Raw genomic sequence first — 72,089 nt, 5'->3', positions numbered from 1 at the left:
TGGGGCACAGAGACAGATAAACAAATATATAATATAGGGTCAGATACTTGTAAGTGCTAAGAAGAAAACAAAGCTGAGTGATAGGACGGTAATCTTTGAGCAGAGAGGTGAATCAAGTGAGAGGCACATGGTGATATCTCAGGTGAGCACAGAAAATGACCTGTATCCATCTCATCATCTCCCCTGTGGTTTGGGCATCTCTTTGCCTTGCACATATTTAGAAATACGTACATATGAAAGTGTATATATATATTTTTTTCATAGCATTTTGGCACACAGCATTTCTTCAGTAAATTTTTGTAGTATAAATAAATAAATCTCCAATCTGCAAGTTTTGTGTCTCCTGGCTTAACAGGGCTTGTTTCCTTGGCCTTACCCATTTGATCCTGATCTTCACTTTCAGAGTCCAAAGGTCCTTTGACTCAGCCATCTTTTTTTTGTCTCGAAAGTCCTTTGGCTTTCATCCTCATTGGCAGTTATCTATGTTTTGATTTTGTTTGTCCTTGTTTGATACTTTGTGTAATCTTTACCACTGGATCTTCCTCTGTTGCTAAAGTTTTTCTTGTTTCTCACTAATGCCTCAAGATTGATGGGCTGTAATTTATCCCTAGAGTCATTCATTCTGATGTCCCTGTCATCTCTGCTGGTTATTAGCTTGTTGGTGGTCAAACCACGGGTCCAGATTTGACCCTTACGGCGTGGGTTTAATGCCTCAGATTTTGCCATCTGAAGTATAGTGAAGTAGCATGATCTGGTAAATAATGGGACCACACAGGGGCCCTTTGAGACCAGCTGCCACCCATCTGCTGGTAACAGTGTATCTGTAGTGTCTGTCGGACCAGTTCTGTGTTTGCTGGATAAACTTCTTCCTGAATACCGTGGTGTAGTAGTTAGATTTAGAAATGTGTGTGTAAGAACCAGCTACACCTCCATTTCCAAATAAATATGTCTATTTTTCTCTTTGGTACCTTGTCTCTTAAAGATATCTTTTCTTTATATACTTATTCTTCCCATCTCTTAAAGACAGCGCTTAGGATCAGAAAGGCTGTGCAGTGATTCTGGTTTATGAGGTGTGCTGACCTTTGACCCGCTCCATGGTCCTTACTCCTTTGGAGCATAAGCCTCTACAGCAATATATTAGAAGTTGTCCTGAAATTTTCCATTAGTTTTCAATGTTTTGTATGTTAAATTGTTGTTCATACAGATAAACATTGGTTTATTATTTTAGAAAATATATTTGTCATATACTAGACCCTGATGTCAGGTTTTGGTAAGCTAGTGTATTCTAGCTATTTTTCTTCACCTTGTTAATTTGCATCAAGATTGGCAGAGAATGTTGATTGATTTCTTGTTATTGAGTACATTTATTTGCTGTTAATATGTTGCCTAACCAATTTGGAACAACTAGTTTGAAGTAGTATTTTTCCTTTTATTTCTTATATGTGTTAGTCAACATTTTAACAGTGTGTTTTGTCATTTTATTTTTCCATATTTACCTTCTAAGTTTTGCCTAGCCATAAAAAGCAAATGGAATCATTATGTTCTTAAAGATGCCACCTAAAATCGTTTATCATATGAAGTCAAGGAAACTAAGAAAATTTGTTTGACACGTCAAGTGAAGCCTCAGAAAAAGGGTCTGATGGGGAAGAGTAGGAAACAAGCAGGTATAGGTGATAACGGCACCAGAAATGTGACTTTTCACTGTCCACTTGGTGATGCTAAATGTTTGCTTAAGACCTTTGGCCAACTTTAAATCTTTGATATTAAAATATATTTTAAATTGGTCTGTAAAAGTTTATAAATATGAATTCTCCTAGTAGTGATAATTGGTGGCAGGAAAGGCTAAAAAATATGATATTCACTGTGAGAATAAAGTTTGATTAAGGTTTTCTTTCTCAGTGTCTTCAAAAAGTTATATTTCCTCCCCTGATTTTACTGGAATAACTAAAACACTGGTCCATCTAAGTGAGCAGTAAGCACACACCATTTACTTCTGTTAAGCTGGACATTTGTGCGACTCTTGCTCTCTTCAAGCATTATTTCCCTAAATGTAAACATTGAATTTTAGCCTTTGAGCAGATAATTACCCTGATTTTTGTGCCTAAATACCAGTGTTAAATGGGAACAAAGGAAGGCATCCTAATGGAAACTGTTTGAAATGGGGGCAGCAAGTCCAGTGGTCTCTGCAAGGAGGATGTTGTGAAAGAGCTGTGCGAGTAGAGAGGGGACTCAGCACGTTTGACTTGCAGGTGGGCAAGGAGGGAGGGAGGTCAGTGCTTCTGGCTGGTCCAGCCACACCCACACATAAACTACACTCCCCTCAGGCTACACATGATGGCCTCTCTCTGCCTTCATCACCTCCCAGTTCCATCTCCCTCTTCTATCCCAGATTGACCAGTTAGTATCTAAATTCAAAGAAGCTTTTAATTTTATAAATGTGTTGTCTATATGGTGATACCTGATCTTAAAAGAATGAAACTCAGAGTAACTCTGTTATCATAATGTGGTATTTGTGGTTATCCTGGAGCTATTTTGAGTGTGAGATTGTGCAGTATTGGCAGAAAGTTCATGTCAGTTTTTGTTAGTTCAGTTACACAATATTTGAAAAGAGTGTGTGTTCAGTGCTTGAAAGGAGACTTTGTTGTACTTGTAGAGTATAATGCTTCATAGAAGAAAGTTTATCAGTGCTCATTAAATCTATAGATAGAGTATTCGTATATACTGAGTAGCTGTCAGCTTCTGATTGAACTTCTCCTTCCACTGGGAACTCATAACCACCCACAGCAACCCTTCCTGCTTACACTCTGTCCAACTGCTTGCGCTTTGTTAGGATGCAGCCAAATCTGTCTTGCTGGGGCTGTTTTCTGTTAGTCCTATTTTTACCCCACTGGGACCACTGTGACTAGTCTAGTAGCCATATGCCCTAGCCTTCTCCCAATTCCTTTATTAGTTTTTCCTGTTTCAGAGTTTCAGTTCTCCTTACCATTCTTTGACTTGCTCTGAGATAGATATTCACAACTCCAAACTAAGAAAATACAGAGTGTATGGGAGGTGTTGGAAATAGAAGGCAAAGAGCTCTGTGATGAGTGGACTCAGAGGTTGCACAATAGTTGGGTAGCTATCTTTTTTTTTAATTCTCACCTGAGGACATCCTTATTGATTTTAGAGAGGGAGAGAAACATCAGTGGCTTACCTGTCATATGCGCCACACCTGGGGCTGAACCTGCGACCTAGGCATGTGCTGTGACTGGGCATCAACCCTGTGACCTTTTGGTTTATGGGACAATGCTCCAGCCAACTGAGCCACAATGGCTGGGGCTGGATAGCTAGCTACCTTTGTTATTTTTTTTCTCTTTCACTTTTATTCTTTTTAAATTAAATTGATTGGATGGCATTGCTTAATAAAATTACATAGGTTTCAAGTGTACAATTCTGTGATACATCGTCTGTATATTGCCTTGTGTGTTTACCACCTGAAATCAGATCTTCCATCGTTATATATTTGACTACCCCTCCATCTGCCCACCCTTGCCTCTGGTAACCACCATACTGCTGTGTGTCTGTGAATTTTGGTTTTCTCGTTCATTTGTTGTTCGTACTGAATTCCTAAATACTTTGTGGAACACCATTGGTCCCTCTAGTGGAGGAGGCAGATGAAGAATAAATGAATATCTCATTTAATTTTAGATTGTGTCAAGAGTTATGAAGAACTAGGGAAGAAGGGTAGAAAAAGGAGAGAAGCATGTGATTTTCTTTAGGTGATCAGAGAAGGCCTTTCTGAGAAGATGACATTGAGGTAGATCCCTGAAGGAAGAGTAGGGAAGTGAGCCACCTGGATGAGGGTTTATTTATTCTACAAACATTTAGTTAGTGCCTGTTGATCGAACGTGAGGCTAGGCAGTTTCTGAGAGTTCGGGATGCAACTTGGATGGGGAGGGTGAACAAGATAAAACTCCCTACCCATATGCACTTTGCTTTCTAGTAGGGAGGGGATGTTTTGGGGAAAATGTTTCAGTTGAGGGAACACGCAAAGACCCTGAGGTGGGACAATAATTGGCCTATTCCAGCAACAGCAAAGAGGCTGGTATAATTAGAAGGAAGTCATCAAGATGATAGTGATGATAGTGGTAGATGAAACCAGAGAGGAAGCCAGAGTCTAGATTGTGTAGAGCCTTTGGATTTTACTCTAAGGAAGGCAGGAGCCATTGAAGAGCTTTAAGCAGAGTTGACATGATTCAACTTAAATATTTAAAAGAGAATTACTTTGGCTGCAGTGTGTAAGTGAGAGATGAGGTAGCTTCTACCCAAGAGTTAGTAGAGGAGATAGTGAGACCTGGTGGCCAGTCTGGAAGAAGACAAGTAACATCCACCAGAATTCCATATCACTAGCAAGCAGTTGGTATCAAATAGTATGTGATTTTGTGATTTTTTTTTTAGGGATGGGGTGATGTTTTTCCTTTTTTAGTAGAAGGAAGTAAATAAAGGAACTGCAACATTGATTAATTCTCATGGTTCCCTTATCCTGATCCTCCCTAGAGAAAGCATGGTTGTGCCCCGAACAACTAAAGAATAATTAGAGATTGAAAAGAGACAGTATTCTTTTAGAAAGATAGGGTATAGAAATGAAGAATAAAACCATTTTCTAACTTGAAAGGTTTTATAATGTTTTATTTTCATTTTGCTAAGCTTATAAATCTAAGTTATACTCCAGAGTCCAATGCATTTGATGTCTCTTTTATTTATAAGGAAATCGTCAGTGATTTGTGACTATGTAATGGATTTAAAAAGTAATCTAATCTAGATTTACATTTTAGGTTTTTTTATATGTCTAATTTTTGTGCTTTAATTTTCTTTGAGACTCTTTTAAAGCTCAACACACTCTGCTTTTGGGACATCCCTTTCTCTTATTCCCATTAACCATCTTCCTTCTCATCAATAATCTGTCCCTGACAGGCACAATACAGCTGGTTCTGTTGCAGTTTATAACTTCATTCTAACCCTGCATCCTTGCGATTATACCAAAGGCACCTTGATTGGTTTGGGTGTGAAATGGTTAATCACACCATAGTTTTGATATTTACCAACTTAGTTCTCAAGAAGCAATCTCCTTTGCCTCATTTACAAGTTCTTGATGGGCATCTCACTATGGTCCCTGTGAAACATCTTTCAGGTCATGAAGTTTCCTGGTGTTGTCCACTTCAGGTCATGCTCAGACAGCAGCAGATAGAGTTGGATCGTTTTCACTTTGTATAGAAAGGAAAGTTCCACTAGTTAGGAAGTGTAAGAGGGGAAAAAAAGAGGAGCCGAATGTAATTAATGCATGCCTGAGCATAGGTTAATTATAGCTCCAGTTTGGTAAAATCACATGGTTTATTGCCATTAGATTTGCTGTTTCAGGCTGTGTATGTTCATGTGTTGTATTTTCAGGAAGTTTCAGCGGATCCTACGGCCACGCTCACCGCAGCAGAAGAGAGAAAGGAGAAAGTACCGAGCCCACACCTCAGTCACCTGGTGGTTTTGACGTCCGGGGATACCTTGTACGGGCTGGCGGAAAGAGTGGTAGCCACAGAGTCCTTGTAAGTTGTGAAAAACGGTTGCTCTGCCATTGGATATTTAAGAAAGGTTATTAAAGTAAGCACTGCGTAATTAGACTTGTAGCTCTGTACAGATTCCACGTGTAAATATTGCTTATGTGTTTTTGAGAAGTAGGTCCTAAAATAGATTACCAGTGGATTTTTAAAACTATATGGTTGGTTTTCAGTTATATAACAGGAAGGAAGGAAGGAAGGAAGGAAGGAAGGAAGGAAGGAAGGAAGGAAGTCGGTCTTTTAAGTTTCAATCTTCAGCAACATGATCCATGCTTTAAATAAAACTTTAAAAAATCATATTATAATATACATTCTATTTTACTGTTGAGTTGTGATTCTGGAGAAACTGTAGTTACAGTGTCAGTTCAGTGTTAAACATAGTTGACCCTTGCCATCAGCACAAGTGCTTCCTGACCTTTATAAATCCTCCAGTTCTTAATGCAGTTGAAGCATGTAACTTCTTCAGCTTTAATTTTTGTGTAGATGAGCGTGTCAAGAGATAGTTCACTAAGGTGGAAAATAATTTTAATTGTTAAGCTTTTGCTTAGAGATCTTAAAGATTACTTATACAAAAATGTTGGCAGGCTCTGAATCCTGTGCTTTGTTCACAAGGTGGGTTATTTATTCCCTTCAGGGTGTTCTTGGCCGAACAGTTTGAGTTCCTTCAGCCGCACCTGGATGCTGTGATGCCTGCAGTCAAAAAGCCCTTCCTCCAGCAGTTTTACTCTCAGGTCAGAGGTGGTCAGTCTTGAGTGTTGTTTCACTGTGGGCAAGATAAGACTGTCACATGTTATTTAGGTGTTTTCTTTTTTAAACTGGTGATCAGTCCCAGGAGAGCTGGAGTAGAATATTTGTTTATTCACACCTGAATGCCTGTATTAAATACTGAGACTTTTGGTGCAGTGAGAGAGAAAGCCAATTTATTTAACGTATAAAGGGAAAAGCAGCAGTAGCAGGGTATGTAACCTTGGCTGCATGTGGAAAGGGGGTGTGGCTGGAAGCAGGCTGTCTAGAAAGGCCTGTCTGGAGGAAGTGATGTTTAAATTGGCCAGCCAGCTGAGTGGGGAGTGTATTCAAATTAAGGGAAGAACTTCTACAAAGAGCAGCAGGTGAGGGAGAGCACGGTGCACTGAGTGGTGCACTGAGCGGCTGAGAACAAGCCAGATTATCAGAGCAGGGTGGAGGGCTGGCGGAGGGATAAGCGGTGCTCTCAGCCAGGAGTGGGGCTTTATTCCAGGGGTGCTGGGAAGGTGCTGGAAGATTTGAACCAGGTGAGTGGCGTGGCCAGGTGTGTGTTTCGGAGGGTGTGCTTTGGAGGCAGTGTGAAGAACGGGCTTTAGATGACAGGCCTAGAGGCCTGGAGACTGGCTTCAGGGCCCTTACAGAAATACAGTCAAGGATGTTGGAACCCTGAGGTGGGGGAGTAGGGGTCGAAATGGAGAGAAATGAAACAATTTGAGAAGCATTTGCTAGTCTCCAAGAAAATCTGTGGTTCCTTTAAAGTTGTGGTGTCTGGGTCCTCAAGTTTATTGAGTGTCTCAAAATTATATTTTGAGTAAGAGTTTTGCCCTTGAATTAAAATATTTTCATAATATAAATCTGCAAATGAATAGTTTTATATTAAGGTACCATATATACTAGAAATAGGAGCAAAATATTCTTCATAAATCTGATACTTTTAGAAAACATTCCTTTTTATTTCTGTGAAATTTATTTCAGACAGTCTCAACTGCCAGTGAACTACGCAAACCAATTTACTGGATCGTAGCTGGGAAAGCCATCGATTACGAACAGATGCTGCTCCTGATGGCAAACGTGAAATGGGACGTAAAGGAAATTATGTCACAGCACAACATCTATGTGGATGCACTACTGAAGGCAAGTACTCTGGGAAACATCTTGGTTGAAGACATGCTACTAAGGACTGACTGTTCCTACAGTTGCAGTGGCTCTGAAGTGGTGAGGTTGTAGTTACAGTATTACCACGTTGTTACCATCACAATATTAAAGTCCCTGTATTGGACTATACTTATTTTCCAAATTGTGTTCTTTTAGACTCAAGAACACTTTGTAGCTTTTTTGTTTTGTTTGATTTTCCACTTTGGGTTGGAGTTTGAGTGGCATGTCTTGGCTGACTGTGCTGTGTTATACTGTGTTATCTCAGTTGCCACGACTGTCAAGACGAGAAGGTAGTTTTGCAGTTGTGTCTGTTCATTAGCAAGAGACCATACTGTACACCTGCTTGTGCTAAGTTGTTTTTCTCCAGAAATCACATTACCTTTGCATTTAATGATTTACATTTATCAGTTTTTCTGAAAAGAATTGTAGTCACTTTTTGAAGATCTGTGCCTCCCAAGGTATTTATGGATTGCCTGGCACGTCCCAGCACTGATCTAGGTGCTGGCAATGTAGTCGTGAATTAAGGAACTTACGTGCTCCCCAAAAATAAATTACCAGAAGAGGAGTAGAGAGCAGCAGGGTGTGAGTGGAGGAGAAATATCAGGTGGTTACTTGTGCTCAGAGAAGGACTCTGGTAATGTGAGATTGAGGAGAGGCCTGAAGGAAGTGAGGAAATGAGCTGTGTGGACGTCTGAGGCAAGGAAAGAGCATCTGAGAAAAGAACCCTAAGTATAATGAAATGGTTTTATTATTCATTTACCAAGAAGCATTCTTGCACATGTATTTAGCAGTGAATAGAATGACGTTTTATATGGTAAGCATATGCTTTTATCTTTGAAGTATTAATGAAAGCTCTTAACACCCAAAGCAGAGTTTCCTAGTGAAACGTACGTAGAACAGCAAATACTCTGCTGGGCCAGAGTCATGAAATGAAGCTGAAGAGCACCTATTTGTTTAACTTTTATTTTCAAAAGTAACTTTAGTGGATTGAAGATGCACTTCTTTTTCATGAATAATTAAAAGCAACTAACTATCAAAATAAATAATCAAAAAATTGTAATTTAGGAAGTGGCAAAGGATAACACAAAAATAATTATGTGGTAGCTTGACTGGAGATGGTCAAATCAGACTTTTCCTGACTGTGTGCTACTGGAAGACTTGAGCACCTATCAGGCTTGACTTGCTAAGCGCTGTGTACCTTCTGTGGTGAGGACACTGCAGGGAAAAAGGGTCATCTTAAGCCTTCTGAAGTTTTGAAATATATTGTCAAGCAAGGATCAACAGCATTTACTTTTGTAAATGATCGTATTTAGATGTTAATAGCCCTAGGAAACCAGAAATATGAGCACATTCATTGAGGGGTGAACTACCTGCCGCTTTTATGTAATTTGAATTGTCTAAATTAGTTACATATATTTTTATTTTTAGTAAAGTATGATCATAAAAGTTACTAAAGTAATAAAAATGTTCAGTTTTCTGTAGGTAATTGAAAATATTTTTATTTTGTGCATTTTACTAAAAATTTGCAGCTATTATATGACTTTCAAATCAGTTACTATATAATATTTACTTTGAAAAAATATGTAGGAAAGAGAATAACTTAGATTGCTCTCTAAGGAATATAGATAGCCAAAAATTACAAATAGTTCACTTGGAATTGAAAGCTTATTAAAACATTTTTTAAAACTGGGTCTCTTGAAGATATTTTAGAAACAGATTATTCAGGTCTTTTAATCCATAACTGACAGTCACAGAAAAATATGAGACATAAAGACATTTGAACATTGTCAGCATCATTAATCAGTTGATGACAGCTCCTTCGAGATTAAATATATGTACCTACTCTGTGTTACAGCATAATTTAAACAATATGAAGGTTCTTTAAAGCACATCAAATTGAATAAATATGGCGTTATCTCTTTTTGCTTGGTTTGATTCTGAGTCTTTTTAAATCTTTTTTTTGGGGGGCGACTAAGATGGAAAGCAATGTGGCATTATAATTATATTCATGTACAACCACGACTTTTGTCTTCTTAGGAATTTGAGCAGTTTAACAGGAGGTTAAATGAAGTTTCTAAGAGAGTTCGGATACCCTTGCCTGTGTCTAATATACTTTGGGAACATTGTATACGACTGGCTAATAGAACTATTGTGGAGGGGTAAGTGTTTTGTGAAAGCGTTATCTGATTCCTTGATGATAAATCCTAATACATGAATAACATGGCATGTTCTCACTAATGGGTAGAGAGAGTCAGGTGGAGATAGCGACAAATAGCAGATAATTCCATAACAATTTAGGTTAGACTTTGGAATACGGCTAGCCTTCCTGGGCTGCCTCTCTCCGCGCTTTCTTTTCTTGCTGGTGACCTAGAGCCAGCTCATTGGAGAGTGAGGGGTGCAGCAGCTAATGGTTCTCCGAAAGTTAAACTAGTAGTCACTGTTATTATCTAATAATATAATTATCATTATGATGATTACTCATGACATTTATGGAGCACTGTGTCATTTACTGAACCAAGTTGGATTTACAGGATTATATTAAGAAACCCTAACAAAAACTCGCTTTGATAGTGTTGCTATTCTCTGTGTTACATCAGCAAGGATACCTGGCCTCAAAGTTGAGGCTTGAACAGGTTAAATAACTTGTCCAAGTTCACAGTTATTTTTATTACTAATTTTCAATTAAAAAGGTAATTAAATTTTTAATTTTTAATTTAAAAATTAAATCAAAACTTTAATTTTAAATTTTTAATTTAAAGTTTTTAAATTTTAATTAAAAAATTTAAATTTAGTTTTTAAATAAAAATTTTAATTTTACATTTTTATTATTTATTGAGAATATTCCCATTTTATTTTATTTTTTTCAGTTGCAGTTGATGGTCAATACTGTGTTCATTTCAGGTGTGCTGCATAGTAGTTGGACATTTACATAATTTACAGAGTGCATAATTTACCTGACAAGTTTACAGGCTTTAAATACAGAGAAGGCTTATGAACTCCTGATTTTATGATGGCAAAGTCAGTCCTCAAAGCCGCTATACTGCTGTTAATAATATCTTTATTATGCCATAGTAAGCTGTATAACTGTTTCATATATTGATTCTGAGGATCTGTTAGTAATAATTTTCTACTGGCTCAGAGATTGTGCTTCCTCTGCCCATAACATCTAGAACACCAATGAGAGTTAGTAACACATTTGAAGTATCCCTTACAGTGAACTACTTTGTCAAAGCCCATTCAGAGTGATCTGGAATTACAAATCAATTGGATTTTCACACATTATTTATCTGATTTCTCCTCAGTTTTTATCAGTTACAGAAAGAATGCATCAGGAAGTGAGAAGGTGACAGTGACCAGCTGACAGCAGTCAGGCACTCTGGTTTGAAGCCAGCAGTGCTAGAAGTCACAGATAGCTCTGTGTCAACAATCCTGATTAGAAAGTTTTTTAAAAACTTTATTACTATTTTTTAGATCCTCACCTGAGGGTATGTTTTTATTGATTTTTTTTAAGAGAGAGGAAAAGAGAGAGACAGACCTTTGATGCGAGATAGAAACACTGAAACACTGATCCTGTACACTCCCCGACTGGGGATTGAACCCGCAACCTAGGGTATGTCCCTGATTGGGGATCAAACCTACAATCCTTTGGTGTATGGGATGATGCTCCAACCAACTGAGCCAGGGCGAAAAGCATTTTTAATAAATTTGTTTAATAAAGTAGAAAAGTGAATAATAAATGTTATATTTCTGTATAAACACTTAATTTTTTCACTTTTATTTTTAAAAATTCATTTGGTCACTTTAAATAGTGTAAGTTTAGTCGTCTTGAAACTTTCATTAGGGGAAGTATCTCATTCCTTAGGGTTGGAGTCTTTGCGTTTTGTATGATTGAAAGAATGAGACACTGATGAGTAATAAAATGTATGTGAGAATTAATGCATTCACTCTTACTACTATTCAGCCTTAGAACACACCATTTCTCAGTAATGTGTGATCTCAAAATAAGTATATTAAGTGTTTTATTGTCAGGTATATGTGTACACTTTCTGTGCTTATATACTCATACATTTCTCAGGTTTGAAGAATATTCATGGGAGAATTACTTCATTTGTTTTTTCTGTATCGAGTAGTTACAATGTTGAGCAGTTTTATGAAGTTAAGATTACTTAGTATTTATAGCTTAGATTTAGAAGTAATTCTTGGCAGCTATATTAACTGGAATATCAGTATAACTTTCTTGTAGGTGATTATATTATTATTATCTTTTCTAATCCTCACCTGAGGATATGTTTATAGATTTAAATGGTGGGGGGCATTGATGTGAGAGAGAAAGATCAGATTGGTTGCCTCCTCTATGCACCCCAACCTGTGGATCCAACCCACCATGTAGGTATGTGCCCTGACTGGAATTGAGCCCACAACATTTTGGTGCATGGGACAGTGCTCCAACCAACCAAGTCACTCAGCCAGGGTGCAAGTGACTGTGTTAACTGAGCATGGAGAACAACAAAGAACCTTAGAAGTTGTTTAGTCTCTTAGCTTTGCAGGTCAGGAAACTGAGGCCCAGATGGATGAAATGACTATTGAGTGACAAGGCCTGATTCAAGGCTTATGTGCATTTTCCCCTGAAAATGGTGAATTTGTCCAGTTTTGTATTAGAGAAAAGTTTAAGTACCTAAAGATTTCTTTTTCTAACCATTCCATCATTTATGTTTTTTTTTATTATTGTGTATCTTAGATATGCCAATGTCAAGAAGTGTAGTAATGAGGGTCGTGCCTTGATGCAGTTGGATTTTCAACAGTTTTTAATGAAACTTGAAAAGCTAACAGATATTAGACCCATCCCTGATAAGGAATTTGTGGAAACCTATATTAAAGCCTACTACCTAACCGAGAATGACATGGAGCGCTGGATCAAAGAGCACAGGGTGAGAGCCGGAAGGCTGTTAATTAAGTTTTCTCCTTTTCCTTTGTTCTGTTTTACGTAATTCAAAGTCATGAGGGTGAAATATAAAGAAACGTTTGCTTGTTTAGCATGAACTTCTTAGGCCATGTCTTTATCCTGTTCACACAGTGTCCATGTAGTGCCCTTTGCCTAATGAAATCTTGTAAGATCTTCATGAACTGTTAACAGTAATTATCTAGAAAGATAGCCCAAGTCTGAACGTTAGCTATGTTTATCCTGCAGCCATTGTAGGAAAAAGCTAAAGTTGGTTAACATCAGGACAAATTGAATACAGCAACATTTAGGTGATTCACAAAGCTGTAACTTAAACCTCCTTACAGCCCTCCATAGTGAAGGAGTTAATGACATCCTGAACTCACGGACATGTAGTGGTGATGATTGAGTATATGAGTATTAAATGGCTCAGTGCAACTTCATCCTCCATTAGATTTTGCCTCAAGTGCCAATGAGATTTTTTTCTTTTGTGTGGATATATATAATACATGGTCCGGCACAAATTACAAAATCATAAGCATGTAAGTCTGTAACATAACAATATCACACTCAAGCACGTCATATGACATTGTAGGTGAAATGTTCAAATTAAAACTATACATTATTCTACCCATATTATTACCCTACCAACCATACTCAAGCAGGCCTTACTTCTGCTGGACCCTGTAGATAAGTAGAGAAAAATATAATTTATTAAGTGTTATTTAAGATGCTGAAGTTTTGAGATAGTTCAAATCAACATATATCACTAGAGCACTAATATGGTGAGCTTTTCTGTATGATTGTTAATAGCATTTGCCTGGATAGACAATATGTGAACACAAATTTAATGAAAGTGTGGAAGGTGTTACAGTTTTACCACATCTTCTTCAATAACTAGAGTTCACATTTATTTATGCTATAAACATCATCAGTAAAGGCTATGTAAATTTTTATTTTATTTGACTGGGTACAGACAAAAGGAATTACTTATATTTACTTCATTAGGCTCATCCTTTCTGGTGTCAACATTTTAGAAAAATGGAATGATTATTAGCCTGGACCATTAGCCTGAGTCTTTTGTACAATACACGTGCCCACTTGTAGGTCAGTTTCAGATCTCTCAGAGCAAAGCAGAAATGTTCATGCTATTTTGTTTTTTAACTCATTATTTTATTGTTGTTCGAGTACAGTTGTCGGCATTTACCCCGCATCACTCCCTGCCTCCAGCCATCCCCACCTCCCTCCCCTGATTCCACCCTCACTTCATTTTGTGTGTGTGTGTGGGGGGGGGTGTCCTATAAAGGACACACATGTCCTTTATAGTTGTTCCTGAAAACATTTTCCCCCTCTCCTCCCATTATCCCCTCCCACGTCCCCTCTGGCTACTGTCAGATTGTTCTTAATTTCAGCTTCTGGTTATATTTTGCTTGTTTATTTGTTTTGTTGATTAGTTTCCACTTAAAGGTGAGATCATATGGTATTTGTCTTTCACCACCTGGCTTATTTCATTTAGCATAATGCCACTGACCCCTGACCTCTGAGAACCAGAATGCTAAGCCAGGTGCAGATGGACTGCTGAATGTTGTGAAGATCCATTTAGCAAAATAAGCTGAAACTACTTTGGGGTTAGCACTAGGAAGGAGTTTGGGGAGAGGTTTCAAGGAGCTGAGGAGCAAGAGCAGCAGCTCTTAGATATCCATTATTTGATGGAAGAATGATGCCCTTTTTATGTTTTCCTCTTTAAGTAGAGTAGACTAAAATTTTTAGTTTGGTATTTTGGAAGAGCTTTAACTGATATTTGTAATTCAGTGAAAATTTCCACTCCCCAGCAAGGGGACTGTCCTGTCTTAAAGGGAACTTCAGTTCCACAGTGTCTAGTCCGGTGCTGGATGACAATTGTACTCGCTCGGTGCTGACTGGTTACCTAAGAGTGTTCCCCAGGTGTTGACAGGTGCTCTCGGAGGTCAGGTACACAACCTGAGTAGTTTGCTGAGTTTTTACAATGAACTCTTTCTTACATTTTGAAATTGCACTATCTTTAGTGGCTACTTTTCTTATTAGGTGATTGCCGTAACCCCCTCTCCATGTTTGAACTCTTGAACCACATCAATATGCAAAACGTTCTGTTGAGTCCCTGTTCTTTCTCATCCTAGCAACTCATTATCTGAAATTCAGAAACCAAATATATTTGTACATAGAAAGTACTTGTGGTCTTAATTTTACTTACTAGCTACCAGTGAAAATATGAGAGCTCAAAAACCAGTAGCTTTTGGATCTGTGTTACCTTATTCATTTACTGTATCTGAGAAGAGTAGTGGTTCTGTGAGTGGAGGTTTTTGTCTTTTATATACAATGTTTGCAAAATGTGGAGTATTAGAAAATACTTAATCAGTGGCATTTTGAAAATTTGAAATGCCAGTGTATATTGATAATAACAAAGACTGTCACAGAAATAAGTAGGAAGTGTATGATCTTAAACATAACCAGAAGCACAGGCACGTCAGATTATCTACCATGTGATAAAGATTCTAGCCTTCTGTTGCAAATGTGTGCGCCAGTATCCTTATTCCCTGTTACTATAGCTCAGTGAGCAGTTTGTCTGTCATGTCACCACTGTAATGTCCATGGCTTGTCCCTGGTTTGTAGTGCTGCGTCAGTTACCTGCTGAGACTGAACTTCTGTCTGTCCTTCCATTGTGGTGATCCGATGCATGTCTTGCAGTGTACTGAGTTTGGTTTCCTCTGTTTTGAGCAGGAGTATTCAACGAAGCAGCTGACCAATCTGGTAAATGTTTGCCTGGGATCCCATATTAATAAAAAAGCAAGACAGAGACTTCTAGCAGCTATAGATGATATAGACAGACCCAAGAGATAATGAACACAGTTCTTTGTCCTCGATGCCACTGATCTTCTCTCAACATACATGACGTGAAAGCCAATTCTTCATGCCCTCCTGACAGCTGTCTGCTGAGAACACTTCGTGCATGTGCCCCCAGCTGGCAAGCGGGAACCGCGGGAGTCTGTGTGGTGTTCTGAAATGACTTCTCCGTGCTCTGGTCTCTCCTCCTCCACTTCGAGTCTCATCTGTTGTGTTCCTTTCCTGAAAAGATGCTATTGCCTTGTTATAACTATTGTTACATGATTACTATTGTACATTTTACTGAAGAATGGTCTGGAAGTATACAATTGCAGGGAACTGTGACAATATATGCATAGGCGGTTTTTGGAGAATGATTTTATGTTGACATTTTTCTACCCTCTGAGTTGGTCCTTAATAATAATAATATTATTATGATAATATTAGAGGGTTAATGTACAGTATCTTTTAATTATGAGCACTGCATGAGAATTGAGAAGTACATGTAAGCAAATAGTTGAAAAATCAGTACATTTTCTGTGTTTTCAAATGTGGAAATTTGTCAGGTTTCATTTGGCTGTAATACAGTGATCATAAGTGATAAAATTTAATAAATGCTATACTCCAACATGACTAGCCTATGTGAGACTGTGTTTGATACTTTTCCACGGCAAGCAGATTCCATGAAAGTACAATGGAATTTTCTTTACATGTTCTCATTTTAGTCATCTTATATCCTGAAACCAGTCGTAAAAAGGGATTTCATAAAGTATTACCTTTTTAGTGCCTGAACAGCATGCAGAATAGTGATTGTGGGATTTATTAAAAAATATGGGACATTTTTGATATGAGCTTTGTTCTCTTTCAATTCAGCTTTTGTCTTAGAACAGCAAAACCCGTCTTAGCTGGCTCACGGAAAGAACTGACTATTAGTCAAGCGTGAGTATAGGGTCATTTGTTCGCCTTTCTTAAATACCTGCTTTGTATGACAGACGTCATAATGTGAAGTTAGCCAGCAATAGTGTCTGGGCCTCAGAACTCTGTACTGTTCCTCCACACTTTGCTTTGGAGTCAGGATTTCTGCCAACATACCAGGGTTGGCAAAAGTAGATTTACAGTTGTAAGTATGTGAAACAGTTTATCCTTTATTGTTGTTTTTTAATTATTGTATATTATTTTCCATACAAACAATTGTAAACCTGCTTTTGCCCCACCCTGTATATGACATAAGAATCAATTTCCCATGCCAACTGTTTGATAAGGAATGTTTTGCATGTTCTTTCTGACTAGAGAGTAGAAGACGTTTAAGCTTATGTGGCATTGGTCCAGGATTACCAGACATGACCTATCACATCAGTAGCTCACTGATTCCTGAAGCGTCTCCTGAGAAAGGTGCCTGTGTCCTGGGAGCTGAGGTGCTGACGTGGTGGGCAAAGGGTGACCCAGCGTGGAGATGATCAGGAGATGATTGCCACTCAGTGTCCTTCAGCCCCTGCAGATACCCATAACCAGCGCGGTAGAGGATGTCTGTGTGTGGACTAGACTGTGAACTCGGAAGGTAGCCATTTCGTGTTCAGCCACTTAAAGAGAACAGACACGAGAGAAGCTTGGTCTGGATGTTTAAATGCCGTGTTCTGCCAGCACATAAAGAGCTAATTAGTCTCATTTGTTTCTCAGTTGATTAGGAAGTGCTTATTCTTTTTTACATGGATTTTATAGTTGCTTCCCTTAATTTTTAACTTTAGTTCAGCCTAGATCATCCTACCAAGAAGGTAGGATGTTTTCCAGGGTGATTAGGAATTAACAGTCAGACCTTTTTTTATTATTTTTTAAAGATTTTATTTATATATTTTTAGAGAAAGGGGAAGGGAAAGAGAGCAAGAAGGAAGCATCAGTGTGTGGTTGCCTCTTGTGTACCCCCCCACTGGGGACCTGGCCCGAGTCCCAGCCATGTGCTCTGACTGGGAATTGAACCAGTGAAGGGTTCGCAGGCTAGTCCGAGCCACACCAGCAAGGGCCTTTTTTAAATTTTATTTTAAAGATATTTAGAGAGAAGGGAAAGGAGGGAGAGAAACATCAGTGCATGAGAAATACATGGATCTGTTGCCTCTCATATGTCCCCAACTGGGGACCCAGCCCACAGCCCAGGCATGTGCCCTGGCTGGGAATCAAACCGGTGACCTTTTGGTTCACAGGCTAATGCTCAGTCCACTGTGTCACACCAGCCCGGGCAATAGTCAGACCTTTTAACTTACCCACACTTTGCTTTCTTCATCTTCAGAATAAAATGACGTCTTCTGCTTTTTGAAAAATTATTTTGTGCATTAAAAGGTAGCTCAGTAAGTATGAGGAAAAAAATCAAAACAACAGGAGATTTGAATCATGAAATTACCTAACAGCAGATTATGAAGTTATATTGATTAAGACCATCTAACATTTTATGAAACTGATTTTAAGAAAAATAGAATTGAAAATGTAAATGGAAGTATACATGTTCCAAAACTTGACTGTTACGAACAAATTTCGTGTCTGAGTTTTTCTTAACTTTGACATTTTATATGAAAGTGTCTTTCAGAATTTCAGATGTTAAGTTGATAGGAGAGCATGGTAAATTATTCCCTGAGAGAGAATGATTGTTGCCACAAATACATTGTCTTGCATTAAACAATGCTAAGGCGATTTGAGTAAGCTAGTTTGCTTCAGTTTATTAATATAAACCCTGTAGAGATATTATAAGTCCAGTTGGACAAGTAAGCTCATCTGCTGAATTTACAAAATGAAATAGAACCTCGCTTGAAGCCAGGACCACGTGGTACTTTATCACATCTTTAAGCAGAGTTTCCTTTGAAAGTTTTTATTTAGCTAAATGCTAAAGTGAAACTTTACATTAGATTAAGTAGCTTTTTTATTGCCCACTCACTCGAACATAGTCATAAAACAGGGTTATAATTCAGTTTACTTTGAAAGCATATTTATCTTTTGTAACGAAAAGTTGGACCTAGAGATGATATATAAATTGTACTCAGCAAAACAAAGTGGTCCGGGGGAAAATATTTATATTTGATCTTTATTCTTTGGAATAACTTTAATGCAGACTTAGTTGTTAACAAAATGTTATTTTTAACTCTTGACAATGACAAGGGAATTATTAAGAGTCTGATGTAAGCTTTGTAAATGTTAAGACCTATACAGCTTTTTACAGATTTTTTATTATGAAAAATATATGCTCAACTCTTTTCACTCACAAATTTTTAAAGACATGAAATAGTTTAAGCTGTCCACCTCGCCAAGGACAAAACTATGTCGGATTTCATACATGAGAATTCTTCACTCGTTCACAGTGAACAGAAGACAGTAGCTCATTTGCTCTGGTGATGCTTTTCTTGTTCAGCACATCTGTTTGTGAATATTGCTAAGTATACTTGCATCATTTTTTAAAAAGTTGAAAACAAAACCACAACTAAACATTCTCTTTCACTTGGTAGGGGTGTCGGGGCAGGAACTTGGGGAAAAAGGATAACTGGTCTCCCTCTGGGATTTTTGTACTTTAAAAATACGACCTACTGAGCACTTTTTTGTTTTGTTTTCTGTTTTTGATGAAGAACCATTTTTGTAAGTTACTTGAGTGATCAGTTCTTGATCTCAAGACTGAGAAGACTGCCCTGCTGAGGATTTCCAGATTTGCTCCGTAAGGAGTCTTTTTCATTCAGAACTGAGCTGTTCAATCCTCAACAGGGACTTTCTTGATCAACAGCCTATATTTTATTCTTTTTTAAAAAAAATTAGCCCTGGCTGGTATGGCTCAGTCGATTGAGTGCTGGCCTTCAAACCAAAGGGTTGCTGTTTCGATTCCCAGTCAGGGCACATGCCTGGGTTGCAGACCAGGTCCCCAGTAGGGGGCGCTCAAGAGGCAACCACACATTGATGTTTCCCTCCCTTTCCCCTCTCTCTAAAAATAAATAAAATCTTAAAAAAATTAAATGTATTGGGGTGGCATTGGTTAATAAGACCATATAAGTTTCAAGTGTAAATTTTTATGATACTTGATCTGATATTGTATTGTGTGCCCACCACCCAAATCACCTTCCATCACCATATATTTGCCCCCCCTTTACCCTTTAATACTCTCCACCCCATGCTGTTCAGTTTTTATTTCCCACATGAGGGAAATCATGCTTCTTAGCATTTTCTGATTGATTTCACATAGTGTAATCTCAAGTCCATCCATGTTGTCACAAATGTCAGTATTTCATCTTTTGGTCGAATATTATTGCACAATATATGTGTACCACATCATCTTTATCCAGTCCTCTATTGAAGGACACTTTGTTTGTCTCCATGTCTTGGCACTGTAAATAATGTTGCAATGAACATAGGGTGCCTATATCTTTGCAAATAAATGTTTTTAAATTTTTCAGGTAGATACCCAGAAGAAGTCTTGCTGGGTCATATGGTAACTCTATTCTTAGCTTTTTGAGGAACCTCCATACATTTTCCATTGTGGCTGTACCAGTTTATATTCCCACAGGGAATGAGAGTTCCTTTTTCTCCACAGCCTCTCTCACACTGTCATTACCTGTCTTGTCAATAACAGCCATTCTACCAGGTGTGAGGTGGTATCTCATTGTCATTTTGATTCGCATTTTCCTAATAGCTGGTGAAGTTGAGCATCTTTTCATAAAGAACCTATATTTTACTGTTTCTTCCCAGTCCCTTGTCTCTTGATTCTGCCTCTCAGTAACCAAAAAAGATTTATGTTTTAAAGAAAAAACATTTTCATACTGAGGGCATTTTTGTCCAACTACTACAAACAGCATACTAATCGTTGCTGTTTGTAATCATTTACTGATCATTTAAACAGAGGGCATTAAAGCACACTAATCACTTAAATGGGACGTTTAGTCAGGGTTTCCTTTTAAACAGCAGTCACTCTACACTACAGTGTGATGGTGGCCTCAGGTAACCATTGCAAGATAATTTTTTGCTGACCACCAGGTGTGCTATCTACTTCTCTTATGCCGACATCCTAACCACAATTCTACCTAGCTGCACCCGTGAGTCTAGAGAAGAGGTCATGGCTGTAGATGAAACAGTGGGAGTTGTTACTACGTAGCGTGAAGCCAGAGCTTGCCTTAGGGAGGTGAGCAGGAGAATGATAATAGGCCTGTGAATACGGAATATTGGTCACGCAGATTTGGTCCCTTCAGAGTTGTCGTCTACCTTGCAGTTGGGCTCAGGACGATTTCCACATCACGCGGGATGGGTCAAGAATAGGCTTTCTTGAGGGGAATTGACAAGCCTGGGACAGCGAAAAAGAGATGTTGTCCCCCACCCCCCTGATACTGTCACTGTGAGGCATGAGATGGGGCTAACACTGCAGAGACTGTACTGGGGGAAGGTTTTTAAAAATGAAATGGGGTGACACCAGTTAATAACACTATGGGCATAACAAGTGGGCATTTTTTTTTACACTAAGCATTTTCTTAGATTCATTGTTCAGCTTCTTTGAGGAGGGAAGGAGGGGGAAGTGGCACTTGGATGCTAGTGAGAAGCAAAGAAAAGGGAATCACACAGAAAACCAACAAAAGCGTTAATGAAGCTCTAACCCTGCCTGTTACCAATATCTTAAGGTGGTTAGGAGACTACTCTCAGTTCGTTTAGTGGAATTCTTTGTCATTTATAAATGTACAAATACAAGGGCCTGATATTTCCCTGTCCTGGCCCACATGTTCACACGTCTCCCTGCACCCGCAGCCTCACAGACTGAACAAAACCACTGCCTGGTGTCTGTTTCTCCGGACAATGGGGCGGCTGTTTGAAAATTGATTTCCGTTGAGGTCCATCAGTTACTTACCTCTTCTGACTCGTTAGTCTTTGGGACCAGGCTCATGGCAGGCCAGCTCGCTGCAGTTCCGCCTCTGCGATTTAAGTGTCTGTCAGTGTTAAAATTCTAAATGAGTTTCTAATGAGTGCACACCCAGGGACTGAGATTTGGCAGTGCCTGTACACTTTTTCCAGTAAGTACTTTGTCTTCCTCTTTCAAACTCACTTGTCAGAAGCTGGTATCAATGCTTTTGTAACCATCTTATAAAGAAAAGGCAAAATGATTTTTATCAGTGAAGTTCCATTGACCTCGTTGCGCCTAATGGAGGGGCTTTCAACATGTCGACAACCTGCAGTGGTATTTGGCGGCTGTTTGACCGTTGTCATGGCAATTCGGTGCTCCGGTTTTAGGCATCTTGTTTTTTTTTCTGTGTGTGTTTTTTAAAGCAAAACTGGATTGTTGTCTTCTTGTTAGAGATCAAATTCCTCCTCTTTTCCCTGTGACTATTCTTTTTGCTCTTTCAGCTCTTGCATTTCACGTCCAGGAGGGTATGAAGAGGAAATATGGAAAGAGGCCGCAATGTGATAAACAGGGTTGGGGTGGACAGGGGTCGTCAGCTGAGGCTATGAGCTGCTGCTCCCAAAGCTCCAGGGACGATACATAAATAACAACTGTAGCATCAGAAATGGGAAGATTTAGCAGTGACAACATCACACTAGAGTTGTCCACGTGGCAAGGTAGAGTGGAAGGGTAAAAAGCATTTTAGTAAAAACAGGTAACAAAAAAGACAAGCACTGATGTCTCCCCATGACTTTGGGAGAGTCCACAGTGGATCTGCTTGGAGGCAGGGGATTAACATGCAGGAGGGTCGTGTCAGGAGTCTTGTGAACCCAAAGTTCAGAGACATTGTGTTCAACCAGGATCCAGCCAATCTGCCCAGGAGGCAGCGAGTGGACCTGGCAGCAGGGATCTCATGGTATGTAGCCCAGGGGCCAACATGACAGGGGGCTTAGAAACTTCCAGAGTAAAATCTAACAGTTTTGAAGCTGGTAAAACCTAGAGGTCACCTAGTGCGACCTTCTGCTAGGTGACTTATGGGTATCCGCAACCTCTGGGCATCCACGAGGCAGGATACCCTTCACAGCACTCCCGCCGGGTCAGTCCAGCTAGTACTTCCTGGGTGTGGAACAGCCTTCTGTGGGGGCCTGCGTCCCTGGTGCTGTGTTCCGCCCTCTGATGGGGGTGGGGGCAATGAGGAAACCAACTCCCTACGCTGATGTTGCCTGCCGCTGCACTGACCAGTGATAAGCAGGGCGCATGCAGAATGTTAACTCATTCTGAACTTGTCGTCAGCTGAAGCTCTTGAACTTACTCAGTGCTGTCAAAATCTATCCTCTTCAGCATCTGTACAGGTTGAAGTGTTAATTCAAGAGTGTATGTAATTTTCATTTAATTATTGTTTTACATTTGGCCTTGTGGCAGCCTGTCTAGAAATCGTTGGTTCCAGATTCTGCCATTTAGAACCGGGGTCCCCAACCTCTGGGCCACAGACTGGTACCCGACTTGGCCTGTTAGGAACCGGGCTGCACAGTAGGAGGCGAGCTTGAATGTAATGTGCTTGAATCCTCCCCAAACCAGCCCTCCCCCCCATCCGTGGGAAGGAAAACTGTCTTCCACAAAAACAATCTCTGGTGCCAAAAAAGGTTGGGGACCTCTGCTTTTTAAGGGGACTGCTACTCTGCTGCCCTAGTGACAAGGAAATATTTCTTTTCTTTAAAACTGGTTTTTAGCGAGAGAGAAGAAGGGGTTGGGAGAAAGATAGCAAAAGATTGATTTTCGTTGTACTTACTCACGCATTCATTGCTTGAATCTTGTATGGGCCCCAACCAGGGACCCACCAGCTTGGCCTATCGGCATTACACCCCAGCCAACTGAGTCACCCAGTCAGGGCAAGGCAGTGTTTCTTGTTCGTCCTCAGCCATGTGGATAAAAATGTCAATGGGACAGAAAAGACTGTGAGTGGGACAGAACCAAAGAAAGAGCTCTCGGGCCCAGCCCGGGCAACCCCAGGAATCAGAGCTCTGGCTAGGTGCGTGCGGACCAGGAATGCACCGCAGTCCGTCACTTCCCCATTGTCCTCTCAGTTTGGCTAAAAGTAATGTGAACTTTTGTGAAATTCTTTGCTGGGAATAAAATACTAGCAACACCCCCAAAATGGAGAGTGGAAACATTTTGGCCTCCTTTCCTCACTTGAATCGATGCTGGCTTTTGACAACGACCTTTGATTGTTAATGTGTCCCCACACTATTTTTTCATATTTTATTCTGGAAATCTGCCAAGTGCATGGTAAGCTGACCAAGATGGTTGTGTGGTAAGCTTAATTCCTCCCAATAAATTAGAATGTTACTCACCTACCATATTTTTCGGACTATAAGATGTACTTTCCCTTCCCCCCACAATTTGGGAGGAATAATGGTGGTTAATGCTGCTGTTGAGTTCTGTTTATATTTACATTGGTGAAATATTATTTATGTTATTAAATATTTTACCACATTTTTTGCTTCAAAATTTTCCCCATTTTCCTCTAAAACCTGGGTGCATCTTATGGTCTGAAAACACGGTAATTCCAGACTTCAGGCTCCTCTCCTCCATCCATATGATTGTGCTGAAATTCTGCTGTGCTCACTGCCTTGAGAGCCACAGCAAGAAGGTCTGCACTCGGTGAAGGTGTGTGTTCACTTGCTGGAGTGTTATCCACCTCTGACTTCCACTCATCTTAATCGTGTTTGTTCTCTTTCTACTTGTGATGAACATTTTTTTGGAAAATCTAATCGGTGTTACCCCACATACCTCGAGCAGTGAGTGAGGTGTTTTCCTCCTTCCTGCTCACACTACTCGTGTAAAAACCCTAGAGCTCTCCAGAGGCCTTTCGTGTCTCAGGCCACACTGCGGTCCAGCCTCCGAAAGGCCCCTTGCCACTCTGGTCACGCACCCACCTCTCTCTTCATCTTTCCTACTTTTATGAGCAGATACGAGCAGAATGTTCCTGCGGGCAGGCGCACACCTCAGACGGCTTTCTCCTCCTTCAGAATGATGTCTTTGAACGCCATAGCCAGAGTTTCTTTCTCTTGAAATGTTATGCTAGACCTAAATTCCCTTTCAGTCTCCAGACACAAGACTATGATTTCTTTTACTGACCGTTTTCTAAAATCTGGTTTCTCTTGAGGGAGATAGTATATAGTGATTGAGTGACTCAGCTCAAGAGTCTGCTAGGTGAACTTGGGCAAATTACCTAACCTCCTTGTACCTTGGTTTCCTTATCTGTAAAACTGGAATCATAGACTATGTCACACTGGAGGATTACACAATATATATTAGTTATTATGGCCTAGTGGCCATTTTTGACTATGCTACTGTGAATCCTAGGAATTTGGTTTTATTCTTCCAACATTCTCATCATCTTCACCTTATTAATCAGTTCTTCCCTATTTAAAGAACGTCACTTTAAAAAGCTGCTTCCAGCCCTGGCTGGTGTGGCTCAGTGGATTGAGTGCCAGCCTGTGGACCAAAGGGTCGCTGGTTCAATCCCTACTCAAGGTATATGCCTGGGTTTTGAGCCAGGTCCTCAGTAAGAGGTGTGTGAGAGGCAACCACACATTGATGTTTCTCTCCCTTTCTTCCTTCTTTCCTTCTCCTCTCTAAAAATAAATAAATAAAACCTTTAAAAATAAAATAAAATGCTGTGATACACACCCTCATGAGGTGCTAGAGCTGGGATGGTCCATGAGGGGTTTGTAGGTGACTGAAATGGACTCAACTAGCCTAGAATGAAAATTTGTTCACACTGAATTTTGAAAGATAAAGACAGATGAGCTAATCCATAGCCCTCGTCACTACTCCCTCCCACCAGTGCAGGTGATGTCAAGCGGCTGTTAACTTTGCTGAATGTGAGGAACCATGTGTGCTGTGGGGATATTCCCTAAAAGGCTGGCATCTCCAGCTGATCTCCTTCAGTGGGCGTATGACTATAAAAAGAAGATACAAACCCAAATGGCAACTGGTAGTAGAGAGAATCTTACTAGAGATTCTTACTTAGTAGAGTTGAGACCGTATTTCAATTAAAAATAGAAAGTTATAAGTAATTATAGTAAGTGTATTTAAATGTGTTTTATTTTCTACTTTTTGAGAAAAAAAATTTATAGCTGATTACTAGTCCAAACAGAGGGTAACAGCTTGATAACACCTTGGGAAGAGCTAATTGCGTGCACGAGCAGTTCGGGGTTTGCTTGCTCCTGGAATGGAATATTCGGTACCTTCAAATTTTCTAGTGTTTGCCAGGCCCTGCAAAATCAACACTGGTAGAGTGAGCCTAAGGGTGGCTGGGCTAGGAAGCCTGAGGAAATCCGAATGCAGGGCCACCACCACAGCTGACAGAGGGTGGAGTATTCCCTGGGTGCTGGAACCCCGGGGTTGGGTCAGCGTAGGCATGGATGTGCCTTCTGTGGGTGTCTTCTAATGAGGGACTTCATTCTTCTCTACTGGGATGGCTTAGATGCCATCGCCTTGGGGACAGATGTCCTTTTGTCCCTGAAGTTTGACAAACTTCCCTGCAGACCACAGGGACATGTCCTTTCATCTGGAGTAGTTGTGATACAAGGTTGCATTTAAATGATCTGTTCTTGGGTTTTTTGAAGTTTTATTATTGCTAAGGAAAGTCTTCACACAGCCTTAGAGCCGTAAAGCCAGAAGGAGCGTCATTTCAGATACGCAAAGCGAGGCATTGCACGTGACAGAGCTGGGCTGGGGTACTGGTGTTCCCACCCCAAATCCACCATGCCTTTTGCAGGCTCCACCCCACCTCAGGTTTCTCCGTCATTGTTTTTTACCGAAACACACACACACACATACCCCTGCCTTGGTTTTTCAAGAAAATGAAAATACTGTTTGTAAATTGCATTTTTAAAAATAACAAATACTAAATTTTATCCTTCCTTTCTGTTTACTACCGCATGGAACTCAGTGTTTTGAAGAAAGAGAGAAAGAGAGGTGCTTGGCTGTGGCAGACCCTGGGTCAAGCAGGCGGGCGCCCGCACTTTGCCCACAGGGGAGGCTGCGGGGCGGAGTACTGTTCCTTCTCCAGCAGGCCCGAGAACCTCTGCGGAGTAAGGCTTGCCGTGAATACCTGCCAGACTGGAATTACCATCTGCGGAATGTTATTCCTATTGAAGTGATTGTGAAGTTAAATGTGTTCTTTAAAGTTCTGTTAACTAGCAATTACTATAACAAGTAGAAAAAATGGTGAATTGAAAATTGCTGTTAGTTGGACCATTGTTCAGGAGAGGAAATGTAAAATGATCTGCACTTTGCTTTTTTTGCCTAGGGACCTAGTTTAGTTGTGTTGCTTTTTTTCCTCTTGTAGGTGATAAGATAGTGATTCAAGGAAAAGGATAAAATATAAATGTCTTCTTTTTAAGATCTTACTAATAAAGATAGAAGATTTTATTTGCTTATTTTTAGAGGGAGGGGGAGGGAAGGACAAGGAGGGGGAGAGACATCCAAGTGCGAGAGAACCATTGATCGGCTGCCTCTCACACGCACCCCGACCAGAGACGGAACCTGCAGCCCAGGCAGGTGCCCTGACTGGGCATCTATCTGGCGACATTTTGCTTTGCTGGACGATGCCCAACCAACTGAGCCACACCAGTCAGGGCCTCTTCTAGATTTTTATAGGGATGGATTATTCATCATTTTAGTAAATATTTAGGATTCAGAAAAAGTCAATTTGGGTTTGGTTGCACACTTACATTTATTACTTTTGACACTGCATTCCTTTTAGGGCTAATGTCACATGCATGTTTGATTGTTGAGCACTGGGAAGTCCACAAACACTTTCAGTTAATAAATAAGACAGAATTTCACACTGAAAAGGGTAAGAGTTTGCTTTTAGTAAATGAAGTGCAGCATAGGCTTACCTCTCCTGGAATCTTCTCAGAAGTCTCAGAGTTTGAATACTTTGTCATTCTCTCTTTTGCTTTACATTCTGTTTGGGAAAAATTCCTTGAACTACCATCTGAAGAAACGAGGGGTAGACTTGTCTTCTCCTCAGATTGGTTACATGTCCTTCCATTGAGCTGATTTAGAAACCTTAACTGGAAATGAGTTCTTCTCTCTCCTAGTCAGAGTGTTTCTTGCCACATACCAGTGTGTGACAAGCTAGCTAAGCCTTACTTTTGTCATCCATTGAATAGGAATGTCTTCCTTGATACAGTGTTTCAGGGGATAAAATAAATTCATGTATGTAAAGTACCTAGCATAGTGTGTGACCAAAGCCAAAGCTCATGTATCGTTAGGGAAGGAACTCCCCTGGTTTTCCAGGTACACTGTGCTCGTCCTCCCTTCTGTGAACACGCCAGCGGGTGCCGGGGCAGGCTGAAGGCACCGGGCTAGCAGCCGGTCAAGAAGGTGTGGAGGAGGAGCGACGGTGTTGGTGTCACTTGGGTGATCACCTGGTGTCACCTTGTTAGAAATGCGTTCTGGGTCTCAGCTCCCGTCCTGCTCTATGCTGACAATCCCCAGGTGACCTGTGAACGTGTTAAAGTGTGAGAAGCACTGTGACAAGTACACATGCTTAGTATTTGTCTGCTCCCAAATAGTTTGCTACCAGTTGCTCTTGGTTTTGTCATTACATAATTTGAGTAAGTATCATATAAAGCTAAATAAAAGAGTGAAAAGCAAGTTGTTTTTTAAGAAAACTAAGTTCATTGCTTTGGAACAGTAATTACTGAGTTATAAAAAGTGCTGTTAAGGTAAGTGTGGATGAGACAACTATATAGATTGGGAAAATGATAAAAAATCTTAGGATTTTGAGCTTTGAGTTCTTTTCTTGCGTGTTTTAGCTTCTTAGACTTTAAAGAAATCTGTTGCCCTCTCATCCTCAGAGGGGGGGCCACCCGGAAAAGAGCGTGTGCTCAGCTCAAAAGATGAGGACTTGGCGTTAACAGCTGGTGATGCAAAGCCAACCACACACCTGCGCGGCAGGTCTTTTCTCAAAGGGAGGACCAGATGACGCTTGGCAACATTTGCCTCAGTCCCACCCTGTTTCTTTAAAATCTGCAAACTGGCAACCATGCCCGCAAACCAGGGAGGTGCCCTGACTGGTGATGGAACCTATGACCTTTGGCTTTGTGAGACAACACTCAAGCAACTAAACCACATCAGTCAGGGCAAGTTGGGATTTTTAAGAATTTCATTTTAAATTTGTAGTAAAAGTTTACAACACAAGTTTTTAAAAGAGCCAGTAAGTCACAAACACCTATTAATAAAGTTCTTAAATAATAAAACACCTTTACTTCTATTCAGCTAAGCGATTCTTCCTTAAAAAACTATAAATGAATGTTGTGTTTTATCGAAAGATTTTTACACATCTATTCTGATTGTCATGATTTTTCTCCTTATCCCATTAATAAAGTAAATTACTCTGAAAAAAAAAATAAAACCTGCAAACCTACGGATGTGTGCATGGTGTAAGTGAAGAAGACTGAGGCCAAAGTCTCCTTTACTTTGTTTGGATAAAGACACCTACAAATGGAAAGGCTTTGAACATCCTGAGTGCAAAAATGCATTTTTATGGTGGTGTTTGGAACTTGACAATTCTCAATCATTCTCTATAAATATAGTCATCAGCAGCCGTCTCCAGAGCTGAGAATTAAATCTTAAGTGGGTTTCAATTTATTGTGAATTTGCTAACGAATCAAAATTCTGAATAGAATGGGTTCGTTCAGGAAGCATGACGCACATCTAAGCCACCATGGAAGTATCTGAGTGGGTTTAGGAACGTGTCCTCCACCATCTCTACAACATTGTATGGACTCGGAGTGGTCAATAGAGAAGGATATTGGTCTGCAGCATCTATCACAGTCTCGACCTGTCTAACATAAAGGCACGCTGATGTAGTGGGAGAGGGACATTGGGAGTGGGAAGGCCTGTGTTCGAGAACAGTCTCTGTCATTTAGCTACTGATGTGATGTCCTTAGGAAATCGGTGATCACAATGTCTATGTCGGAGACTTGGGAGGGGATAAGGAAGTAGATGTGCTGATTTCCTGTAATGAGTCAGTGAAGTTATTATACATATTTACTTATTATCTAGTTTAATTCTCAAAATGCTGTAAAGTTTGATATTGACATTTAATAGATAAGCAATGTGGTACACAGTTACTAAGTGGCCAAGATCAAATTTGAACCAAATTCTATCCACTGTTGAGAAGCTGTGTTCTTTTCTTTATACCAACCTGCCTCCAGATAAAAAGTCTGTGAAATTCATGTACGTCTATGTTAGTTAATACCATAAACAGAATGTCAAAAGAGCCTTCGTTATGGCTCAGTTTTGACTGCAACTACACTGGCCAAGAAGAGTATGGTAAGTGTCCAACATCCTTACACATTACCCCCAAACAGAAGTGAGCCCGCACTGGAGGTTCCTAGGGACTGTAAATTAGTTTTCCAACATCGTCCGATCACACACTCGGTGAGTATAAAAGAGTTGAGGCAAAAGGGCCTCAGGAGCAAGGATTTCTTAAGAAAGTTGTAAGTATTCAAGACCTCCAAGTCCCTCCTTTTCCCACCAATGGTAGAAGGAAGGTGGTTGTTTCCTCCCCATCAGAGCTGAATTAGAAATGCTGAAAGAAGAGCCAGTCAGAGGAGAAAACTGGAAATGCTTAAAGAAGCATAAGAGGAGATGTAAAGTACACACAGCATAGGGAATACAGTCAATAATATTGTAATAACTGTGTACGGTGCCAGGTGGGTACTGGCCTTACGGGGGATCACTCTGTAAATTATACAAATGTCTAACCAACCACCACGCTGCACACCTAAAGCTGATGTAATGTGAAATGTCAACTGTAATTGGAAAATAACAAAAATATTTTTTTAAGTTTAAGAAAAGAGAAAAATTGATATTGACCTTCACCAAGAAGGCCATCATCACGAGACTGGCTGTAGCTGCCTTGCTTGATGGCAGTGTAGAAAAGGTCTCTGCACTTTGCTTCTAGTTTAGCAAAGTGCACCGTGTCCAGGACCCACCAGTTCACCTTCTTGGAAGAAGACCAGCTGAGTGAAGGTGTGACCCTACCAGAGGCAGTGGATTGTAGTAATCTGAAATTTTCTAGTTTGTCCTGAAGAGTGGGATGGGATGTAATTTCATAAAAGTAACTGCACATTGATTCAATCCCATCCTGAATTCTGATGGTGTGATTGTTTGGGGATGCCAACTCATTGTGGGGCGGAAACTTTTTTGTGTCTGTTAGTTGTCCGTCCTCTTTGCTGAAATTAAGGTTCACGTTGGCAAATGCTCTCCGTGTGCAGTTGCCTTCTCCAAGCACTCATCCATCTCCCTGGATTATTATTTTCCCTCCACTATCGATTCCGTGATTTGTTTCTTTCTCATTCTCACATGTGTTTGTGTCTTCTAGCCAAGAAATGCAGAAAAACTCATAGTTGTTATTATGCTCATTGGCAAGCTACCACTGCAGCCACAAGCACTTAGCCTTGCATCTCTCGGTTAAGAGCGAGTGCCATATGTTGGCTACAGGCGTCTTCCATCTTCGTGTCCATTGCTCAGACCTCAGCGTGGGTCCTCACAACACGTTTCGCAGAAAATACACTGGTACATGGCCCAAAGAGGACGTGTGAACACTGCACCTAGGAATTCAGGTAGTGTGGTTGGTCTACCCTGCTGGTACTCTATCTTAAGTGTGCTAACCTACCCCAATCTTCTCCCTGAGTATTTTCAGTTGGTTAAATAAACTGCCTGATTTGAGCACCCTTATTTAGTCTATGAACCTCTCTGGGCCATGACCTTTAAGAAGGCTGCCTGATAGTGTGTACTTGGAGGATACCATTGCATGAAGGTAATTTCTCACATAACAGTTTTCTTCTTGTGGTTCTTCTTCTCTTTTACTTTGTAGCTCACTTTCTTGTGTCTTCTTAGATAAATATAGTTATATTGTCCTTCAAGGAACTATTTTAGGTGTGGCACTTTCTTTATATAACTGGAATTAATAGTTACAGACTAATATGACACTAATATGAAACAGTCACCATTCTATAACTTTTAATCTTTTAAAGAGTAGGGGTTATAAAGGGTTATATAGAAATATTTATTGTTTCCAACAACAGATTAAGCTACAATTTTGTTACTAATTTCTAATGTTATTGCATGCTGGTCAGAGATCTGAATGATATTAATGCTTTGGAACTAATGAAGGTTTTCTTTATGGTCTTAAGTAAGGCTGTTTTTGTAAATATTCTGTGTTTACTCAAAAAGAACACATGTTTCCTGTTAGATGAACATAGAGTTTGATATACTTTTAATAGCTTGAGTTTCACAGTTGTATTTTCCAGATATTTATAACATGTCTAATATTTTACTTAGGGGTCTATCAGATTCTGAGAGAGTATGTTAAAATCCTCAACTAAAATTGATAAATTACCTCTTTCTTCTTAAAGTTTTCTCAATGTTGCTTGATGTATTTTAATTTTAGTTTTTCTATTACAATTGTCATGCAATTCTGTGCGGAACCACCCTGCCTGGTTTCAGAAACTTAGCCCCTTGTGGCTAAGGCTAAGTAAAAAGACCTTGGCACCATAAGCCACTTAGGAGACAAAGCTTATCTTTCTTATAGGGGCACTGCCTCTGCCCCCTGTCACCTGATCCTGCTTGGCCCTGGGTGTATGACTGGTTAACCAGTGATGGGTAAGATTCCTCAAGGGAGGGATGGCCTAAGACAGGCATTGTCGCAAAGGGGCCCTCAGAGAGCGACTTGGAGGGCTATAGAAAAAGGGGGTGATGGACCCTTGCCCCTTGGCCTTGACATAGACTGAGTCTTCTTTCTGTTTGCAAGAAGTTTCCTAATCTCCTGGCTGCCTTACTTCCCCTGCCTGACTTAAGCCTGAAACAATGCCTTAAGCCTGAAATAATGCCAGTGGTGGATACAGCCCTGTGCTGGAAAGGGTGGGTTCCCTAGGGTGATCAGACCTAAGAAAGAATGCATAAAATCCTATGGAACCTGCTTTGCTAATACCCTCAATTTAAACGATAAGTGTCCAAGCATGAAATGAGTTTGTTCCCCAAAGTTTTATGACCCTTTTGCTATCTGACCTTGACTCAGAATAAGCCCTCAGAATTATTTGAATGTTATCTATTGTTTGATCATTACTGCCTTACAATGACTGATGAGCTTTACATATACACCCTGTATTCCTATGCAAATTAAACCCAATAAAAGCCCATTGAGGAACAGGCTCCTGCCCCTTCTCCTTTGAAGGATGGCCAAGCAGATCACGTCTTGGTAGACTTATTCTCATCTGTAGCAACTAGAGGGGCTCTGTGGGCGGAGCCTCGCCCCACCATACTATATTAGTTTCAGGTGTACAGTGTAGTGATTAGGCAATTATATAATTCTCCAAGCTTGATATATTTTGAAGCTGTATTTTAAGGTGCGTATGAATTTATGATGGTTCTAATCTTCTTGTTCAATTATTCCTTTCACTCATACACAATTTCCTTTCTGTCCTTTATGACTTTATTGTTTAGGTTATGTATTTGGCCACATTTGAGTTTTTCTTATATAAGGTCTTTTATCTTTCTTTGATCCTGGACAACTTTAAATACATCTTCAAATGTTTCCCTTCTTCATTTGTATTGTTTGGTCTCCTTCTGGCACTCCCGTTGGCCAGAGAGTGGCATTTCCGCCTCTGTATCTCTGCTTTTCTTTTCTGTTTTTCATCTCTCTCTTTTTTTTTCCTGCTTCCTCTGGGCAGATCAGATATCCAACCTGACCTTCTAACTCACTAATTGATTTTTAAGCTGTATCCATCCTACTAATTAACTGTTATTTATCTCAAGTATTGCTTATGGAGTTATTCATTTCAATGATTGCACTTTTTCATAACCAATAATCCCTGTGGGGTTTTCTGCACCCTTTCTTGTTGTTTTCTATATTGCTAAGGATTGTATTTATGTCCTTCAAAGTCCATGTTCAGTAGAATGTGGGATTCTTCATCAGCATTTCCCAGTCACTCTGGCAGAGAGTAGACTTTGGTTAGTTTGTTGGCTCTCCTTTGGGAATAGTCATATTCCTAATGCGACATACATCTAATTATCTTGGCCTGTGAGTTCCTGTGTCTGGAGTAATGGGTCTCTAAAGTCTACTGGGTACTGGTCAAAGATGAGGCCATGGTTTTGTGGATCCTGGTGACTTTAAGGAGATGGAGGGAGCAGGTCCCAGGGTAAAGATCTAGTCACCACAGAAGACCCTGACTGCTCCCACTGCTGCTACTCCACGGGGAAAACGTAAACCTGGCCCCTGATAAATCCTGTGGGGTAAAACACTGGTGGGGGGGAGGCAAACTCCCCAGGGTGTAATCCGTCAGTCTGGTGGGATTGGAGGAGAAGGACGGGGAGGGATGGATGCCTAAGGTCACTGCTAAGTATACGCTTATTTGTTGTCATGGATTTCTTACTCCTTCAGGGCCTGAGAGTACGCTCTGGGCACTGGGACAGCAATAAGGCCTGTGGCTGCAGGTGCAGTCCCAGAGCAATGGGAAGGTAAAGAGCAGAACACAGTAAAAATGTGTCCTCCGCCCTATCCCTTATCGCCTGTGGCTGTGGCTGCTGGGTGTTCTCTGGGCTCCCATTCCTTCCTCAAAATACACACTGGTTCAAGAGCTTAGACTTTTCATTTTTTTTCCCTTTCCTGGTTTCATTAATGGCTGAGTCCTGAAATGCATGTGCTCCCTCAGCTTTTATAGCTTCTCCAGGGTTGGTATTTTGCAGAGGGAGCCGGCTGGCCTACCTAGTTTGCCATCATAGCTGGGCCTGCAATTTCAGAGCTTCCTTCTCCATCCTCCACCTCTCTTCCCCATCTGGTGCCTACCTAGGTGAATAGTGAATAAATAATTGTGGTCCTCGCCATCCTAACGAATCAGGACTCAATTCTAGAAAACTAGGAAGTGAAAGTCTTACTGCACACAGTGCTAGTTGCTCCGCCTACTCTCGCCCCACTCCGCAGCAAGCCTCTGGGGAGGCCAGGCGTGTCCAAGGGGAGACCATGAACTGTGCCCGAACATGTTTTGTCTCCAAGTATCTACACAATGACCACCTTGGAAGGAGAGAAACTGCAGACCAACACAGTGTGTGAAAAACTCTCTGGCTGTAGAAAGAAATCCTTTCAAACTATAGAAAGATAGATTTCATCTGAAGACCCCTCTATATTAGAAGACCCTTCATTATGGGCCATGAATTAATTTAATTTTGGACTGAATGGATACGTATTGCAAACAATCCCTGTCTTCTCAATCATGAGGAGACAACTCTCTGGTATCCTTTAGAGTTGAGGGAGGCCAGTTGCGCTTTGAGAGGTAGGATGGTGCAGTAGGGCCAATCAAGATGGTGATTTCAACAGCTGGGGCATCAGGCCCAGGCTGGCAGGGGGCACCTGGATCCCCCCTCCTGTCTTTTCCCTGAGGCTCTGGGGTGAGGTGGCCCCAGAATAACCCTGGGATGGAGGAAGAGGGAGTGTGGCAGCCTGCTGGGCCACCCACAAGGAAGAGCTTCCTCACACACTGGACAGGGATGAGGTCCCTCCTGCTGGCCCACGGCCTTATTCAGGGCCACACACAGCCATCCCCCCATGGAGACCTTGGCCGGGCCACCCCTCAGACCTACTCGGAGTTTGCCATCTCAGGACTTGCAGGAGGAGCTGGAGCCCCACACCTCACGGGGCCAGAACCCCAGGCAGAAGAGACCTCCCCACCCCCATGCCCTCAAACTGGAAGCAAAATTCAACAGTTTCATTGTGAGCCCCTGGCAGAGGCTGAAGTTCATGTGTCGTGTGCCTGGGGAATTTGGCAACATGGTTCCTGACTGCACACTGGGCCAGAGCACCTGTGCCCTCTTCCTTAGCCACTGCCAGTGTCACTGCCACTACAACTCACTTCCACCCAGACTACAACCCCGAGTGTCTATAGAGCCTGGGAAGAGCTCCGCCCTGTGCATCTTGCTCACCCACGTGGATGGGAAAGATCCTCAGCAGCCTTCAAGGAGCTGCTGAAGTGTGTTTCCTGGCCGACCACACCCTGGTCCCTGCCTGGAGCCTGGAGGAGGCTGGGCAGCACCTGGAGACCTGCAAGGCCTACAAGCAGAAGCCGGCAGACCTCCTGATGGAGAACCTGGAGCAAGACTTTGTGTCCCAGGTAACTGAATGTCTTTCCACCGTGAATTCATTCTACAAAACAGGTAGTCAGACCCTCCTCGCTGCTTCTGGGTCTCTGGAAGAGCTCACAGTTGCATCATGGGAAGATCCTGCCTTGTACCCAGGCCTGAGGCCCCAGAAGCCCCACAGGCTGTTTGGATGTCCTACATGAGGCCTTCTTGAAAGTGCCCTGATGACCTCAGGTGCCAGTGATGCCCTCTGTGTAGTAATAAAGCATTTTCCTGCCCCCACCCCCAAAAAGCAGAGGCATTGGCACTGTTAACTCACATCCTAGCTTGGCCACTCACCGTGTGACTGTGGTGGCATATTATTCCACTTCCCTTCCGTTGGTTTTCTCCTCACTAAAGTGGGAAAAAACTATTTGGGGTTCTTATAGAGAGTAAGGAAGCTGATGTCTCTACATCTATATTGACTGCAGTGTTTTTCTTTTTTGTTGTTGTTTTTTGTTCTCAAATGTGCTCTATAATGTTAAGCCCCATGACCTCCCTCTTGCGATGATGACGGACAGAAGCTGTGATGCACGGGTGAGCTGGAGGACCGCTGTCTCCAGGGAAAGGCTTGCGGCCCCATGGCTGACCACCTGCCCTGCTGTGCAAAAGTTCCGAGTGTGCAGCTGGGGGTGTATTTAGGTGCAGGGTCTCTTCGTGAGAGCCTGGTGTGCCAGCTTGTCCGGCAGGTTTGGACGGAGACTCAGATCCTGATCTGTTCTGAATGGGGCTGCTTTTATGTATGTTTTTATTCATTAAAGACATCTCCAGTGGTTTTACTAAACTTCTGTTCAGCACTTCACTAGCAATACCCTGAGATTTTATTTGGGGACAATTTCTCCAAATTAAAATAAGGTGGTCAGCCTCTCAGATAAGAGAGACAGTGATGACGTGCAGTGGCATCGCTGGTAAGTTGGGGGAAGAGCGAGGGCACAGTTCGGGTCTCCAGGGAGGGGTTCTGGGAAGGTTAGACAGAAGGCACTGAATCTCCGTGAATGGACGAAGAACACTAATCACTGGCCTAAGACACTGGCTGCTCAATGCCAGTGGAAAAATCTCTGAAATCTTTCAGAGATGCTTGCGAATCCAAGTGGAGGGAGGCGGGATGTTAGAAAGTCTTGACCTAAGTTAGTTTTCAGTCTCAGTGGCTGTGTTTCCTCTTCTCAGTGTTCACATTGTTCAGCTATTAAACAGAGGTTAATTCTATCAATATGTCCAGAAGAATAGACACTATCAGGAATATAGTTAGTTTTTAATTTTCAAATGTGGCCTTTCTACCTTCCTTTGTCCTAACACATACGTGTGTATCCTTTTTGTTTATGCTTTCACTCCTTGTTTCCCCACTGCTCCACCCCACACAGGCTGTCTGTGGATTTGTTAAGTAAAATCAACTTTAGTAAGCTTAAGTTAGGAGTGAGACAGCTTGTCTTCCTGTCAAAACAACAAATGAAGTTTGCTGCTGAGTTTACCTGATCGCTGCCTCATCCGACCACACAGCTGCTCTGTGCCCCCCAATCCCCAGATATCAGTGGTTATGGTTTTAGGGTGTTGGCTCACTGAGCAGGTTTTGATTTTTACCATTGACACAGAAAGAAGCAATTGTCACTGCAAAAAAGTTTTGCCCTGATAACTACACTTAATAAGCATGTGTTGTATAGCTGAATGAAAGCTATATGAGACAGCAGTGACAGTGAATGAAGGTATGCATGGGATGGGCTGGAGCTCCATGATGAGACTGTTTTTGTCCTGTTTTTGTTTAAAGCCTTTCCTTCCTCAGGACCCCACAGTGTCCCTGTGAGCCCAGAGGCCTGTTCCGGGTTGCTTTGTAGTAGGGGTGAAGGCAGGTGGACAGCTGAGCATCCGAGTTCAACCTCTCTCCTGAAGAATCAGATTTTATGACGTGATAAGAGATTGTTTTTGTTCTTCAGGATCACGAGGGTGTATCATTCACTGGAACATAAAGGGAAAGATGTTTCTCTTATGTATCCTTTTTGAAAAAGTTCTTCAGATCCCACGAGACCAATCATTTTGGATGCTGTTGCATAGCATGAAGAACCCACACTTTGCCCACGTTCCCTTTTGTTATGAGTCCCTCTAGGTCTCATTTAACCCCCACCTTTTCTTTTCATACTTTCCAGATCTGCACATCTTTCCGATAGTGGCCTTTATGCATTCTTATGATTTAATTAGCTGCCTTTTATCCTAAGTCTCTCTCTCAAACTGTATTAAAATTCGATGACTGTAACAATTGTAATGATCTGATGTGATGCTGGGCAGTGCTGGTCTGGCCCCAGAATACAAAAGGATACGATACTGTCTTGTCCTAGGTTTCTTTGCTTTGCTGTGCTTCCCAAACTTATACAATATAAATCAATAGTTTTATGTGGTATTCGTTTTATCACGGATGTGAGAAATGTGTCATGGAGTCAGATTGAAGACTGAAGATGGTAAAACTGACCAAGATAATACTGTTACCATTTTGCACATGGTTTTCTAACCTGTACTTTGGATTATGTCCTCCCTCCTGTGGGACCAGCCAGATGAGATGCCAGCACCCATGACTGAAATGAAAAAGGAGATGGAATGAGCAGGAGACGAGATGAATGAATGGAAAGATGAAGAATATATTTCTTTAGAAAAATACACAAATATACACCTTTTTGCTTATCACATACACTGTATTAATTTATACATATACATAGCATAAGCATTTCACATAATTTGAGCAGTAGGTACAATTCTATTATAAGCAATTTTTTTCAGCCCCTACTATATTAGCTCAATAACATCTAGAATATTTTAGCAATATATTATCACATTTGTACTAGAGCTGCCTGAAATACACTGTTTTCCATGTTTGTAAACAAAAATAGAAACACCATTACATAAACACTGTGATTGGAAAAATACCTTCTTTTTTAACTCTTCCTTTACATTCTGTAAAAGAGACTTAAACTACTTTAGTATCCAAAATATTTTCTGAAAGAATATAATTTTGGGGGGTACCCTATCTATGTAACCAGAACAAATGTTTTGTCTTTCCACAACTAAATCACTTCCACAGGCAATGGCATCAAGTGTCAAAGATGAGATTTGTGATTTCAGGGTTTCGATGTATCTCCTCATTTAGCAGACAAATTAAACAATGATAACTCGGATTACTGTTGCAAATTCACAAATTAATTTCAGGTGCCAGTAATAATCCTGGCTTATTCAGGGACTTTTGAAGATTTTATACTGAGGAAGTAAAGAGAGACATGGGAATGTAATTTTGGGTTTCAGTGAGAAACCATGTTAATTTTAAATGAACTGGTATATGGTTAAACTTGTAGTGGTTACATTTCCCCCCTCCTGTGCACAGCAAACAAGAGGTCAGCTACAACCTGACTTATAATTAGCCCTGCTGAATCTTCCTGAAAAAGACTGTTATCTTGTTAAGCGTTGAAGCTGGGTGGAAAGCAGTGAGTGAACTTATATGGAGTCCTTTAATTACCAGTCTTAAATATATCTTTTACTGCTAGGTAGCACCCAAGGGCAAGAGGTAATCAGCTTTATAAACTTTGGAGTGGTTTGCTTTCTAAATCCTAGAGCTTAGGAAAGTAGAAAACTTTCTTTAAAGAGAATATTCTCTTCCACTAGAAATTATATTTTTGGCAGTTTTGTGAAAAATTTAGCAAAGGATTCTTTGTGACCTCCCAATTTACATATGCCAGTGACCAAAGCACAATAAGCCAGTTAACAAATTGGCCCATCTAATGTTTCAAGCAAATCGACTCAATTTCTTTTTCATTCAAAGCATTACATCTTCCTTTGCACGTTCCTAGTCGTCCCCATGTGAGAAAGCCACTTGGCCGTGTAGAGGTCACGTCGTAATTTGTGGATGGCACAACATCTGAGTAATATCAGAATCGATTGAAATAAAAAAATTAAAAATCAGATCCATAGCCAAATACAGAAATAGTCTAATTCAAATTTTAGAGTTAAAAAGAAAAGATTTTGACAGTGATTTTCGTTTTTAAAGGTATAAATGGCTCAAGATTAACAAGGAGCACCCTGTATCTGAACTAGGTCAATTCGACTGTGTTTGTCTTGGATACTTTGCATGCATTACACCTGCATTTCAGCACTGGATGGAAGATGGGATTCACAAGTGTTGCAGTGGGAGACTCCATTCCTAGCCTGTCTCCCATGGCAATAGTACCAAGAGTATTCTTCAGCTTCACTATGGACAAAATTACTTAATGATTCTTCACAGATGACATGTTTGGCTCCTGGGAGGATGGGGATCACTTTAAACACTAGGTTGGTTTTTCTCCCAGGACATGGAGGCTCAGAGATCACGATGCTCTATTGGCTTCACATTTAAGCGCTTGTCTCCTGCTCCACCACTTCCACCACTTCCATGGGGATGACCTCAGAGATCTCCTCGCCAGGGTTGATGGCAACTTCGTTGTTCCTGGGCTCCTGGTGGCAGATGTAAATGGGGAGACCACTGCCGGGCTCAGCCTCGACCTCAGCGGCAGCGGCGGCAGCAGCTGCAGCGGCTGCGGCGGCGGCATTGATGTTGGGGCGCCTGTTGCTGCGGCGCCCGTTGTTGCGGCGCCCGTAGCGCTGGTCGCATTGGATGCTGCATTGGATCCACTGGCGCTGCAGGGTGGCTTGGACCTGGAGGAGAAAAGGGAGTCTTGTTCTCATATATGGTCAGAGACGACACATGCCAAGTTTCTGAGCACAATTCTTGGAACATAACAGAAGTTAAAGGTGGGTGATTGAACCGTAATTCCAATGTAAAAGGCTGTGTGGTTTGTGCCCCGGCCGTGCAGGGAAGAACTGGCCCGAGTACCTGCCTGAGCCTCCGTGGGCAAGGTGACTTGCTACTGCGCAAAGGGTTCTTCTTGAGCCCTTCAGTCCAAGGAATGAAATTTGATTTGGTTTCACACTCAATACATGGCATACACGTCCCATGAGGGAGAAAGAATTGGAAAACATTTTATCTGCTACCACCTCTGATAAGGCAGAAGCCTTATGTAGAAGATATGGAGAGGTAGTCAAGGTAGACCGTGATAAGTGTAAATGAGTTTGTAAAAGTACCCGGCAGAAATAAAAAAGTCTTGGCTTCTCCTCACTTGTCCTTTTAAAATAACCCCCATTGGGGCACCATGCATATTAATTAAGTGCCCAGCCCAGCACGAGGTGAAAGGATTTGAAGTCCACTTTAATTTTTTTAAAATGATGACTACAGAAATGTTCATAGCCCTCTATAATCGTATTCCAAAACTATAACCTATCCTTCTGTGTGGAGATACTGGTAACCTGCTTTACTCTGTAAACCACATATAGTAGACTAGGCCCTTAGCAACACACTTTCAACAATTACACTTTAATAAGGGCAATCATTTTTTTACAATGGCACAGGTTGGGCCGAATGCTGCTTTGATCCAAGAATAAGGTTATTAAATTTGTGTGACAAAAAAAATAGGAGAATTTGGTTTTTTGCTCCCAAAGCATTAGAAATGTTAGGAGTTGCCAGGGGGATAGATAGTGTAACATACAGAGTTTTGAATTACTGTATAAATCATCACTCGTTTTAAGAGCAATTAATACAGGTCACTTTAGAGTTTTCCCTGATTATTTCAATTTATTTATTGCCAACTTTAAAAAAATAGAGCCCTGGTCTGATGTTTGGAGACATAATTATTACACCCAATTCCTTTATTAACCTGCTGTGTAAAGTTGGTGCATTTGGGCCTCAGTTTACATACATTTGTAAAAACGAAGATCAAGTTGTAATAGAATATTTTCACTTTGGTCTTATTTGCCTGTGAAGTTCTCCACAATCACCTGCAGTTACGTTATATACTTGAACGGAAGGCAAGGGTTCTGCCAGGAGTTTTGATCCAATGAATGAAAAGATTCTAAGGCCTGCCCCTTCACTTTCTGCCACCACAATTTGACAGACTGCAAAATAAATTTAAGATGAAAAATCATGATTTAAAAAAATAATTTAAATTCACTTGGAAATTAAAAAGTAGTTGCATGTATAAATGTTTTTATAAGACTTTTGGAAGTTGAGACCTTGTTATATCCTATGAATTAAATGTTAAGGGATACTTCTGAATATTATTCACAAAATTGTCACCCATATTTTTCCTATCCTTTTGGAGGGCATATCAGCAATAGCTCTACCGGTCTTCATCTTACAGAATTCATATGGTCTTTTGTTTGAGATAATTGGGTACCTGACAACTACAAGATCAGAGCTTTCTCATTCCCTTTCACTACCTATTTTCCTGTTTGGGGAAGATATTTTGTTTAAAAGACAATAAATATAAAGTTTGTATTTTTGAAAATATTTAAATATTATGTTTCTTAAATAACATTCTTTTTGCACATCCCCCATTCATTAAGTCAAGGTCATTCATTGCTTGAAGGACAAATAACATTCTGCCTAGAGTACTGGTTCTCAAAGCGTGGTCTCCAGACCAGCAGCATCAGCATCACCTGGGAACTAGTTAGGAACGCACATCCTCAGGCCCGTCCCTGCTCTAATGAGTAGGAAACTAAGTGCTGGCAGGTGGCCACAGTCTGTGTTTCAGCAAACTTCCCATGTGATTCCGACGTACACTTAAGTTTGAGAACACTGGTCTAGATCAAAGAAATCACGGCTTAGCTTTCAGTCCCAAAACTGATTTTTCTGAGTCTTTACAAAGATATTAGTTTTGAAAATCAGGTTTTATTGAGTGAAAGAAAGACTTTCTAAATAGAAAAGCTTCTCTTTGTATATGCAGTGAAAACCTTACTGGTCTAAAAATAGAACTTTACTAAAAGCCATAATATAGAGACCGTGTAGGATATGACATAGTCCCTTACAGACAGGAAATGGCAGTGGTGAGTGCAGAGCCCTTGTAAGCAGGAGAGAAAGAGGAGAGAGAGATATACAGACACAATGACCTTGCATTTCCCCTTCATGGGGGAAATACCTGGGAAAATGGGGAGAAGAAAGAAAGCAAGGAATAATAAAAACACCTCAATATAGTAGGTTTTTCTCTTTGATTCTGAGAGCAGAGTCCTGAAAACAGATAACCCTGTAAAGAAGTCCCACATATTTGGCCTGGCACCATGTCTAACATGATGTCCAAGCAGTGGAGTGGCAATGGCTTAGGGTGAAGACAGATTCACAGTATAAGAGAGGATCCAGAATTCCTGGGCTCCTTAGGTGGCTTGGGAGAGAGAACTGTGAATCAGAAGAGGGCTGGGGCTTGGTGGAGGGGGGCTGCAGAGTGAAAGGACCTGTAGGGTTCACAGAAGTGAGGGGAGCCACCATGAACTTCAACAGGGGGTGCCGGCACAATACTGGTAACCAGCCACACCTTTGAACAAAAGCTCTTGAACCAAGTATGTATTTTCTTGAAAGAGACTGTTGTAAACTGCAGGCATGCCTTGGAGATATTGTGGGTTTGGTTGTGGACCACAGCAATAAAGCAAGTATTGCAGCGAAGTGAGTTGTAATGTTTTTGGTGGTTGAGAAGGGTGGTCTTGCTTTTAATTTGTAAGAAATACACATCTGTGATGTGCAGTAAAGCAAAAGCATAAAACAACAACAACAAGGTATGCCTGTTTTAGAGGCTAGTACAATGGGCTCCTCAAAGCAAGATGCGGTAAGTTACAGCAGATAAACAAAATTGTAGTTCACATACTCTAATTTGTGACCAAAATGTTGAGATCCTTCTGATCATGTTACTTGGATCTACAAACTCTTGGAAACAAACTCATGGAAAGGGGAGAAAATCCACAGTGTTGTTAGTGCTCTCTCAAGTCTTAAACTACCGCTTGGGAAAGTCGGGCAGCTTCACAGTCATCATCATCTTTCTGAGGTCTTGTAGGTACTCAGTAATCTACCGAAATGTGTGGATGGTCACCGTCCACATACTAGGGAGGGTTGTAGGAAATGTCTGATCTATAAGCATGCTTACCGGTCCTCTCCGGATCTCTACGACTGTGATTCTCCAAATTTCTCCCCTGCTTATAATCGATCCATTGACTGTCCAACCCACTTCCACAATAGGAGTCACTTGTAATATACTGATAGTGGGTGATTGAAAACTTCATCTTCCTTGCACAACTGACATATCAGCCTCCTTGTCTCTGCTAACACTCAATATTCAACCAGGCAAAACTCAATCACAGCTCAATATCAGGTACAGCGGGAAATAACTTCCAGTGCGTATGAGCACCCTGCCTGTGCTTAATGTTGTAAGACGGTGTGTTCACAGCAGGCACAGCTCAGACCCCGATACCTAAATCCAGGGGCTGTGATATTACATTTGAAACAGTACACAACTTATGTGTTATTAGAAATGTCACACTTGTACTTTCCACCAGCAACAGGATCTTAATTAAAATGGGAATGCTTTCTTTACTTCAAAAAGCAGAGATAACCTGCTCCCAGGAACTAGACACATCGATTGTTAGGAGTGCCTCTGGGTTTGCTTTCTGTGCCCGACACATCACAGACAGCATCGTAAATTAAGACACAATAAATATTGATGTATTTTTACAAATGCATGCAATCTTCTCATGTTTCATGGTATGCCCCTGCTGACCCTGGTTTTTACATTAGCTACATATTAATATTAGTTTGGATACAAAATACTTATTTTGTATGTCACCTGAAACAACTCAAAAGGCAAGGGCATACATTCACAGAAATTGCTATAAAGATGGAGTGACTTATACCCTTCTTATTTATTAGTTTTTACTATTGTTTTAAAAAAGAAAGAGACACTTTAACAGCTGGCCTTTAGGCTTGCCCCTAGCAAGAGTCAATGCACAGTATATTTTTGTTGAATAAATGAATGAGTGGATGGATAAATGGATGGAGGAAAGAAGAAAATGTAGTAAAAGGAAAGCAACAATAATCTTGAGATATTGGGATTGGAGATGAGTAATAAATAGGTCACAGAGCAGCAAAATATTGGTGCTCAATAAATTCGGTTCTATTGATTATTAGAAAATCTTTCTAATTGCTAACAGGAAATAATAGGTTGATCTCTTTATAAAATGTGATTTTTCTTGGTAGAATTTTTCTTTCTAGGAACTGATTTAATGTTATGAAAAATACTTGTACATTAAAAGTTATGTGGCATATAACTACAGAAAGTCTATTAACAAAACTTCAGGGAGGAATCATGGACATAATACAGTACAGTGGAAGATTTAGTTTATTTGATTAAGAATCAGGAAATTTGGGTTCTAGTCCTGGTGATTCAACTATGATTACGACATTGGGCAAGTCACACGATCTTTCTGGAGCTCAGATTTCTCACCTGAAAGAGGAGGGACATTTCGAACCACGTTCCCTGGAGCTCTGGGAGTTCTTTGGTACAAATTTAAGCAGCTTCACTTTTATGTTTTACAAACTGGGCTCCTTGGCTAGATTTCACCGGAAGAAAGGGAACTCTGGCTAGAAATGCCTGAACACGCTGGCTATGAGCATTCTTGATTTTTGATCTAAATATTCAGATAGTATATTAATTATTTGAGTCTTAACTTCAGGGTGATTTTCAAAAATGTTGACTCAGTGACATACTACTGCACCAAACTGCTGGAAAGGAGGCAGCGAACCGCACAAACAGGCTGGATATTGGCTCTGCCCTAGTGAGCAGTTGGGTCTTTTAAAGAGAATGGGGCATGACCTTTCTTTCTGTGGGAATCCAGCATGGCTTTCACTATTGCTGCTCAGGGTGCAATCCAAGGAAACCATAATTTAGCTGCCTGTTTGAGTAATATCTGCAATTATACCACACAGCACAGAAAAGATTCACCTTGCAGTGGTGGAAAAACACAACCCCACTAGTCATGGGGCCATGAAAAGAGCGCTTGTGGACGTGAGCCCAGATGAAAAGCAGCCCTCTGGAAGATGTAAAGTGCTGGCCTTATATAAACAAGCAGTGGTATCATATGAAAGGCATGCTTACGTTGCTGTTGTAGAAGCAGTAAATCACGGCGACGAAGAATCCCTACAGAGAGGAGGAAAGATAGAGTTGAAGTTACTTTCATGTACATTACATTGTTTAGCCATTAATATAAGTAAATAGTCTGGAGAGGACCATTTTGCTATTGCGATAGCCAGTCAAGGCTCGATGAAAAAACAATTGCTACCACTCACATCCAGTGCTTCACTACAGTTGGGCAACTGATCAGCATGGGTTATATTGTTCTTCAGAATTCCCCCCAATAAAACAAAATACAGCCCTCAAAATACTGGGGAGGGGAAGGAGAGGTTGAAAGCACTGTGGAGACAGGGGCTTGTCCTCAGTACTGTGTGATGGCTCCGTCCCTGGACAGATATTTGGACATAGAGGTGACTCTCCAAGCCCATACCCCCCTCTTTCCTTCTTCAACTTTTAGATTCAGAAAACAGGAAAGCTGGCAGTGAGAATCCCTTCCAGGTTACATATGGTCAAAAGGGTCTTCTCATCACAGATGAGCCCCAGGGGATGGATCATCCTGCACCAACCAGCAGCGCAAGTCATGGAACACACACACCGTTGGCTTCCTCACCTGGAAGTGAATCAGAGAGTGCATCAGGTAGTCGTAGATCTGGGCAAGCACCTTGTTGTTGGGCCTCCAGGGAAACACGACGAACTGGGCTCCCAGCAGGGGCACCAGGAACAGAGTGGCCTTCACCGCCTTCAGGTACATGTAGGAGTCGGGCTGCTGGGCTTCCTTCATCTTCTTCACGAGCACGCGGATGATGTTGAGCAGGAAGAAGAAGTTGACCTGCAAAGACACGATGTCACGAGTGAGCGGACCACCAGGTCAGTACCGCTGGAGGACACCCACTTTCCTCGGTTCTTCTTTCCCTGGGGAGGGGAGCCCACCCACACAGGACTGCCTGAAGGGTCGTTCGGTGTGCTCGGCACTGCTGGGATGCTGAGCATCGATCAGTAATTGTTCTTTTTATTAGAGATTATCATTAAGTTAGCTTCATTTGAAAGTTATCATATATGCTAATAGAACCATCACCAAAGAAATCAAAGATGACACTGTTAGTAACGGACTCCAAAAGCAGTTCTCACCACCAGTGCTACCATGACCGGGCCGTGGATGATGTACAGCAGGTGGGTCTCCGCACTCAGCCAGCAGCTGGACAAAGGGAGGGGGCGAATACATCAGTACGAATGCATCTTATCTACAGATGTTAACTAAAACATCCACAGTGCTTACTTGTCATTGAAGTACAGGGTCCTGGTAACGGCATGGATGATAGTTGGCACCATGGGGAAACCTAAAAATGTGAAAAGGTGCCAATTACACCTGGCTTCTTTGTCATAAGCTATAACTACAGTTGCATAGAAAATGATGGCTTACTTTTTTAAAAAAGTGGCAAATTAAATGTTTCTATCAAGATAGTTCCCTGATGTTTTTACACAAATATCTTTGGTCAAACCAGGTAAAAGTGTTCTTGATTAGAACATCATAAGCATTCAGAGAGTTTGGTTAAGAGCAACCAAATAATTAAAGCCTCTCACAAACTATCCAGGGTAGTAGACACATGCTTACGCTCCCTAGGACTAGCACCATTGTTACGTCTTGATGAGGTGATGACGATGACCATAGACCAGAAAACTTTTCATTGCGTGTGACCTGGGCTCTTTTAGGGAGAGAAGCTGGGGTCACTGGGAGCATGTGACCTGGGATAGCATATGGAAGTGGCGGTCTGACTGCTCTGAAAGCCCTGTTGGTGTCTGCAGTATAGTTTCGTGGCTTTTTACTTCTCTGTCTCTACCATGTGCATCGATCCCGTTCTCTTTCAATAAGAGAGCTTCAGAGTAGCTGGCTAAGCCCTGGCTGCAAACTTGTATTAAGGCAGCTTAGCACTGACCTCCCTGACTGCCCTTTGAAAACAACTTTGAATTTATAAACAGAATGATGGAGATAGTTATTGGCAATGCATCCTGTCAGGATACTTCTTTAAAAAAAATGTTCATTCTATACAGCTAATCTAGATAAAAGTTGTGATTTTTGTGAGAAAAAAGATGTCTTTTTCCTCAAGTGTACTCATGTATAATGGCACATTGTTTAATTTGGTTGCGAAACTTGTAGAATGAGCTTTTAAATTTTATCAGATCAAGAAATGTGTCTCAGAAGTGAATTAGACCTACACACTTTGATTTTCTGTGAATTACAGGCAAACAAGGGAATTCCTGAAAACCCTGAGCTTCCACCAGAGAACAACCTCATCTTCTAAAGCCATGAAGCATATAATTCAATAGGACCATCGATTATATTGTAATTTGGACCTGAAATAATTTTGAATTTGACCATTTACACAAAACATAATTGTGTTGTATCGACAGCAGTTCTAGTGTACTGTTTCCCCACGGGGGTGCAAAGAAATTCATTCTCCGAATTTTCTCTGAAATACATGCTTCTAATGAGACGACAAGAGAGGCGTATGGAGGTCTCATTCCACCTCATCCTGTTGTAGGAAGAAAAATGCGCTTCTTTCAGAAATAGATTTACCTCCTTTTTCTTCTATGAAAGTTTTTGAGTATGGCAGATAGATGTTCTTAAATACTCAAAACTAGTACAGGAAGTATACCATAGATTTTACTTCAAAGGACAGAAATAAACTATTTAGATCAGACAGAATGGCGTCTGTGTGTGGGTGCATATTGGTAGGCCTGGGATGTGGTGCTATTTCCATGAGATACTTTTATTCTGATAATTTCTCTCTTTTTGCTTAAATTAGAACATCTTGATCTCTGTCATTTGCAACCAAAGAGTTATAACATCATCAGTTCAATGTTGAAATACCCCGAGTATCTCTTCCATTGACCCACGATTCCAGGATATCTCACTGGATTCAGGTCATGTGCTTGGTTAAAAACCCATGTATTTCTATTAGGGAGAGGTGTTATGGAAACAGATCTTGCCTAGGGCCAGCCTTGGCCTAGACTACAGAAAAGACTTTGAGCTGCTTATAGGACTTCCCGGGCACATTTCTATACACTTGGTAACACTGTCTGTTGGGCAGGGGTTTAAATACAAAGATGGATGTTCTGAGAGAGCTTTTGGATTATTCTCTATCCTCAGTAAATCCTTTCACTCTTACCAGTATTTTTAGGAGCTCCCCAAAATGCTGCATTTAAACATCACACTTAGCTGAAGATACTCTATAGCCTCTGCTCTGAGAGTCACAGTCATCTTATTGGTGGATGGCAAGAATCCTCCTCTGGTATGGGAGTTTCATGGGATTTTTAAGAAAATAAAGCGGCGTGCATTTTTGTCCCAGAAACTTTTCCCTTTCAAGACCTCACTATCTATCTTCCCCCTTTCTACCAGAGTGGGCTACACTGATAGAGCCCTGGGGGAAGGGAAGCAATTCTAGGGAGTCCTCATGGACCTGAGAGCCCTACTTTAGTCAATCTACAGAAGCGGTCACCACGTGAGCAATCCAGCCATAAGTTTCCCAAAGCCATTGCCATGCGCTATGAAGTCAGATGGGCCCCATTTGGAGGCCCACGTGGTTATACCCATTGCTCATCTAGACTCTACTCCTTGACATTTGGTTGGAGGAACCCTGCTGATGGATTGACAGGAAGGAATGTTCTGGAGGAAGGGATGTGGGCCAGGGTGGGGGACATACAGAACTCAAAATGGGACATTCTCCTTTGCTCTACAAAAAAGTGATAAATAAAACTGAAGGGGGCCTAGTCCGATTTTCTCTCGGTCGGGCATGTTTTCTGTCCATCCAGTAGCTGAATGCCCTGAAGACACTCATCATGGTGTCCCTCTGTCCCCAAACTGTCCCCACCCCATGTTCACCACAGTCTGTATGAACTTGTTAAAGGGCTTCTACCAAGCTCTCCTGGAGACCGAATTCCTTCCTGCATCTGTCTCATCATTCCTCAGAGGACCTGGGCCCCTGATTGTTCTCTGACACCAAGACCAGAGGAGATTGTACATATACAGACAGAGGTGAAAGAGGCTCAAAACTCAGTTGGAGGTAATACGTACCCCAGCCCAGGAGATAGTACCACTTCATGTGCTGTTTCTCAGTGAACACGGACACCACGATGAGTGTGTGCAGGTAGATCCCTTCGCACAGCATCCAGAAGTAGTTGCAGGACATCAAGTAGTGGTTGATAAAGTGCAAAACCTTGCAGCTCAGCTGTCAGAAGGAAATGGACATACTCAGTAGGAGACACAGGCAAGGATGCGACACTGAGCAGAGGTTAAATGTGAAAATGAGCCAAAGTGTCTGCATCAGCCTGCGTTTAGCTTCTTCAAGCATTTGTCAACACGTGCCATCCTCTATATCCACAAGTCTGAGCAACACTCTATTGATTGGATTAAATTGGATCCAATCACTTGGATTAACACTTTCAAGTGTTTTATAGTTTTTTTTTTTCTCTAGAAAGTTTGCTTTTGCATAGCTAAAAAGAACAAGTCTTTTGGCTTCACAATATCTTGATTTGATAGCATCAAGAGTTAGTCATGTCATAAAGATAAGCTTCTTTCCTGATTTTCAAACTTAGGTCACTTTGAGGATGCTTAACGTGTGTGAGACTGCCACCCACTCCTCCAGAAGAAAACCTCCTGTATGGTTCTCTGGCTCCCCCATCCTCACACGTAACATTCCCCCAGGACGCCAGCTGCACAGTGGCTGAGGCAGGACGCTATACACCTGCTTACTGGGTGTAAAGCTTTCTAGGCAATATGAAAGCTGCAAGGCAGAGTGAAGCTGGCTCTCTTTGGTGCATGGAAGCAGACTGAGTGCAATGGCTGATGGAGTACATAGGCATGTCTGCCTCTAAAGTATCCTATGAAAGGGGAAATACCCAGCGATGACAACTCATAAGACCATTAAGAGCAATGACTAGAGCAACAGATGGGTTGGGAAAGCCTTGTGCAGAGACCTAAGGAGTCAGCCACAGGGCAAGGGTTCATAGCAACCCTGAGGGCAGTTGCTTACAATATTATGCCCTTAGAAATTTTTAAAAGCTTTATGCTTTTTTTTTGGAACTACAAGACAATCTCTTGGGAAAAAGAGGGGCAGTATTTACTATTTGCTTTTGATAGATAAGGTTAAATAATTTCTATAATTCAATGGTGAACTCAGAAAAAATCCTGAACTTAGACTATTTAGGAAGATAACAGGTTTACCAAATTTCACAATAGATGAGAAGCCCCCTTCCCCCTAACAGCCAGGAGTGGTCTGGTGGTACGACACGTGAGTGTCACACCCCACAAGAGAGATAAGGGTTTATTGAAGAATTTACGATAGTTCATAATTTGATGGAGCACAGCTCACAGGGTTGATTATTTAGTGATTATTCAGTGAAATTCCCATTTCCTGGCATACTTTGTACAGACAATAAAGAGCTTTCTCAGGGTTTCCACACTTATGGGAAATGGGAAGTCACAAATTTGAGTTTTTCCTCTTGAGAGATGCTTAGTTAATTGCTTCTACATCTGTTTCAAACTTAGTGGGGGTCAACCTCCCTAATTAAATGCAGTGTCCACGTCCAGTTACGGACAGTCATTACTCTGGAATGGCTGAGCCCATCTCCTTAAGAACGCCTCTTCCCAAGGAAATGAACGAGACAACCAAAAGCACACGCAGTACGGCGGAGAGAGGCTGGGCTTCTGTGGGAGGCAGGTCTGGGTCCGAATCCCATCTCTGACCTGCCACAGCATAGGGGACATGAGCCTTTACTGTGTCTCTGTTTACTCAGCTCGTCACAGAGATAACACCCACCCTCCACTGAGGTCTTAGGAGAATTAAGTGAAATGAGATTACTTTTATTGAAATCAGTTGATAATAAAAAAGAAAAGTCATCAAGATAAACCCACTGGGTCTCATTCTACAGGTTAAGATAGGACTTTGTCTCAGATGACAAAGGCCATGGTTTCAGACGATGGATCACAATTCCTTTTTGGATATATTCACACTGCAAAAAATTATTAACACCGTGGGCCCATTAGAAGCCAAATTAAGCTGCTTTCCCATGCCATGCCACTGTCACACAGGATGCATGCTCTGGGCAGATTTCACGCATTTTTGTCATTGGGTTGGCAGAGTTGTCAAATGCCAGTTCTGAAAGATGAGGCTATCTACAGATGCTTGCATAACACAGCTAAGCAGAGAAACAAAAATGCAAACACCCCTCGGCCATTCATTCTGTGCTAGAAAGCGTCTGTCTGTGCCTCAAAATGCACTCTCCACCCTGCTCCACTGCCCTGGGCACAGGGAAACACCTCTGACCATCGCAGTGAGGGCTTCTTTGCCCTGTGGTTTCTGGTTGAGCTCAGTTGATGGGACTATCAGTGGAGATGGGAGATGAGAGTGAGTGAAGTAGGGGTAATTAAACCTTTCTCAAGTCATGCAGATAGAGAATATGATTAATATTTAGATGGCTTGCTAGAGTCATTGCATAGTTATTCATCGCTGAAGTATCTGGCCCAAGCCCAGCCTGGTGCCGGAATGCTGAGGGGATTAATGTTTAGGCACATGTGTATCCCGTTAAATGACAGGAAGCACCACCCCAGTGTACCTAGTACTGCCTATGTTTACACGGTGTGTGTAGTCAACTCCCCATAGATGTTCATGCATCTTCAATTAGCAGTGAAAACTCACAACTGGTTGTGTACTTATTTGCTTATGAGTGAATTATTCCCATCCCTTTATTGTAGCACATACCAATTAGTTCTAATAACTGCATAGAAATAAAAGATATGCCTTGCTTAATGCAAAACTGAACTGTAAAACTAAATACGGTTGCACATGTAAAAAAACTGCTTAAATCAAACAATAACACCATGTTCACTACTTACAAATACTATTAAGTCTTACACCCTTAAAAATGAAATTAAACGTAAACAAGGCAGTGCTCACAGGATCCATGCTCACGAACTCCTCATTGGGCACCACTTGAATCAGGTGAATGAGAACAGTGATGGAATTCAGGATGTAGGTCAGAAACATGTGCTTGTGTATAGTCACCCGCTGGCAGCTGAGGCTCCTGGGAGGAAAAGTAACAGTATTAACCAGCACCAAAATGCCAAAGTACCTGGGGAAAAAACATGGTGACAATATTTGTAATATTGCCTTTAGCAATAGTTGAGAGAACATATTGAAATAAGTGAGGCTGGTCCCATCTATGAGTCTTATTGTACTTTTCTGTCTGGTTTTTTAAAAGTTTTCTAGTCATGGGAGCTCATAGTTTTCAGTCCTCAGGTGACTTCATAACAAATGAAAGGGTGCGTGATAAAATCACTTTTAATTATAACAGATGTGAAATTACTTGAGAAGACAACTCTTACAGGAGAAACCATCACAGTCTGGCATGTGCTTCAGATGAAAAGTCGACTATTTATGCGACCAGGCAGGAATCGTGTGGCAAATGGGACAACAGGGCATGAGGTCCGAACCAAGGCGGCCTGTGACAAAGCGCTGAACCTGTGTCCTTGGCCCATCACATACACAGGCTTTATCAAGTCTCCCATCATCCCTCTCTGCGGGTATTTCTTTGAACAGATTTTTAATTCTCATATTCCAACCAGGATCGACTTTGTGGTTCCTACTTTCCACATCCTCCTGATGGTGGAGCTCAGACACAGGCAAAGAATTTCAGATACGCGCAGACTGGATCTCACTGTGAGGCACGTGTGGTTTGGATCTGATGACACCTGTCCTTGCTGGCACAGCTGTTCCCCACCTTGTGGGGGCTGAGCAAGTTGCTGGGTTCTTTTTATTCATTTGTCCTCCACTTCATAAACTTGTAATATGTATTTGTGTGGATGTTCATGAGCATAAATATCTTATTTCACTATTTGCTGTAAATGAAGAGAACCTGTAGAATGGCTCTAACAAAATTGGAATGATTATCTTAGATAAATAAATATCTTGTATTTACTGTATTTGATACAGTTAAAAAATGTTTAGCATCAGGTAAAAACTTATGGCATTCAGTTAACGATGCTAAAAATTGATCATAGTAGCTAATCAAAAGAAAAAATCCAGTGATAGATTAGATTTACCTTTCATTTCTCACAATCACTTTTAATATTTTGAGATGCAAATGTAAAGAAAAATGTGAAGAATTAGAAACACACAGTAATCTTAAGAAAATGGTGCCCTTGATATTTTTGGTTTGGGAAGGTTTAAGATGAGGTTAAGAACATGTATAAAAATCTGACATAACTCTATTTGGATCTGGATATTTAGCACGAGTGTTTTTCACATCCTGTTTGTTTCTTGTTGTGCGTGCTCTGGAGGAACAGCTATTTCATGTCTTCCCATTATTACATTCAGATTATAAATCAAGACTGTTTTTTTTAACCAAGATTTAAGTTGTTTGACAGGTTCTTGGAATTGAGACAGGAGAACAAAATCTGGTGGTTTCCAGACAATCTGCCCCCAAAGTTGATCTGGGTTTGAGCGGGTTGATTTTGCTTTGGGACTAACTGGAGTTGGGAAATGTTTCACTTGGTCCGTGTGCTGCACTTTTAAACACCCATTTGTACTGACTTAATGTAGCAATGATTGTGAGAACATTTTTTCTTTGCTGGTTTGGCTCTCACATCTCATCAATTATTCAGGTGGCAGGAGAAATAAAGAACTAAGAAATGCCTCCTTGACATTTTTAATCTTTAAAGTCCTGAATAAATTTATTATTTGCACCATTATAAATTTGAGCACTTTTTCTTTGAGTTTTCTTTCAGTTATATCAAAACTTTTAAACAATAGACTTTCAGTGGCAGAATTTTTCATCAAGGCTGTGTGAAAGCCATGGTGTATTTATTTCCTGTTGCCAAGTGCAGTGGGAAAATGAACAGGCATTCCAAGATCAATCATGCCATGTGTTTACTTTGCTATATTTTGATCATTGTAATTGGAAATACTCTTATTGTAATTCTAGTAATTAATCCCTTGTGTCTCATTGCTTTGCTTATGTCTTTCTCCTGTTATACTATGTATGAAAGGAGCTCATTCTCTGTTATTATTTGCTATCCAGTTAAAAAATATTCAGTAATATTGCTAGACCAATGTAAGAATCTTGACTACATAAGGTCTAGACATAATATAATATATAATTATAATATAAAATATAGACAAAGATTAAGAAAGAATAAAAACAATAGTTGTGGTAAGGGTGGCTTTACAAGTGCTTCTCTTGGTTTAATTTTCTTTAGTGTCTTCATGATATTTTAAGAAAAATCAAATTAAGATCCTGCTTATGAACCGCTATGTATTTAATTATATAACACATTTCCAAAGTATGGAGCATTATTTGTAGTTTGGACTACAAAAGGAGCTTTCCCTCATCATTCTTCATCTTTTGGAGGGTGGGCCCCTTGTAGTACAGGCTTCCCTTGCTAGGTGAGTGTTTAGGAACCCATCTGTATCAGTGTGCTAGTTGGTGTTGTTGTGAGAGGTTGTGCTCAGCTTCAGTGAATTTTTTTTGAAGACTCAACATGTTTCCCTGTCTCATAATGAGTGATTTACGAGTGTACCTGTCCACAGGGTCCTGAGTGCACATCAGTTTTTAACCAAAAACAGCATGATCCCCGTGCCCCACCCTCCCTATTCACCTGATCTTGCTCCCAAAAAGGGAAACATTTTGCTGATGTGGAAGAGGTAAAACAAAAAATGGCAGAAGCACTATATAGGCATCAAAATTAACGAGTTCAAACATTCTTTTGAGCAGCGGGAAAAAGTCTCGATAGGGGTATTGCATCAAATGGAGAGCACTTTGAAAGTGACTGAAGTTTAAACATGTAAGAATAAATACACATTTTTTTTATAAATAAATTCTAGCCTTTTTGGGTCTCCCCCTTGTAATTCCACCACAACTAAATTAGTGGCAGAAGACCCCACAGTAACGTAGAAGCCAGAAGTCTCAGGAAAGGGTAATATAGCACCTCCTATCTTTGGTTTAAAGAAATTACACTAAATTTAGGACATTTTTAGGACCAAATTTAACGTATATTACTCTCTCACATACACTATACAGAATCAATGTTTTAAATTCTCCATTATTGGGAAATCAGTATCTATATCAACTCCATCATTTTGCCACAGATAATGTGATCAAATGTATAGACACAGAGTTGGAACAGAAACCCGTGTTGAAATTTTATTCCTTACACTGTCTTAAAAGATATCTGCAGTTAACAATGCTAGGTTTATAAGGGCAAAAGATTGACACTTGACAACAGCCATCTTCTTGCAGACCTTCTCCTTGACCCTGGCTGGGTAAGTCAAGGCCAGAAGGGAGGAGGCTCACCTTCCTTCTCTGGAAAAATACCATCATGGCCCCATCAGTCCCACTTCTCTTCTGGCCAGGTCCGCTTGTGACACTGCTCAAAATCAGGCAGGGTGCAATTGAACTTGTAGCCACGGCCTCCATATTTTTGACTGAGGGTAAAAGAAGGAGGAGGACCCTCTCCTCAGTACTTCATGGAACCTTAGCCATGGTAATGGGACCTTTACCCTGTTCACACAGTGGACTCAAGGGCTCGGGACTGTTTGGTTTTGTGAAGGAGGAATGCTGCCTTGAAAGATTATACGAATCTATCTTATTGTCTTCTAAGGTAGGGTTAAAAGTGTATTTTAATTAATATTATTATTTTACTATATTTATTATTACTATTTTACTATTAGTTTATTTTACTATTATTATTATTTTTGCTATTTCATGACTCCTATATATTTCTTATGATTTGCAGAAGATCCTCCCCTCCCCCACCTTTTACAGAGTTTTCCATTTACTTCAGTAACATAAAGAAGATAAAAAGCAGAGGCTATAAGGGTACTTACTTGAAGCACACGAAAATTCCCAGTGAAACCGACAGAGTGGAAAGAGAAGCAGAGTGGCCCACGATAGCCAGGTAGTACAGAATGTAAGCGTTCTGGAACAACAGCAACAATAACACATTCACAAAAACAAATGCGTGAATAACTGACTATAGAAGAGGGAAATAGTCTCCTTTAAAATTCCTACTAAAATTGTAACAAGTATTTCAGAGCACTTCTTTATATTAAATTATAATAAACCAATGAACAGATTGAGTAGTATAAGATTAAGAATGTGCATGATATTGTGGGAAAAGGATAAGACTGGGCTTATCAGAATAGTTCTTTACTCAGAATATTATTATTAAGTCTCTGTGTGGCTTTCATTCCACCTCTGTGGTCCTATCTGTGAAGCAGTTTGTTGGACTAGATGATTTTTAAATGTTACTTTAAAAATGTGCTACTACTGAGAAATGCCACTAAACACTGGGATACAGACATAGTGAATGTAGGAAGATGGGAAAGGTGACCCAGATTAACACTAACCATAAGATGACTGGTGTGATACCACATAGGTGCAGATGCTAAGTCAGGAAGATACCACAATTTTAAATTTCTACATACCTAATAATATAAACTCAAACCATATGAAGCATAAAGGAAAAACTGACACCTCCTAGTAACTGATAGTGCACAAAGACAAAAATCAAGCTATAGAAGATTTGAACAATGTGATTAATAAATTTTACTAATTCGCATGTAATAAACCCTGTACCCAACGTCTGCTAAAGACCCATTCTTTTCAAGTGCTGACTCAATATTCAAAGAATATTTACCCAAAATGACATACACCAGTCAGTCTAGCAAATCTCCACATAATTCAAGTAACTGAAATCTTAAAGATCACGTTTGCTGACCACAATAGTTTAGAAGTTGTCAATGAAAAGAGAATTTGAAAGACACTCTCATATTGCTGGGAATTAAGCAATACATTTCTAAATGACTATTGAATCAAAGAAGAACTCACAATGGCATGTCAAAACTTTTTAGATGAAGGTGAAGCTGTACATAGAAGGAAGTTTAAAGACTAAAAAGCATGTGTAAAAAAATGAAGAAGATTGAAAATCAATGACCTAAATTTCCAGTTATGCAAAAATTAAATTAAACTCAAAGAATGTAAAAGAAAGGAAATTGTAATGCTAAAGAGAATTTGAACTTACAAAACAACAAAGATAAAAATTAGTTCTTAAAAAATTTGTTCAACACTGATCAAAGAAAAAAACAAGAAAAATGAGAATATATGTCAGCACAAAGGTTTATAGCAGCCTTATTTATTAGAGCGAAACAGTGGGAGCAACTCCAGTCTCCATCCGTGGTTCATTCACAGAACAGAATACAGATGCACGCTGAACACCAATATGGGAAAAAAAGACAATTGATACTTAAATGTCCAGTTTTCAACAAACTAAAGTGCATGTTCTAAATTGAAAAGAATTAAATATACAGGTCATTATCTGTTTCCTTCTATAATATAGTTTAGCTTTCTGGCAGCAGGTACTTTGCAGTTATCACATATTTCTATGTATAAGTAATGGCATTTCAGCAAATACTGAAATTTGAAATAAATCCTACCTTCAGTTTCTCAGCACTGAAAGCATTACACATACTGTAGTTAGTGGAGGTCTTATTCCTCTCAGGATCTTCAAACCAAATTCCGTTTTGATCACAGTATTTTGAAGCCTTTTCTGTTAATGAAATATAACAGTTGTTATTACATTACCATTTCAAAATAACATGAAGGAAAAATAATAAAATAAGGCTTAAAAGTCATTCTAAAATGTTAATCCCTTTATAGAACTTGAATATGAATATCAGTAAATAGAGGCCACCATGAATCTACTAGATTATAGAGATGTTTTAATTATACAAAATGTTTTAATATGTGCTGTCCCATTTTATCTTCAGCAGAGCCCTGTAAAGCAGACATTGCTACCTCCATTTCCCAAACAGCATGAAGCCATGAGGGAGGTTGTGGAATTTGAAAGGTCAGTGCACAGCGGGTGGGCTAGGACTGAATACCTGGTCTGTCAGATGCCAAAGTGCTAACTACATTGTACCTCCTGCATTTTTTAATAGACATTAAACTAATGATTTTAGATAGAACTATGTGAGAAGAGCAAGACATACTTTTCTTCATTTATACACAATATTTATTTACTAGATTGACTTATGAGACTGCAGTTTTTGTGGGTCAGATGGTCAGACATGGGCAATTTCACACGGTTAAATTCAATGGAACAAAGAAGTTCACCGCTAAGGGATGTATAAAGAAGTCAATTTTATGCCTCTCAGAAAGACTTCATTATCTATCTATCTATCTATCTATCTAATCCTCATCTGAGGACATTTTTCATATTGCTTTTAGAAAGAGAGGGAGGGAGAGAGGGAGGGAGGGAGAGAAATATCAATGTGACAGAGGAGCATCGATTGGTTGGCTCCCATGAACACCTGGATCGATTGCCTTCCGTACATGCCCAGATTGGGGATCGAACCCACAACCCCTCAGTCATGAGATGAAGCTCCAACCAACTGAGCCACAATGGCCAGGGCAAAAAGATTTCATCTGAATCATCTCTCTTCATCCCACATAGAATTTATTAGATTTAGCTTTTATTGATTAATTCATTGTTATTAATTAATTAATTGAAATAATTATTTTTATTTTAACTTATTGGTTTATTTTTTTTAGTGAGAGGAAAAAGAGGAGAGAGAGACATTGATTTGTTGTTCCAATTATTCATGGATCCATTGGTTGATTCTTGCATGTGCCCTAGCAGCGTTCGAGCCCACAAACTTGGCATATTCGATGATGCTCTAACCAACTGAGATACCCGATCAGGGCTACTAATTGCTTTTTAAATCATCTCTTACATGATAGTGAAATTTGCTGATTCAGCTGGACTGGTGTATTAAAGATCTTTACCTTTGCAGTGTGCAGGCACTGTGCTAACAAGCACTTTGCAGAATTATCTTCTAAATGTTAATGCTAGTGATCATTTAAAGTGGGTATTGCTCTTCCCATTGTACGTGGGAGGAAACTGAGGCTCAGAGAAGTTACGTAAATTCCCCTTCTCTAACGAGTAGTAAGGCTAGGATCAAACCCAGCTCTACTTGATCCCAAGGCCATGGCAGGGCTATTAAACTCTGCATTTAACCATATAGTCCTGTGGCAAGGTTACTTATAGTCCATTCCAGTGACCCAAAGAATCATAAATAACTTTGTTTACTATAAGATAATATTTAAATTCCAATCAAATTTGCTATACAATTGGAGGAAAAATTCTTTTGAATTAAATAAAATCAAAATAATGATAAGTTAAACATTCAGATGTTTAAATTTTGCACTTGCCACATTGAATTTAGCTCTCCAAAGTACCTCTGCAATGTGTATATTGCCTGAGAGATTGTATAACATGAATAGGTATAAAATGCAAGAGATTTTACCAATGTATTTGGAATATTCGACAAGTTTTGATTTTTGATAATTTCTTAGGGAAAATATTTTTGAAGCATTTTTCTTCATTGACAAAAGCAAAGACCTGTAGATAAAAGGATCTACAGATAACTCTATTTTATATGGCTTTGGCCTTTGTTTTTTAGCAGAGGGATGTGGAAATCGTAATCATATACTAATATTTGGAGGATACAACCATTGTTGTAAAGGCTAAAGAAAAAACTCATGTTAAAAAATTATTTGACTGAAATATCATTGAGATCTGATAATATTTAAAAATAGTTTTCTATCAGTAGTTTTGGTAAGTCAATCAATATGCTGAGAGGCAGTATGAAAATTTTTTTATCTTTGGCAGTTTTTAGATGAAATTTATAATTTTTTCTTTGTATTACTGAAACAGATACTACCAGACTAAACACAAGATTTAAACTGCAAATTGTATATTTATTTCTATGTCTACCCTAACAATTATTTAAAATGGTAGAAAGGGGTTGGGGGGAAAGGCAGAAAACTCTACTTGAAAAACAATAAAAAAGAAGTGGATGCAAAAACACATTTTCAAGCAAAAGAGGTTTACGAACAACCCATTAGTATCATTGCTTAATGTAAATCTGTTAAAAAGTCAAACAGAAAATTTTTGAATTATGAATGTGCTGAGACAACCATTGGACAAAAACTGTGTAAATAAGTGGATATCACCAACATTTCAAAAACAGCTAGCGCTAACCAGCTTAGAAAAGTTAGCACTAGAAACTGGTCAATGGTTCTGTTAATCCTGTTTGTCAATGATGACCATCCCACGCTTACTTGCAATTTTAAAAAGTGGCTTGTAATGCAGCATTTTACTGTCAGAAGTAGTTTTTTGTTTTATTAAAATAAATACAATTTGGTTTTAACAACGTTATGTGATGACATACGGCAAAATATACCACACAGAAGAGACGTGTTTGTCCTGGAGACACTCCAGTCATGGACAGGGCGGCAGGACATACTACTGCTTTGTTTTGATTTAACTACAGTGTGGACACAGGCATCTCCTGTTCTGATTGTCCAGGCATCAAGAATTTGCTTTTTTCCACCTGGCAAGTCTTTCAACATTTGAAGGGAGAATATGTGTATTCTAATTTCCCTTTCCAAACCGAACCCCTTCGCTCACACACACAGCTCACTGTCCTTCCAGTGACGCCTGGAGCCTCCTGCGTGGGCTTGGACAGCAGCACTGCCCTCCCTCTGCAACATCCTGAGTTTGGACTGGCCCACGGGGAGGACAGCATGCTTCCCTCACTCTAGGTTCACATGGAGGAGCTTTTCACAAATATTCAGGCCCAGCCTCAGGGATTCAAATTTCCCCCGGTCTGGAGAGGCAGCAGGCATGGGAGGTTTTACATAGCTCATTAATTCCAAAGGGTGTCAGGGCTGGGAATCATCGTCCTCACTCATCTTAGCTCTGTGCCATTGGTGTGGATGAAGTGTTTGACTCCAAGGGCAGCCTTAAATACCTCCTTGCTAAATTAGCTTTTTACACTCCAGCGTATTCCTTCAGACTATTAGCCTTTCTTGAATCTCAGCACTGTCATTCACTCTTCCATGACCTGCCTATCTCTGTACCAAGCACGTTGTCTAAAAGGACATCTCTGCCATTTCATTAAACTGTTTTGTGTATCATCCAGACACACAGTTTTAGGTTAATGGTAACAACCTAAGGAATTTGTTTGCTCACTATGGGGATTTTTAAGGTGTCTTTCTTGTGAAGCGGATTTGTCCTCCAGACGAAGAAGTTCTACCTAAAAACCAGGCTGAAAAGATGGATTGGTGCCTGGAAATTCCTGTTTTCCCGACCCCAAAACTTGCCTTTTAGTTAATAATTATGGCCACTTTATATAATATGTATAAAAGTGTTTTGAAAAGTAAAAAAATTAATATTCAGTGAAAAGTATTCGTACGTTACTTTTATAACTAAAGTAAGTTTGGTGTCGCCCTTTCACTGGGCACACGTGTCAACCGCTTGTACGCAGGGCCCAGAGCTGGGTGTTAGTGTAATGCATCTTTTTATTTTCTGAGCATATTGTAATAATCTGCTGGAACAGAAATCTGCTATCTACAGTTAACACCTTCTGATTTATTTTCCCTTACGCAGCATGATTTTGTAGAATTTTCAACATTATATCAAATTTTTATTATGCATGTTATACCAGCCTGGTATTTACAGAGTCTAGATCACTCATTTGCATAAGTCACCAAAATGTGAGGCAATTAAAAATGTAAAAGAGCTACACATTAAAAAAAAACTGTTCCATTTCAGAAAAATTAATTTACATGTTTACTAAAATTTAATGTTTAAAATATGTAATTAATTTTTATTCAAAATGTCATAGAATTTATGACCAGTATGTACAACTGACAAGTAGTGTGACATAAAGAATAAGGACAGCCTGTAATATTTGTATAATCGTGTAATTTCGCTCATGGAAGTGTGTCAGAACACACTGCAGTGTGTAGAGTATGACTAGGTAGGTGTATTTTATATCTGACGCAAACTCTGAAAGCTTCCTAGCAAAACAGAAAATAAAAATGAGTGTCATACCCATGGGGTCAAAGTCTGGAAAGTAGTCGGGGCAGTGCTGGTGGGATGTCACCCCAGCCGGTGTGTCGTCCCAGCACAGCCATCCGTCCCAGGTGCGGTTGCAAAACAGACCTGGTGGTTCAGAAAGAAACGGACACACCGTAGTGAGACACTGCGGAAGCCTCCGCAGGGTTTAGTGGTGCACAGTCAGTTATTCAGGGGCTCTTCACTTGGAAATGCATTTACAAACAATTGTAGCAGCAGCAGCAACAAAATAGAGGTGTTAACTTATCAGCTACTCATCGGATTTACATTTTTTCTAGCATTTTCTCCATTTGTTCCTCAAAAGACACATGTCTTCTGTATGGAATCTTTCACCCAAAAATCTTTTCTTTAATTAGTTAGTTAATTAATTAATTAATTAACTTTTAACTTTATTTTTATTGTTGACACTATTTCAGATGTCCCCTTTTCCCTGCCCCACCTTGCCCACCTCCACCCAGCCCATACTGCATCCCCCCTTCCCTCAGGCTGTCAGCACAACGTTGTCTGTGTCCACGGGTTATGCATATATGCTCTTCGGCTAATCCCTTTACTTTGTTTCATCCAGCACTCCCAACCCCTGACAGCTGTCAATCTGTTCCATGTATCCGTGACTCTGTTTCTATTTTGTTCATCAGTTCATTAGATTCCACATGTAAGTGAAGTCATATGATATTTGTCTCACTGACTGGCTTATTTTACTTAGCATAATAATCTCCAGACCCATCCATGCTGCAGCAAAGGTAAGAGCTCCTTATTTTTTTATGGCTGTGAAGTATTTCATTGTGTATATGTAACACAGCTTTTTTATCCACTCATCTACTGATGGGTACTTGGGCTGTTTCCAAATCTTTCCTTTAAAATATCTCTGGAAATGCTATAAGAAAAATCTTGTGAAAGTATATGCAAAATCACTCTTGCATAAAGCCTACCTTTTAAAAAAACTATATGGCTTTGGAACATAAGTATCCTACTAACCACTAACCTTCAAAGGGGTTGCCTTGGGTGGTTCTATTCTTAATTCAAAGATGATGCAATTGTTCAAAATTCCTAGTGAAGATACATTTGCAGCCAGTTGAATTACAATATAAACAGTCTATTACCTTAGAATCACACTTTATTACTGGTTAAAATAATGCTCAGTTTGATCACATATTCATCAACATTGGCTCCAAGTGGTTTCCCACTATCTTCAAAAATTAAATCTATCCCAGAACACAAACATTTATCTTTATAAAAGAATGAGCCTCAGGCTTTAAAGGAAGTTCTCAAAAAAAAAAAAAAAAAAGAAAGACAAAGTTTTAAATACTGATCAATAGCACAAAATTTCAACCTCCCAAGGCAACTAAGACCACAGTGAGGATGGCTGCACTCACTTGGCCTCTGAAAATACCAGTTTTGTGTTGCCATGGCTTCATTTACTTCGGAGAAATGGTTTCTTTTTGGCGGTAAGTTGCATCTAATGCCTTTTCAGGGTCTTAAAAAACACTGAAACTACTGCAGACAGAAAAATATCGTGTATCTAAGTTTAATTGACTTGCTTTTTGTTTAAACAAAAGTGGGAGCTACAAATTAAATTTTTAACTATTTGAAGACAAACCATGTAGTAATATAATAGACTATAATTAACCAATCCCTGTCCCCTCTAAAGAAGATCTTGTTCGGTCTTTTCAAGTGATTTGGGACACAGAGGAGAGAATTTGAAGGGACACAGCAATGCTGGGTCACTCACATCCTCCTTCTCATTTCCCATGGGCCTTCTCCAGCTAATCAAATATGCTGGGCCCTGAGAATATTTGGGCAATCATGTAGAACATTCTAGAGAAGTGAAAGGTAAACGATTCTGCCTAGGAGATAACTTTTTAAAATTCATTTGGGAACTGGAGGTAGAAGAAGAGAAGAAATAGCATGAGTTACCAACCAACTGACAGGTGGGGAAAGATACTACCTAATTAACCCAAACAAGACCTGGTTTTGACAGATTCCACACTCGGGCAAATTCTCTGCCCATGATTTTCCAGTTCCCTTCCTGTCATTTTCCAGTTCCTTTCCCTCACTTAGTCCTGCATTGTTCCTGCTTGCCAGGTGTGAATACTGAGTTACTGTAGTAATTTTGTCCTAAGTGCAGATGCTGGCCAGAAAGTCTTTGGATGAACTTGAGTAAAGAAATCAGACATGTCTGCTGCATGAAATACACGAACATTTCATGGTATGAAGACCATTGTTAAAACTACTGGCATGTTAAGTTAAAATTAGTTCATACACATTTACCCATGGAAGAAGATAAACCTTCAGTGATATTTGAAACACATGCTAAGGTAATCCTTCTTTTTACCTTCTCCTTGGTATGGGGGCAGCAGTTGCATGCGTTTGTAGCACTTGGACTCGGCATCCTTCATTTTCCTTCGTCCTAAAACGTACAGAAAGGGCTCGGGCTCCCCAGTTGGACTGGTGTCATTTGAAGTGTTGGGGAGGACCAGGGCTGGTTGCTGCGTTAAAGACAAAAATCAGTTACTTACAGAGAGTACAGATGGGTGTGTACATAAATAAATGAAATAATAAAACACTTGAAAACATTTATTTTTCCTCCTTCAAGCAACAATTGTGCATGGCCTCCATGGAGAGTAGTTTTGCTTTATGACCAATAAGTATTGCATCTACAAATTCTACCTACAGATTCCATATTTGCATTCATCCCATTCAGTATTGACAGTGTAACAGCAGCCATACACACTCATGAACCTCTTCATCATATAAGACCGTTTTGATTTTTACTATTGTCGTGAAGTTTAGATGTCAACAAAGAAAATAACATGATTTCCAAACAATGGTAATGTTAAATCAACTTCATTTTTTTGGAACTCCTAAGAATCATTAATCATGTTATTAAAAATAGATATATTAGTGCATTAAATAAGCTTTTTAAAATTGGATTTCTTCAGCTGACTTTTATTTGCATGTACATTGTGCACTGCCAAAAATTCACCCCATTCACTCCGTAGAACACCTCTATTCTGAGATATTCTGCCTTGAATAATTGGCCTGAAGCTCCTTAGTTTGTTTGATCAGCATTTGACCTACATGGGGTTATTCATTTTTATTGGTGAAAATCAATGTAAATCTTGAGTATTTCTTTCAACTGTTTTGCATTTTTGGTCTAGGCTGACTGACACTAGTTTTGTCCGTCTCAGTTCATCCTCGTCACCATCGTGGGCCCTTGTTTATTGATGTTGTTGTGTGTGTGTCTACAAAGATCACTGTCTAATACATCATCCTAAATTGTATTCATAGAGATGTCAATTTCTTTTGCGGTTATGATGTTTCAGTGATGTTTTAATCTGTGATTTTTTAAAATATCCAGGTTCTGTATGGTCTTTCCAATCAATAAACAGATTGAAAGAGTTTCAATGTTTAAAAAAGATGGTGGCCCAGAAACTGTAACTCAAATTCACATGTCTAACATGAAAGACATTTTATCCAGAACATTATTAACCTTCAGTATTAATTTACAAGATAATAAAGAGATGTCTCAAATTAATACTAAATTTTTGTAAACCAACAAGGCTCACATTTCTGGGTGAATGTAATACTAAATTAAATCAAATGAAGTTTTGAGGGGAGATTTCTTAACAAAATATTGAGATAATGATAATTTTGAGGAACTTAGTTGTAGCTTCTGGAGAACAATGTCTACTACTGCTATAATGTCCATTCACTCACACCAAAAACATTCCTCCATATTTCAGCATTCTTCATTCACATAGCTTAGAATAATTTTGTTTTACTTACACATAAAAAGATGAATAGTATGAAGCACCAGTGATTAAGTGAGAAGGACATCTTTCCTCTCGAACTTGATTTTTTAATTCCTAGAAAAAATAACAAAAACATTTAAATTGACATAGCTTTAATATTGATTATAGTCTCTCTTTTCCTTGTCTTTCTATTCCACTTGAAGAGAATCAATGTCTCCAGTCACCCTGAATAAAATCCATGTAAGTAACAACATTATGCTTGTAACTTCCCGCCCTCCAGAACATACACTTGTCTGGTTGTTGTCCAAAGTCCTCCTGAAGGCATTCTGGAGCCAGCTTGACATATCAAGACCAAAATAAAGAATTCAGAGACCTCGAGAGCAATCAGTGTGAAGTTCAATGAATATGCGACATCAACAGCACTGCTGAAGATTTCAATGGGAACATCCAGGAGCCTGAACAAATAAAATCTGTGGCTTATAAAGGATTAACAGTCACATCTCCTGGGTAGTTAAAACACCAACTTTTATTGAAGGAGTCTTATGTGCAGCCTTGAATGTTTTTCTTTCCTACAAAATTTTCTTCAAGCCTCAAGTTGCTACTGAGAATAAATTTCTTGCACAGCAAGGACTCAGTATGTCACCGAACAGGTCACATGTGCCGTTCCTACTCCGACCACAGCAGCCTGACACAAGCTGCCTTGTCACAGATGTTGACGCTTTTTCAGGGCTGCAGACAGTTTTATGTAAGGAAAGATAATAAAGGGGTAAAGCTTTAAAAATATGTATTTCTTTTCATCAGTGGGATTTGTGTGAAAACCATATTTTAACCAGGGGTGAGTAGTTGTCATGGCATCTAGAAGTATAGTAAGTTCATTGCATCACTTACAGATTTTACATATTCCCTCAGGTATCAATTAGCATGTGCACAGTGAGCCAGATAGACTGGTCCCCCAGAGTAAGTTGTATTTAACTTACAAAGTTTTTCTTTATTTACTACAGAAGTTTGTAGACTGTAAACAATTTGACATTGTGTGCCAAAATCCTTAAGATGTCTATACCCTTGGACCAGTTCTTTTCTCCCTGCGAAGGACAGAATCATAAATTAGCCCAGGTTTAATTATGGATATATGGCTTACTGTGGTGGGGTTTGGAACTAATCTAAATGCTCAAAATAATAAAATTGTTAAACAAACTCTGGTACATCTACACTATGAAATACTATGCAACCATTAAAAATGTGTATTAGAATATTTAATTGTGTAGATAAATCCTCTATGGTACAGTATATTAATTAAAAAATTACACAGTAAAATACCATTTTGTAAATCTATTTTATATGTGCACAGAAGAAAGGCTTCTAGAATAATAAAATTAATATTTTATTTTTTATTAAATAGCAGGCACTATCAGTGTATTACCATATTTTGTTGTGTATAATGTGTACTTTTTTGCCCAAATTTTTGAAGGAAAAATAAGGTGTATTATACAAGGGTAGTACTAATTCCATGTCTATATAAATGTTTTAATTCTGTTTTTTAAAAATTTTATTTATTTATTTTTAGAGAGAAGGGAAGGGTGGGAGAGAGGCAGAGAAACATCAATGTGTGGTTGCCTCTTGTGTACCAACTGGAGACCTGGCCCAAAACACAGGCATGTGCCCTGACTGGGAATCAAACCAGGGACCTTTTGGTTCTCAGGCCAGCACTCAATCCACTGATCCACACACCCTGTCTATATAAATCTATATTTTATAGATTTTATCTCTATATAAATTCATTTATATCTATATAAATTCATATAACTATAGATAAATCATTCACAAGAGACCATTAGGGCGGGCCTGAATCTAACATGACTGGTGGGAGCCCAGTCCCCATGTTGTAAGGAAGCTGAGTATGGGTGTTCTGACGGGAAGACCAAGCATCAACTGCCACTCAGGTTCTGAGAGAGCCTTCAGATGATCTATGCCCCATTTTATATTATCCAGAGGAAGCCTCAGACTTCAAGGAACAAAGTCAAGTTGTTCCTGGTTTCTTGTCTAAATTCCTGACCCATACAAATGGTGAGAGATTAATAAATGATTTTTATTGTTTTAAGCTACTAAATGTTAGTGTGACAATAGATGACTATAATAAAATATAGCTCAAGGGCTTCAGGTAAAAGATTAAGAAAGAGTATTTTGCTCCATTTCTAGCTTTACAACTACCTGGATGTATTAGTCTAATGTAACTTAGTCTTGAATTAAGTCACAATGCTCTTTGGGCCTCAGGTTTTCCATCTTCTAATTGGGAAAACTGGACTAGGTTCTGTCCAGCCCTAGGACCCATGACTCTGGGATGGGTAATTTAACATAAGGGAATATCATGAGGTGTGTTCAATGGATTCTTGTTGAATAAATCAATAAAAAATTAGAAAATAATATAATAGCCATTAGCTTAATACCTTGAGAGCATTAATACTAACAGAACGATTTAGAGTGGAAGTCATAATACTGATCATCCTAATCACACCGATGCATGTTTACAACATCCTCAAACAGAATGAGCTTCTACATAGAAAGTAAACATTTTTGCTTGTGGTTTGATAATGAAAAAAAACCCTAGAGCAGTTGTTACCACCCATCACCTCCACTTTACAGACACAAAAACAGTACAGATGATATTAAAAGTCACACAGGTAATATTGTACTAGCAAGTATAAGCTATAGGCATGGGAGGCCTTCAACATTGTTATGTGATTGGAAGCTCTAGGGTAGGAATGTCAAACTAATTTTCACCAGGGGCCATATCAGCCTCGTGACTGCCTTCAGAGGGCCAAATGTAATTTTAGAACTTTATAAATGTAACTACTCCTTAACTAGGGGCAAGGAGCTCGGCGCTGCTGCTGGGTAGAAACAAGGTGCCGAGTGGGATAAAACAAGGCGGAGGGCCAGATTTGGGCCTTGTGTTTGCCACCTGTGCTCTAAGGGCTTCTCAAGCCTGGGTGCTTATGAGAAGCACCTGGGAATTTTAAAAGCACACTGGTTTTTTGGCCTGTCATTCAAGATTCTGATTCACTGGGCGTGGCCCAGGTGTTGGTAGGAGACATCGGCTTCAGTTTCTGGGTAGTCGTCTGGCTAGATCTCAAAGGAATTTTTAGCTCTTCACTTTACTCTTGGCATCTCCTTTCCCTGAGCTCTCTACTGGAAGGGAAATAGAGAGAAGAAAGGGGAATTCTCTGTCAGGAGGCATTTGGTATGCTTTTTTATTTTTAGAAAAAACATGATTTTTCTTAACTGACTTGATGGAAATAGTTATTTTAAGGGAAGGAAATTATGTGAAAATTGTATGATTCCTCCTTCTTTCCACAGAGAAATCCAACTTTTATGTGAAAAATCCTGTATGGCAGAAATGAACTGTGGACACAAGAAAACATCAGGCTCAGAGGCTGTGACTTGACTGAACCATAATAAAGATTATACCAGGTGAGTGGGGATCAATTTGTCATTTTCAGAAGCACCATCCTCTGTGCCCAGGAAACATGAAGACGACCATTAGCACTTTAGATTGGACATTACCCCTTGAAAGATGGCGTGTGTTAGTGAGAGAGAATGATGCTTTGTTTGTAGGGATTGGAGTCAGACTCAGGCTTTGAGAACTCTGTGGCTGAGCTGAGGACAGTGGAAGGCCTAGCAGTGCCATCTTGGTTCAGTTAAAAGCATGGCAGGGAGGGGTCCCTTAAATTCCCAGGCACAATTCTTTTCCTCAACTTTCTTAGATTGTCCTCAACGATACTGGCATTTAGACAAGATGTGATGAAATCTTATCTAGCATATTATTGAAAATCTAATTTGTGGAGTGATTCTCCCAAGAATTGCTGGCAACTCTGAGACTCAAGTTATTAGAAATATATTATTACCTTGGAAAGAGAAGATCCTTCTAGGCTATTTAAGAACTAACAGACTTCCTAATCTCATATCATATAAATAAACAGATGCCCAAGTCCTTTTGGACCTTTTAGTATATATGACAAAAACAAAATGAAAAAACTTTCAAGACAACTCAGCAAAAAATCCCAATCTTAAATCAATCTAAAACTTTGGAGTTCAGAAACTAGCTTTATTTTCTTTCTAAAGACTTTGGCCAAGGCAACTTTTGTAATATTCTTGGAGATGAAGTGGATAGCTAGGGGGGAAGAGGGTAGGAGAAGGTAAGGGGTGTAGGGGAGGTGGCGGTGGGGAAAGGGGGATAGATGGGCTTGGAAAGAGACTGTGCTTTGGGTGCTGGGTGCACAGTGCAGATAATGTTTTATTGAGGTGCACACTTGAAACCTCTATGATTTTATTAACTAATGTCACCCTAAAAAATTCTATAAAAATACATAAATTTCTTATTTTCTAAATGGAAAATCATTCTATCAAGTGAATTTTATTTATTCCAGGAACAGTGTTGCATTTGAAGACTATGTCTTTGACTAGGGACTCAGCATTAAGTAAATTATGTGAATGACATCAGTATATCTTGAAAGTTTAAATACAGAACTGAAAAATCTCTATGATAAAATTAGTAATAGTTCATTCTAATTCCAAAATGAGGATATTAATATGTTGAATATATAAAATATAGTTCCCTTACATCACTCTAAAGCTTCTCTATAGTAATATTAGACATTAGATTTATAGGACTTTTGCTAATTTTTTAGTATAGAATGGATTTTCAGAGATGATTCGGAGATATTTTTCTATGGGTTTTGGAGATATTTTCTCCCTATACATTTCCCCATTGTGAGCAAAGGCATTTATTTATATTTTCTGCTCAGAGAGAAAGAGTAGCAAGTACTCAGTAATCACCTACATTGATGATATAAAAATGTGTCTTCCCTAAAAACTATATACCAAAGTCAGTAGGGTAGCATTTCTCTGCTCCACATTTTCCTGGTTCAGGTAACATGAAGAACTGAGACCTGTCCAAGGGCAACAGGGGTAGGTCCGGAGGAACTATTAGGGCGGGACTCATCTTTCACTGCCAGAAGCCTCCAGGCCTGTCTCCAGGGACAGCTCTGGGAAGACTGCCCTGCCCCCACCCCACTCCTACTGGGCTTCCCTAAAGGAGCTTTAATCAGGCTTTTGAGAAAAGCTAGGGATGGCACAGCAGTTTGCCTATGTTGCATCAAATCCCTCATCTCTAAGCCTGGACCAAAAACTGGGGGGCCTCTAGATTGTTGACTGGGAGAGTGACAGGATTCTTTCTGGACAAAGAGTTGGGGAAGAATGATCCCAGAGGCAAGGACAGTCAGGGAGCTGGAGCCTGCGGGGTTGGGGAAGACTTCATGGAGGAGGTGACCTGAAGCAGAGGACAGAGAGATAAATGTAAAAATATGCAAGGTGAAAAAAATATATGTATATTGTTTAGAAGCATAAACACATGTAATTTTAAAAATCATGGAGGTAATAAGACATTTTAAAATAACAAGTAATAGTTGCCTCTGAATGGGAAGGGAATGAGCAAGGCTGGGGAAGTACTCATAGGGTACTCTTAACACTGTTCCTATTTACCTTCACAACAAAGCTGTGTGGTTCACAGCATCTTCATTATATTAAGGAAGAAACTGCATCCCAGAGAGATTAAGAGACTTATTTAAAGTTTTCCATTTAGTGAGAGGGAGAAGCTACACTCAAACCTAAGTTTTTCTGATTCTACAATGCGTGTTTTCATTTTTCCAGTACTTCAACAATGCTTTCCTCATTTTAGATAAACATTTCTTTTGTTTTATGACACCAGAATTTGTAAAGAAAAAAATTATTCAGACCTTAAAAATATGCGTAACATGGGACTTTTGTAAAGTTTACACGGAATCAATGACCATTTGGTGAGTATAAACATGGGGGAAGTCTTCTGCTTCACTAAATCCAGTTGGAGATCCTAAAGTGTTTAAGATAATCGTGCTTTTTGAGAATATGCATTACTGTGACTTCTACAGACCACCTGAAAAGCCTGATTGAAATCACCTCTCACTCAGAGTGGAGGAGACTCTTTGGTCACTCTTACAGAGCTG

General features: G+C 40.0%; 2 protein-coding genes and 1 pseudogene across 2 annotated transcripts in view; 2 read left to right on the top strand and 1 right to left on the bottom strand.

The window, feature by feature from the left end:
- VPS50 (VPS50 subunit of EARP/GARPII complex) overlaps nt 1-15,918 on the top strand; it is a 118,642-nt gene extending 102,724 nt beyond the window's left edge. The window contains exons 23-28 of the mRNA XM_028525596.2: nt 5,428-5,576; nt 6,223-6,319; nt 7,308-7,466; nt 9,525-9,646; nt 12,226-12,415; nt 15,184-15,918. Of these exons, the coding sequence (XP_028381397.1) occupies nt 5,428-5,576; nt 6,223-6,319; nt 7,308-7,466; nt 9,525-9,646; nt 12,226-12,415; nt 15,184-15,303 (837 nt within the window). The 3' untranslated portion in view covers nt 15,304-15,918. The remainder of the gene's footprint in view (nt 1-5,427; nt 5,577-6,222; nt 6,320-7,307; nt 7,467-9,524; nt 9,647-12,225; nt 12,416-15,183) is intronic.
- Nucleotides 15,919-34,558: 18,640 nt separating this feature from the next.
- Nucleotides 34,559-35,600, top strand: LOC114507229 (annotated as a pseudogene).
- Nucleotides 35,601-39,101: 3,501 nt separating this feature from the next.
- On the bottom strand, nt 39,102-66,166 carry CALCR (calcitonin receptor). The gene is made up of 12 exons (XM_028525963.2): nt 66,089-66,166; nt 64,635-64,788; nt 62,279-62,389; nt 57,813-57,925; nt 56,205-56,296; nt 52,278-52,404; nt 49,397-49,550; nt 46,601-46,661; nt 46,453-46,519; nt 45,935-46,153; nt 45,349-45,390; nt 39,102-40,036 (listed from the first exon to the last, which is right to left on the bottom strand). Exons 1-12 carry the CDS (start codon nt 66,137-66,139, stop codon nt 39,734-39,736), a joined length of 1,494 nt encoding a protein of 497 aa, XP_028381764.2. The 5' UTR covers nt 66,140-66,166; the 3' UTR covers nt 39,102-39,733.
- Between the last annotated feature and the right edge of the window lie 5,923 nt (nt 66,167-72,089).

This window comes from Phyllostomus discolor, chromosome 10 (assembly GCF_004126475.2).
Source record: "Phyllostomus discolor isolate MPI-MPIP mPhyDis1 chromosome 10, mPhyDis1.pri.v3, whole genome shotgun sequence".
NCBI lineage: Eukaryota > Metazoa > Chordata > Mammalia > Chiroptera > Phyllostomidae > Phyllostomus > Phyllostomus discolor.
This window is presented reverse-complemented; position numbering and strand designations above follow the sequence as displayed.

Excerpts from the sequence above, each read along its gene's own strand:
- CALCR (XM_028525963.2), bottom strand. The coding sequence starts at position 66,139 with ATGTCCTTCTCACTTAATCACTGGTGCTTCATACTATTCATCTTTTTA. Across the intron at positions 56,297-57,812 it reads TCAGTGCTGAGAAACTGAAG|AACGCTTACATTCTGTACTA; the intron begins GTAGGATTTATT and ends CTGTTGTTCCAG. Across the intron at positions 49,551-52,277 it reads AGTTCGTGAGCATGGATCCT|CTGAGCTGCAAGGTTTTGCA; the intron begins GTGAGCACTGCC and ends TCCTTCTGACAG.